The 69,630-nt window shown below is 50.9% G+C and overlaps 3 protein-coding genes across 16 annotated transcripts in view; 2 read left to right on the top strand and 1 right to left on the bottom strand.

The window, feature by feature from the left end:
- The window catches only part of ISLR2 (immunoglobulin superfamily containing leucine rich repeat 2), an 8,250-nt gene extending 6,277 nt beyond the window's left edge, over positions 1-1,973 (top strand). For 5 of the 7 annotated variants that reach the window (XM_088796839.1, XM_019736047.3, XM_074328265.2 and 2 more), the window contains one exon: positions 1-1,733. This exon is cut by the window's left edge and continues 1,744 nt beyond it. In XM_088796839.1, the coding sequence (XP_088652965.1) occupies positions 1-493 (493 nt within the window). In that variant the 3' untranslated portion in view covers positions 494-1,733. The other 2 variants (XM_088796837.1, XM_019736046.3) reach the window with 2 other exon arrangements.
- A 35,207-nt stretch (positions 1,974-37,180) lies between these two features.
- On the top strand, positions 37,181-40,428 carry ISLR (immunoglobulin superfamily containing leucine rich repeat). The gene is made up of 2 exons (XM_019735923.3): positions 37,181-37,611; positions 38,406-40,428. Exon 2 carries the CDS (start codon positions 38,414-38,416, stop codon positions 39,707-39,709), a length of 1,296 nt encoding a protein of 431 aa, XP_019591482.3. The 5' UTR covers positions 37,181-37,611; positions 38,406-38,413; the 3' UTR covers positions 39,710-40,428.
- Positions 40,429-42,883: 2,455 nt separating this feature from the next.
- STRA6 (signaling receptor and transporter of retinol STRA6) lies at positions 42,884-69,103 on the bottom strand. 8 transcript variants are annotated; one of them, XM_019735922.3, is made up of 19 exons: positions 68,972-69,103; positions 63,607-63,762; positions 59,309-59,375; positions 58,893-58,978; positions 57,594-57,733; positions 56,941-56,964; positions 56,594-56,760; positions 55,114-55,236; positions 52,983-53,050; positions 52,729-52,805; positions 52,390-52,451; positions 51,319-51,481; positions 47,778-47,853; positions 47,048-47,181; positions 45,891-46,008; positions 45,707-45,808; positions 44,845-45,008; positions 44,437-44,586; positions 42,884-43,740 (listed from the first exon to the last, which is right to left on the bottom strand). In XM_019735922.3, exons 2-19 carry the CDS (start codon positions 63,714-63,716, stop codon positions 43,571-43,573), a joined length of 2,001 nt encoding a protein of 666 aa, XP_019591481.2. In that variant the 5' UTR covers positions 63,717-63,762; positions 68,972-69,103; the 3' UTR covers positions 42,884-43,570. The 8 variants fall into 8 exon arrangements, with proteins under 8 accessions (XP_019591481.2, XP_019591477.2, XP_074184368.1 ...); XM_019735918.3 differs by having other exon boundaries at positions 63,607-63,781; positions 68,972-69,096; XM_074328267.2 differs by lacking the exon at positions 68,972-69,103 and adding an exon at positions 66,323-68,808.
- Between the last annotated feature and the right edge of the window lie 527 nt (positions 69,104-69,630).

Below are 69,630 nucleotides of genomic sequence, written 5' to 3'. Positions count from 1 at the left end.
CACCAAGAAGGAGTTGCCTTCGCTGCTGGTTATCGTAGGGGTGAGCGTGTTCCTGCTGGTGCTGGCCACCGTACCTCTGCTGGGCGCCGCCTGCTGCCATCTGCTGGCCAAACACCCGGGAAAGCCTTACCGGCTGATCCTGCGGCCCCAGGCGCCCGACCCCATGGAGAAGCGCATCGCCGCCGACTTCGACCCTCGTGCTTCCTACCTCGAGTCCGAGAAAAGCTACGCGGCAGGCGGCGAAGCCGGCGGCGAGGAGCCAGAGCAGGCTCCTGGCGAGGGCCTTGGCGAAGACGCGGAGCAGGAGGACCCAGGTGGGGCCTTGCAAAGAGAGGAGAGCCTGGCGACCTGCTCACTGGTGGGGTCCCAGTCCAAGGCCAACCAAGAGGAGTTCGAGGCGAGCTCCGAGTACAGTGATCGGCTGCCCCTGGGTGCCGAGGCGGTCAACATTGCCGAGGAGATTAACGGCAACTACAGGCAGACAGCCGGCTGAACCCCCTGCCCGCCCGGCGCGCCCGGCCCGCCCATTCTCATCCCCCACCTTGGGTGCCTGGGAACGGAAGCCTAGGGCTGGCAGGATTTATGGCCCCCTCACTTACTCCGCCCCCTTACTACCCCCCACCTTGACTCCTGGGGACTTATCGTGGGGAGTGGGACGATTTCACCAGTCCCCTGCAATCCATTATCGTCATTGTCCTTGAGGACTGAATCCCCATCCAGCAAGCACAGTTCCTGCTCCACTCTCCCGTGTAAGACCACCGCTGACCGTGAGGCGAAATCCACGCCTCTTCATTCCCACGCAATTGTTATCTTCGAAATCCCCTCCGAAACCCGCCCCACTGTGGGCCCTGGAGCCAGAAATGGGAGAAGACTTTGGAAACGTCTGGCGGTAACGCTGTGGCTCGGGCGTCGGCCGGGGACCCCCAGCAGACGTCCTAAGCTTGGAGCTTTGTAGGGTCCCTCTTAGACCCCTACTCTGCCCTTTCCCGGGTGCATGTCCCAGAAGCCAGGGTTCGGTGACAACTCCCTAATTTTTAGTTTCAAAACCCCCTTGCGACTGGGACCCAAACTCTTCTGTTGCCCCCCCTCTCCACCCCACTCGGCTTCTGACCGGCTGGCTGGAGCGAAGCCCGGTGCCTGGGGCGCCTCTCAGCTCCGCGCTCCGATTTTCATATTTTCGTTGTTTTCAAAGACAGCGACACTCCTGGTCTGGTGCTAACACTTTTCCCAGCCTTTGGGAAAACGTGTGTGTGTGTGTGTGTGTGTGTGTGTGTGTGTGTGTGTGTGTGTGTAGGGTGGTGTGGTCCGTTTTCTTTCGCGCTCTCTCCTGACTTACAGCGCATCGGAACCCGGCCCTTTTTCCGCCCGAGGGTGCGGGCTTGCTCCCGGGCCAATTTCGTTAGGGGTTGATTGGGGTTACCGGAGATCGGTGCACTCGACAGCTCCGCTTCCGCTGCTGCCCGGGGCCCAGACTTCAGCTCGAGAAGCGCAGGGGCCATCGGAGCCGATTGTGGCCTCCCGGGCAGGGTCCCTCGTGAGGGCGCGAGACCTGGTTCCCACAAAGCCTGCGCATGGCGGGGTCCGGATGGGGAAGAGCCCCTCGACCCTAGCGTCTCCCCGCCCCGCCTCTCCTTCCGCGACAATATATTTGCCTGGCGTGTAGTCCTAGCCGAGCGTGCTCTGTAGGAAAAAAGTCTGTGTCTTGTAATGTGTGACCGTGTAGTGTGGCGGGGGGGCGGGAGGGGGGGAAAGGTGGGGAGGGTGGACGCGCTGCGGCGACTCGCGCGGGGGTCCTTTTTTGGTCCTTGAAGGAAAGCGTCGGGGTTGGGGTGGGGGTTTTCGGGCGTGTGGACCAGCCCTGTACACGGGGCGCAGCACAAGTGCGGCCCGGGGGGGTGGGGGGTGGGGGGCGCCGGGCCGCGCCCTTTTCTAAAGGCTTCAGTATGTGCAGTCAATAAAACAATTGATTTGAACTGGGCTCGGTGACTCTTTGTCAGGGGACAGAGGGAGGAAGCCTGGGGGGTGCAGGAAGAAATCGGAGAAGAAGGAGCTCCGAGGCCCCTCCCGTCGGGATCCTTTGTGAGATCTCGTGTTTGACTGTCCTGTGATTTTGCCAGGTGTTTACACCCGGGCCCACTCCTGGTGCTTCCAGCTCCGGGGTGGAGGGGCAAAGCCACGTGGGAGGGGAAAGGCTGGTAGTGAGTGGGGAGGGCTTGCAAGGAAAGGGTGGGTCTCTGCAGACTGAACATGAGGAACTCTGGGGTGGGTGTCATGTGTGTGTGTACAATTCTTGTTGCTGTGATGGGGTGTGGCTGTGTGTGTGAGGACAGCCTAGTTTCTGTGTCGCAACACCAGCCTGTGGAGAAGCCAGCGGAGAGATTCACAGGGGCAAGACTGCTGTGGCTTGCACAAAAGAAGTCACCAACTACAGAGTAGGCAAACGATGGAGAGCAGAGAAGGGGCGACCTGGCAAGGGTGATTCCACACAACAAGCTGGCAGGAGCCTAGTGCGTGTGCATGTGTGTTGGGGGGGTGGGGTGCTCAGTGAGTGAGTATGGACAACTGTCAGGGTGTGTGAGGCTGCCAGGTGGGCTAAGGCGGGTGCACTCGTAGAATCAGACTGAAAGCACACTGATTTAATGGTCTCAGAAATGGGGCTTCCTGGGTGGGGAACAGGAAAGACAGGGATCCAGAGTGGATGCTGTGTGGAATAAGGCTCAGCCTAAAGAGCTGTCGCTGGGCGGGTTGTGTGTTTCAGCTGAATCCCAGGTAGGACAGGGAGTGGCCAGAAAGTGGGGTGGAAAAGGAAAGGAATAGAAATAAGGGGAGCAGATGAAGAGCCCATCCTACTCTCTCTGTGGCTGTCAGGTCTTCCTAACTGGACCAGTCCAAGTTGTGGACAAGGCCCAAGTTTAGAGACCCTGCATCCTATCCCAGACTGCCTACTGGCAGAGGTGGTAGCTGTGACACTTCCCAGGGCTGGACCCCAGGTTCCCTGCCTGCCCAGACCAGCAAAGCTGTCTCAGAGAAAATTTCCCTTCTGAGAGTCACAGCCTGAGCTCTGCCACTGCAGCCCACCCCACTGGCAGACACAGCTCAGAAATATAATCTTTTAAGGAAAAGGGCTGCTTTGCTCTACCTGCAAATACTGCCTTTGAGCAGGGGGCAGGGACTGGCCCAATTCCTATGACTGATTTAGGAATCTACCCAACGGTTGTATTTGGGCACAGCTTTGCTGGCCAGAGAGGGGCAGAAGGGATCCTTCCTTCCCCTACTGTCCTAAGGATTAGGGGCTCTCCTGGAGACCCCATAGTATGCTCAGTGTCCCCAGAGGGATGTGCCGTTGCTGAGAGTTCTGTGCCTTCTTTGTCCCTGGCTAGACTTCCTAACACACGAGCACATACTGCTTAGCTAGGCCTCATGCTCCCTGAGCAAGGTCAGGCCCAAAGGCTGTGCCCACAGGACAGGAATGGGTGGGTGCTGGAGGTGGAGGACCAGGATGTCGTGACACTCCACTGATGGCCCACTGACATACCAGCCCTCTTGGAACCCTCCCATTTCTGTGTGAACCTTTGTCATATGCACAAAATGGTCCGTAGCCCCTGGCCTTCCTTTCTGTCTCCTTTAGTATTTTATTCTTTCATTTCCTTCCCTCTTTTTCTTTCTGCCTCTCCCTTTTTTCTTACTCAAGAATCTCATAAAATCTCAGGGTTTGAAGGGACCCTGAAGACTTGCTAATCCAACTGCCCATTTGAGGTTTAATTATTTTTTATTTAGATTTTTATTAAAAAATACAGCTAACAGACAATATTATATCAGTCTCAGGTGTACACCATAGTTGTTCAACATCTATATATCTAAAGAAGTGATCGCCATGAGTCCAGCAACCATCTGACACTGTACCACGCTATCACAATATTATTCACTATATTCCTGTGCTATAACCTACATCCTCATGATTACTTTGTAACAACCAATTTGTACTTCTTATTCCCTTCCCCTTTTTCACTCAACCCCCCTCCCATCTGGCAACCATCAAAATGTTCTCTGTATCTGTGAGTGTGCTTCTATTCTGCTTGTTTGTTTATTTTGCTCTTTAGATTCCATATATAAGCAAAATTACATTGCATCTGTCTTTCTCTGTCTGATATACGCCACTCAGCACAATTCCCTTCAGGTCCATCCATGCCACCACAGATGGCAAGAACCCATCCCTTCCCTGTCCGAGCAGTATTCCATTGTATATATGTACCACCTCCTCTTTATTCATCCATCAGTAGACTCCCAGGCTGCTTCCACACCTTAGCTATTGTAAATAATGCTGCAATGAACATATGGATGTACACATCCCCTCAAAGTAGCATTTTGGGTTTCTTCAGGTAGATACCCAGAAGTGGGATTACTGGGTCCTTGTTTGTCTCTTGTTATAGCCTTTGTTGTAAAGTGTATTTTGTATGGTATAAGTATTGCTACTTCAGCTTTTTTAATTTTCCATTTCCATTTTCATGAAATAACTTTTTCCATCCCTTTACTTTCAGTCTGTGTGTGTCTTTCAATCTGAATTGAGTCTCTTAGTCTCTTGTAGGCAGCATAAGTAAGAGTTTTGTTTTCTTATTCATTCAGCCACCCTATGGTTTTGATTGGAGCATTTCATCCATTTACATGGAAAGTAATTGTTGATAGATATGTAGTTATTGCCATTTTATTATTTCTGTTTTGAATTTTTTTTTCCATCTTGAAGTCCCTCTAAGATTCCTCGTAATACTAGTTTGGTGGTGATGAATTCCTTTAGCTTTTTCTTGTCTGGGAAGCTCTTTACCTGTCCTTTGATTTTAAATGATAGCTTTGCTGGGTAGAGTAATATTGGTTGTAGATCCTTGCTTTTCATCACTTTGAATATTTCCTGCCAATCCCTTATGGCCTGCAAAGTTTCTGTTGAGAAATGAGCTGACAGTCTTATGGGAGCTCCCTTATAAGTTACTAGTTGTCTTTCTCTTGCTACTTTCAGGATTCTATCTTTGTCTTTAACCTTTGGCATTTTAATTATAATGTGTCTTGGTGTGGGCCTGTTTGGGTTCATCTTGTTTGGGACTCTCTGTGCTTCCTAGGCTTGTATGTCTATTTCCTTCACCAGGTTAAGGAAGATTTCAGTCATTATTTCTTCAAATAGGTTCTAAATTCCTTGCTTTTCCCCTTCTCCTTCTGGTACCCTTAAGATGTGAAAGTTTTTATGCTTGATGTTGTCCCAGAAGTCTCTTAAAGTCTCCTCATTTTTTGGATTCTTTTTTCTTTTTGCTGTTCTGATTGGGTGTCTTCTGCTATGTTGTCTTCCAAATCAGTGATTCAGTCCTCTGCTTCATCAAGTCTGCTGTGATTCCTTCTAGTGCGTTTTTCGTTCCAGGTATTGTATTCTTCACTTCTGACTGGTTCTTTTTTATGGTTTCTACATCTTTTTTTTTTTTTTTTTTTTTAATGCTTGCTATCTCTTTGTTGAAGTTCTCACTAAGTTCCTTGAGCATCCATATAACCAGCATTTTGAACTCTGTCTCTATTAGTTCTTTTTCTGGAGTTTTGTCCTGTTCTTTTATTCGGGATGTATTTTTTTTTTGTTTCTTCATTTTAGCTGCCTCTCTGTGTTTGTTTCTATGTATTAGGTAGATCTGCCTCATCTCCCAGTCTTGCCTGGTGGCCTTACGTAGTAAGTGCCCTGTGGGACCCAGTGGCACAGTCTCCCTGGTCACCTGTGCTGGGTGCTCCAGGAATGTCCCTTGTGTGGGTTGTGTGTTCCCTCCTGTTACATTTGAGCCTTGATTGCTATTGGTATATCAGTGGGTGGGATTGACCCTCAGGCTGACTGACTGTGGGATTTGGCCACGTCCACAGTTTATGAACTGCTGTGGGGTGGGGCGGGGCTTGCCATATGGAGCAGGATTCCCCCCAGCAGTCCTGGTAAGAACTGCCCTTTGGGTGTGCCACTTGTGGGGCTAATTGGGTGGTGCTCTGCTGTGGTCTGAAGCCAACTTCCAAGTATGTTGGTTCTGGGGCCTCTTGGGAGGGGCTCTGGTTTAGGCCCAGGTCAGCCACTGACTGTGATTGGCCGAGGACTACCTGGTAGGAGCTACAAAGTGATCCACACTTGGTGGCTGCCTATGCTGGACCTGGAAGCATGTGGGAAAAGCCACGCTGTGAACCAAGGACGGCTGCTACCAGTACCAGGTCTGGGGTAGCTCTGCAAAAAGCCATGATACCACAAGGTCTGCTGCCACCTGCCGGCTCCCGCTGTAAGATTCAGCCACTGATAAAGCCTTGAGCAGTAGGGAGCTGGGTGTGGTGGGGTCTCAGTAAGTCGCCAGAGTGAAGCAAGTAGAGCTCACCAGACCAATTCAGATTCAGATTTGGCCATGGGCATGGGGGAGGGCTCAACACAGGAAAGATGGCATCCGTCTGTCAGCTGCATGGGAGAAGGGCCCCACACAGGGAAAATAGTGACTATCTTCCAGCCCACACCCCAAAGCCACACACCTTAGTCTGCCCCGCATATGTCTGTGAGGCCCCCCTGAGTCACTGTCCCTCCACAGGAGTCCAGGGTGAGTGCCTGCAAGCAAGTCTGTATAGACACTTTAAGAGGACATGTGGGGTCCCTGCAGCCTTCTGTCCCACTTGTGTGATCGGAATCCCCTCTGTCTTTCACAGCAAGATGTTGTGGGGACTCTTTTCAGTACTCCAGGCTGAGGAGCCTGGTGTGTGGGGGTGGGGTGGGTTCCCTTGCTCCTTCATGGGGAACCTCTGTGGCCGAGATATCCCTCCCAGTTTTTATCCTCCATGGAGAGGTTGGGGGCCAGCCCATTTCACATCCCTGCCCGTGCTACTGGTCTTGATGTGGCTTCTTCTTTGTATCCTTAGTTATAAAACTTTTGTTCAGCAAGACTTCAGATGGTTCTCCATGTTGATTGTTCTATAATTTAATTGTAATTTTAATGTGTTCACAGATGAGGCAAGCACAGTGTGTATCTACTTCACCATCTTGAGGCCTACTTTTGAGGTTTAATTCTTTTCTACAGCATCCTCACCATGTGTACTTATCCAGAGATGGGAGAGCTGATTTACTTCCTCCCCTCAAGAAACCAGATTAAAGTGTGTCTCTGCCTCACTTAACCCGTAAGCCTGACTCTGCCACTGGCACGTGCTCTGTGAGAACCTGCAGAGGTTTGAAGGTGTAATCCCCACCTCCATCCCTCACTCCAGGGCTCCAAAGCTTTTCATTCAGTGCACACTTGTTCTGAGCATCTATTATATGCTTCAGGTGCTGTGCTGGCTCAGCTATCTCTAGTGTGTTTTGACAGAAAACTGATTTGGATGCTACATGGGAATGGAGTCTACTGGGTTGAGGGATGTGTGTGTGTGTGTGGGGGGAGTGTTGAGGGGACCTGGAAAATGGTCAGAGAATGCAATATGACAGCAGTAGCCTTGGAACTTAGAGCAATTTATCAAGAGCAGTAATTCTCCGAGCTAGAGAAGCCAGATGCCTGGGATATGGCCTTGAATCAGATCAGAACCCTGTCTGCAGAATGGCAATTTGAAAGGAGGCCCCCCCATCCCCTGCCATGCAGGGTCTCCTAAAGAGCAGCAGGGATGAGGACCATCTTGCAGATCATTTGAGAAAGTCCATTAATATAAAAGGACAGAGGGAGGCACTGCTTCTTTGAGGAAGCAACAACCCATGTGGGGTCCCCTGCCTGTTGATCTTGTGCCTAGAATGCAGCTCTCCACCCATGACATCTAAGAAACAACCACAACTGAGGCTAACATCTCTAAAGATTACTTGAGACTGTTACTCCCTGGTGGTGATGCTAATCTCGGTTTTCCCTCCCGGAACTTAGGGTGATGCATTCTGGGTACCTTGTCCTTTCAGAGATGAGGAGTGTTCTCAGCTGGAAAAGCCAAACCCAGGGATAAGACCTAAGAAAGGCCCTGTGTAGAGGCCATAAATTGCCAAGTCTGATCCAACAAATACTTTTACCTTATAAATCGACATAAAGATATTGACAACAGCAATTCTGTTGGAAAATTAGGGGTGGAGAAAGAGCCATTTCAGTTGAAGTGTGTCAATTAATTGATTGCATTTGCAACACACCCACCCACACATATGTGCTCAGTGACAAGATTTTGCCTTAGGACTCAATAGAGAATAACATTATATTGAAAATGAAAGATCTGCTGTGACTGGCATATAAAAGAGATTGAATTATGAAATGTCTTGCAATGTTAGAGTTTAGTTCAAAATATGTCCAGTGATTCTAATGAGACTTGATATGAATTTTTTAAAAAAATCCAAATACCCCATGATGGGTAGAAAATGAAACCAACTTGTTGGATTAAATTAGTTGGAAAGATTTTGTATCATCTCTTGGTTGGATAAGTAATTTAGGTAATTTGAAGAATGGTATGATTTTTTTTTTTAAACTGTGCTAATTGTGTATGCTTTGTCTGGACATGTAAATGCAAGTTTAGTAATTAAGTTTAAGTCCACATGGAATGAGCAGAATAAAAGTGTTTATACTTTTATCAGCTGTTTGCCGCTTAAACACATCCCTTGTGTATTAGGAGTTAATTTGGTTTTGGCAAATTAGCTGCATTTTCTCTTAGCAACACTAGCAAACTGGTCCTTGAATTGAGTCTAAAAGCCATTCAAGGCTTCCAACCATTTGAGAGAAAAACTGCCACAATCAGAGATCAGAGAGGACCTTCGTAACAATTGATCAGTGTTGAAATGGGAAAAGAATGAGAATGGAGAATTAATTATCAATGCTTTTTAATAAAAGTGGCTTTGATTAATATAATTATATAAACTACATTTTTAGTTTAAAGATTTAAAGGTTTAATAAAGTAAAAATCTAGACTGACTAAAAATGCTAATGGTCACCAAATATATTAGTATAAATATTAACAATACCAAGACTAGTAGCGAACATTTATGGGACTCTTACCATATTCCAGCATATACTATGGAATTTATAAGCATTATTGTATTAATCCTTACAATAATCTTGTGTGGTGATAATAGTATGATTCCAATTTACAGGCAAAGAAACCAAAGGGCAGAGAGGGTTCATCATTTGCTGACGGTCATGTAGCTGGTGATTTGCAAGTCGAGGTTTGTATTTGGTTGTCTGACTCCAACACCAGCTCTCAGCCACCAAGCCAAAGCTCCCTGATACCTCTAATGAACCAGTGTAAGCAAAGGACAATATATGTTATATATTGTTACATTGCTGCTAATTATGGAGTTTGTCTAGAGAGAGAGTTTCTCCTGCTGGCTCTCTTATTTCTCAAAATAACATTTCCCCCCTGATTATAAAAGTTATGCATGATTAAATGTAAATAAGTATAGCCCCTTTGGAAAAATCTTTGACACTATACTAAACTTAAAGATACATTAGTGTATGATTCAGCAATTTCACTCTTGGGCTCATAGCCAATAGAAATCAGCATGTATGTCAGTCAAAAGACGAGCACAAGACCCAAATGGGAAATAATCAAACTAGCCACCAAGAGTAGAATGGGGAAGAAAACTTGTGTTATAAGCAAACCGTGGAATGCCACACGAGCCGCCACCGCACACGACAGCTTGGGTGGCACAATGGTGCGTGAAAAAGCAGACACAGAAGAACATGCAGTGCATGGTTTCATTTATGTGAAGTTCAAATACAGGCAAAGCTAATTGTTGGCGAAAGAAGTCCGACTACTGTTGGAAGGCACTGACTAGGATGGGGGGAGGGGTCAAAGGAGCCTTCCAAGGTGCTGAAATGTACTAGACCTCAATTTGGGTAGTGGCTACACGGGTGTACGCATACACAAAAATTCATCAAGCAGTATCCTTAAGGCTTGTGCACTTTGTTGTATTGGTTATACCTCAATTTTTAAAAATGCAAAAGTAACTCTTGGAAATAAGGCAAAAAACTAATATGTACTTATAAGAGAATTGCATGGTCCTATACAGCAATCACTAGCCAAATGTGGTTCTTTACATTTAAATTTTAATTAATTAAAATGAAGTAAAATGAAAATTTCAGTCCCTCAGTCACACCAGCCACATTACAGGTGCCCACAGCCACACTTTGCTGGTGGCTACTGTACATTGGACAGCAAAGGCGTAAAACATTTCCATCATCACAGATAGTTCTACTGGTAGTGCTGTCGGAGAGCACTGAAAAACACAGAATGGTATAGATACATAATCTATCCTTTATAATAAATACCCTCATTCACCAAAAACCATAGTTAACATTTTATATCCCTCCAGTCTCTTTCTAAAAGACTTTTTATTAAATTACATGAGTAGCATGTGAAAGCATTTTTGTCTGGGATGACTACACACCCACTGATGAACGGAAACTCCCCTTGAGCCACTACCTGCTCTCCCAGAGCGCTCCCCACTGGCGACCACTCTCACAGGGGAGCGTTTCTCTTTTCAGGTCATTTTTGACATGAACTTATAAACACGTGTGTATCCGTATGGAAACATAGGACGATGCTGTGAGCACAGCCCAGCTCAGGGCGCTTCCATCTGGTTCCGTTCCGTCTCCCCAAGAGCATGTGGAGGTGTCATCCCACCATCCACACCCCACCCAGGGTCTAGGGCTCTACTCGCCCTCCTCTTGAGCTACTGTGGTCCTGGGATATTATAAGAACAAATGTCACATGGGGGGACCAAGCGCAGTCTCAGTGCAGAGCTGAGGTGCTACTCCTATTGGGTGTTCCCAGAGCAGGATGTTGACTGTAAACCAAGTGGAGTCTCTGTTCCATACTGACTGCATGCAGAGCGAGGTGGGGCCCAGGCCCAGCCTGACCATCTGGGAGACCTGCAGGCAGGGCTCAGCTCCCACTGGGGCCTCTCACTAAGGTCTTTTGCTGCTTTCACACCACACTGGGGCACGGGACTCTTGGGAGGCTGCCCAGGATCCGGTCGGTACGAATCCTAACCTTCTCTCTGTGTAGCCCTGTGGGATGTATGGCACAGGCTCCCTCTGCCTCAGACCAATGCGCTGCTCGGACCAATACACTTGAGTTCAGTTCTTAAATCATTCATTGTAAACTTCCTTCATTTTAATATATGCCTTTATGGCTGTTAATGCCCCCCTACGTACCGATCTATACCACCCCCAAGGTTTGGTACACAGTGTTTGCATTGTCATTTAGTTTTAAATATTTTATTTCCATGAGATTTGTTCTCTGACTCATGAATTATTTAAACATGTGCTTTGAAATTTCCAAATGGATGTGGTTTTTGTTTTTCCGGTCACTTTTGTTTTGTTTTTGTTATTAATTTCATTGTATTGTTGTCAGAGGACATGGACTGTATGAAGCTGGTTATTTGATGATTATTAAATTTTGCTCTGAGGAATAGTATGTAGTTATCTTTTGTAAATGTTAATATATGTTTGAAAAGAATGTTTATTGTTAATTGTCAGGTACATGAGTATATGTTCGCTAGATTGAGTTTGTTAATTGTCTTGTTTACATTTTCTATTTCCTCACCAATTTTTTCGGTCTGCTTGCTCTATTAATTTCTGAGAAAGTTGTGTTAATATCTTCTATCATTGTGGATTTATCAATTTTTCCTTGTAATTTTGCTTATTTTGCATTGTGTATTTTTGAAACAATGTCATAAGAGGTATTGTTTCTGGTTAAATTTTTATTGAGGTATAACATACATATAGAAAAGTATTTTCACAAAGAGAAAGTATGTATAACTAGTGCTCAGATCAATGAAAAGAAAATATCCTATCCAGCAACCCCTCACGCTCTTCTCCAGTCACTGCCCGGCCCCCACTATCCTGACTTCTAATATCAGAGGTTAGTTTTACCTGTTCTTACGTTATGTTTGTGAGAATCATCCATGTTATTGCACATAGTTCGTTAGTCGCATATCATTTTCACTGTTGTATAGTGTTCCCTTGAGTGAATATAACACAATTCATTTATTCACACTTCTGTTGATAGACATTTATGCTGTTTCCAGTTGGGGCTATTAGAAATAATGCTCTTATAACAAATGATGCTGTATCTTTTGGGGAATTTATACATGTATGTAAGAGTGGAATTGCAAGACCGTAGAGTATGCGTATACTTAGCTTTAGTCGATAATGCCAAACAGTGTTTCAATATGTACCAACTGACATTGGCACCAGCAGTGAGAGTTCTTATCAACATTCAGCAGTGTCTGCTTTGAGTTTTAGACATTCTGTGGGTGTGTAGCAGTACTGCATTGTGGTTATAATTAGCATTTTCCTGATGATTAATGAAATCAAACATCATTGTTTATTGTCCACTTGGATATCCTTTTACGTAAAGTGCCTTTTGCCTGTTCTTCTACTGGGCTGTCATTCTTTTTGTTATTGATTCGTATGAGTTCTTTATATATTCTGGATATGAGCCCCTTGTATTTTTTTTTTTTTTTTTGGTTTGTGGTGGTATTCTATGATGTTTCCCTCTGTTTCTTCTTTTATTTCAGTATATATTTCAGTTCTGGATTTTTTTTGAGTGGTTACCCTTAAGTTTATGTAAAAGAAAGTTTGATATTTAGAGTATTCCATTTTCTTCAGCATGCTTACTTTCTCCATTCCCATATTCCGGTTCAGGCCTTTACTCTCCCCCTTTTTGAGTTTTGGTTGCCACAAATTGTCCCTGTTGATGGTGGTCGAATAGCCTCCTTTAGTATTTCTTGTAGTGCAGGTCGTGTATTAGAAAATTCCCTCAGCTTCTGTATGTCTGGAAAGGTCTTTATTCCTCCTTCATATCTAAAGGATATCTTTGCTGGATATATTATTCTTGGCTCATGATTTCTCTCTTTCAATAGTTTGAATATTTGGTTCCACTCCCTCCTGGCTTGTAGAGTTTCTGCTGAAAAATCTGATGATAATCTAATGGGCTTTCCTTTGTAAGTTACCGTCTTCTTTTCCCTGGCTGCCTTGAGGATTCTTTCTTTGTCGTTGATTTTAGACAGCTTCAATACAATGTGCCTTGGAGAAGGCCTGTTGGGACTGAGGTAACTAGGTGTTCTATTTGCTTCTTGGATTCGAGGATCCAGTTCTGTCCACAAATTTGGGAAGTTCTCATCGACAATTTGTTTGAATATATTCTCTGTTCCCTTCTCTCTTTCTTCTCCTTCTGGTATGCCCATTATTCTTATATTGCTCTTTCTGATGGAGTCAGAAAGTTCTTGTAGAGTTCTTTCATTTCTTTTAAGTCTCAAGTCTCTTTTTTCTTCTATCTGTGTCATTTCCAGGTTTCTATCTTCGATGTCACTGATTCTTTCCTCCATCTGGTCCACTCTACTACCTAAGCTGGTTATTTCATTCTTAATTTCTTCTATTGAATTCTTAATCTCCAGAAATTCTATTTGGTTCTTTTTTAAAATTTCAATCTCTTTCGTAAAATGCTCATGCTGTTCTTTAATTGAGTTTCTGAGTTCATTTAACTGCCTATCTGTGTTTTCTTGTATCTCGTTGAGTTTTTTCAGAACTGCAGTCTTAAATTCTCTGTCATTTAAGTCACATATTTCTGTATCTTTAAGTGCCTTTTCTGGAGATTTTTCACTTTCTTTCTGAGCTATCTTGTTACCTTGGTTATTCATGGCGATTACTGGTTTACTATTTCTCTTCCTAGACATCTACGGGAGTGGCTTCTGCAACAGGTTGATAGGAAGAGGTCTTTCTTTTGTTTTCCAGTACTTGTTGGTAGAACGTTTTACTTTTTCTCCGACTGCAGGCTTTTTTTTTCCTCTCCCACATGGTAGTGCTATGTTTTCTCTGCACTATTCCAGCTTCTCACACACTGGGGGGATTCCCTGGGAGACGGGCTTCTCCTCTGTTAATAGTTCATCTAGGTCACAGGGCGCAGTGTCCCGGTGGGTATGCGGAGAGCTTTTGATGTTCCAAAGCTCTTCCAGCTCCTGAGCCCCTTGTATTTTAAAAAAAATTTTTTTTCAATTACAGTTGACATCCAGTGTTATATTAGTTTCAGGTGTACAGCATAGTGATTAGACATTTTCCCCTTCCCCCTCTCCCCTCCTCTACCCCCCCTGACTAGTCTAGTACATACCTGGCACCATACATAGTTGTTACCATATTATTGACTATATTCCCTGTGCTGTACTTTGCATGCCTGTGACTATTGTGTAGCTACCAGTTTGACTTCATAATCCCTTCACCTTTTTCACCCAGCCCTCCAACCCCCTTCCCATCTGGCAACCATCAGTTTGGTCTTTGTATCTATGAGTTTGTTTCCATTTTGTTTATTTGTTTATTTTGTTTTTTAGATTCCACATATAAGTGAGATCATATGGCATTTGTCTTTCTCTGTCTGACTTATTTCAATTAGCACAATACCCTTTAGGTCATCCATGTTGTCACAAATGGCAAGCTTGTATTTTTTATGGCCAAGTAATATTCCATTATATATATATATATATATATATATATATATATATATATATATATATATATATATATATCACTTCTTCTTTATCCAGTTGTCTATTGATGGGCACTTAGGTTGTTTCCATATCTTGGCTATGGTAAATAATGCTGCAATGAACATAGGGATACATATGTCTTTTGAATTAATGTTTGGATTTCTTCAGATAAATACCCAGGAGTGGAATTTCTGGGTCCTATGGTAGTTCTATTTTGATCAATTCTTAATTTTTATTTATCCACATGGTCATGTCCTCACTATTGCTCCTAGTGTTATTCATTCATGTCTTCTCTCTTTTTTTCTGATCAGATTCCCAAATGGTGGATTTAAAAAAAAAGAAAGAAAGAAAAGCTTTTGTTGATTAACGCTACTTCTTCTTCTTCTTTTTTGTTTTTTGGTCTAGTTTATTAATTTTTTATTTTTATTTTTACCATTTTTTTCTTTCTACTTTCTTTGGGTTTATGTGTTTATTTATTTCTTCTAGCTCCTTGAGTTGAGAGCTTAATTAACTTTTTAAATCCTTACTGCTTTTGAGTAAATTCATTGAAGGCTATAGATCCTCTGAATATTGTTTTACATAAACCTCACAAGTTTTACTGTGTAATGTTTTTGTTCTTTTAAAAAGGCTGTGTTTCAGTATGGGATGACGAGAAACTTCTAGAGGCCGATAGTGGTCATGCTTGCACAACAGTAGGTACTTAATGCCATTGAACTGTACACTTAAGAATGGTGAAAATTTTATGATAGGTATATTTTACAACAATAAAAGTTTGTAATTCTGGTTTGAATTTCCTGTTTAACTCAAGCACTTTCTTTCATAAGTGTATTTAAAATTTCTCAAGTGGATGGTTTGGTGATGGTTGTTGCATTTGGCTATTCTTTTTTTTTAAATCCTAATTTTATTATATGTGGTTTGTGAAGGTGTGATGATATAATTTCTGTTTTTTGAGTTTTAATTATATTTTTTGTGGCCTAAAAATATTTAATTTTTTTGGAAAATGCCATATGTGCTTGAAGAAAATGTGTTCTTTCCGAGGGTAAAATATTTTAGGTCACATTTTTCATCAAGCTATTTAATTATTATCAAACCACCCATATCCTTATTTTATGTCTGTCTGATCTGATCTTCTGAGAAATGTGTTAAAAATCTCCTACTTCTGTTCTCTCCTTATACTTCTGTCACAGTGGTATTAGTAGATGCATAAATGTTTATGCCTGTTATATCTTCTTGGTGGACTATATCATCTATTAATATGAAACAGTCTCCTTTTCTTTTTAATGCATTTTGTTTTTTCTGATGTTAATATTGCAATTTCTACTTTTAAAAAACTTTATGCCTAATATATATTTCTATTATTAAAATTTATTTTCAATCAAATAATTCTCTAAGGCTTATAATTTTTAAAAGGTCCTGTTTTCACCCCTGATTTCAGTTCCCTAGGGCAAACAGTTTCAACTTTTTCAGCTACTTCTCCCAATATTTCCCACCATATTTTTTAAAAACATGCTATTCTGTTATTTTTTTCAATTTTGTATATCACCTATTGACTTTCTGCAGAAGTTGAAGAATTAACTCACAAACACACACACACACACTCTCTCTCTTCCTCCTAATCTTCCTCCCAATATCCTTCTTTTTTTTTTTTAAAGATTTTATTGGGGAAGGGGAACAGGACTTTATTGGGGAACACTGTGTACTTCCAGGCCTTTTTTTCCAAGTCAAGTTGTTGTCCTTTTCAATCTCAGTTGTTTAGCTGATGCTGTTCAGCTTCAAGTTGTTGTCCTTTCAGTCTTAGTTGTGGAGGGCGCAGCTCAGCTCCAGGTCCAGTTGCCATTGCAAGTTGCAGGGGGCACAGCCCACCATCCCTTGCGGGAGTCTAACCGGCAACCTTGTGGTTGAGAGCCCGCGCTCCAACCAACTGAGCCATCCGGGAGGCAGCTCAGCTCAAGGTGCCGTGTTCAACCTTAGTTGCAGGGGGCGCTGCCCACCATCCCTTGCGGGACTCGAGGAGTTGAACTGGCAACCTTGTGGTCGAGAGCCCACTGGCCCATGTGGGAATCGAACTGGCAGCCTTCGGAGTTAGGAGCATGGAGCTCTAACCGCCTGAGCCACCGGACCGGCCCCCAATATCCTTTTAAAATGATTAAGTTACAGTTTTTGCTTAAATCAATGTTCAGTGTTTACATTATGATAGTTGTACAAACACTATTCACAGCTGATTCATGTACTGAATTATGGTTATATTTCTTTTCTTGTACAGCCTTTTGTTCTCTCTGGAATTGATAATTACATTTTTTTTCATTTGCTTGTTTTCTATTACTATATCCCAAAACTTATTGCAGAAACTAATATATATATTATATATTATATATATTGCAGAAACTAATATATACATATATTAGTTTCAGGTGTATAAAACAATGTAATAGGTAGACATTTACAAGTGTGATAACCTCCCTCCCCCAATCTACTACCCATCCGATATCGTATATAGCTGTTAAAATTTCATTGACTCTCTTTCCTATGCTGTACTCCACATCCCTTGCCTACATATATGTTATAGTTGACATTCAATATTACTCAGCTTCGGCTTCAGGTGTACAGTGCAGTGATCGGACATCTACATAGTCCATGAGGTGGTCTCCCTAAAATGACAAATGCCCATCTGACACCCTACAAAATCTTTACAACATTATTGATTACATTCCCCAAACTGTATTTCATATCCCTGTGGCTATATTGTGATTACTAACTTGTGCTTTCTAATCCCTTTACCTTCTCACCCATCCCCACCTCCTCCCACCTAGCAACCCTCAGTATTTTTCCCCCTATATCTCTGAGTCTATTTCTGTTTTGTTTGTTCCTTTATCCTTAGATTCCACATATGAGTAAGATCATACGGTATTTGTCTTTCTCTGTCTGACTTTCACTTAGCATAATATTCTCTAGGTCCATCCATACCATTGCAAATATTAATATTTCATTCTTTTTTATGGTTGAGTAATACTCCATCGTATAAATATACCACAGTTTCTTTATCCAATCATCCTTTGATGGGCATTTTGGTTATTTCCATATCTTGGCTGTTGTGAATACTGCTGCAATAAACATGGGGGCAGGGCATATATATTTTTTGAACTGGTGTTTTGGATTTCTTTGGATAGATACCCAGGAGTGGAATTGCTGGGTCACAAGGTAGTTCCATTTTCAATTTTTTGAGGTAACTTCGTACAGTTTTTCATAGTGGCTGCACTAATTTGCAATCCCACCAACAGTGCATGAGCGTTCCCTGTTCTCCACATCCTTGTCAGCACTTGTTTGTTGATTTATTGATGATAGCCATTCTGACTGGAGTGAGGTGGTATCTCATTGTGGTTTTTATTTTCATTTCTCTAATGATTAGTGAGGTTGAGCATTTTTCATGTCTGTTGGCCATCTGTATGTCTTTAGAGAAATGTGTCTTCATGTCCTCTGCCCATTTTTTAATTGGGTTGTTTGTTTTTTGGTATTGAGTTGTATGAGTTTTTAATAAATTTAGGATATTAACCCCTTGTCAGATGTGTCTTGGGCAAATATCTTCTCCCACTCGGTGGGTGCCTTTTTGCTTTGTTGATGGTTTCCTTTACTGTTAAAAAACTTTTTAGTTTGATGTAATCCCATATGTTTACTTTTTCTTTTGCTTCCCTTCTCACTATATTTTTTGAAATGAGGTATTTGGTCAGTTTCATGGAGATACTCCCCTGAAGTTCTGCTCCCATCCTAGCCGCTCAAGACCAAACTGTTGCATCCTGGGACTTCCATGCACGATCGTCCCCCACATTACCTTTGCCCTGTCCCATGAGGGACCTCTTGTTTCCTGGATCCTCTATCTTCCTCTTCTGGGTTTGTTCCCTTTTTTTGATGGAGCATATTCTCTAGAGAAGCAGGAGAAGATCCTGGTTTTGTGGAGCCTAAAATGTATATAATTATGCATGACTAAATTATGCATAACAGAAAATACTTATTTAGAGTGAGAAAAGAAGTCATAACAAATTGCAATTTTTGAAAATAGTTACCAATACCACAAATAGCAGAAAATCCGGAAATTAGTCAACATTAAGCTGTGTGACACAGCTTACAAGTGTTCAGTCATTTATTGCTCCATGACAAACGACTCCAAAACTTAGGTTTTTTTTCCTGTCACTTTGTTTTTTTGTTTTTAAAAACTTTTATTTATTTTTTTAAGTGTGTCATTTTTGTCTTTAACCACTAAGTTTCGGAGTCATTTATCATGGAGCAATAGATGACTGAACACTTGTAAATCACATATCACTGGACTTTCAAAAACCCAGTCTCAATGTTTCTTTTCATTGATGACAACTTATTCACAATGTATTGTACTTAATGATACGTTTGGATCTCTTTCTAACTCCTTATTTTGAGGTTCCTACCTACCATGCTTTTTTGTTTCTTTCTTTGCTTCTATTTCTCGTCTTTTGTTAGATAAGTCAAGTTTTATTTATTGTATTTTTCCTCTCATGGTCTGGAAGTCATAAATTCTATATCCATTCTTCTGGCTTTTTTATTCAGGAAATAAAGGAATGCATCTGAACCCTTTCCTCCTTTTTCTCTGGTTATAGGCTATACTCTAAATATAATTAGGTTGAATTTTGCCTATCAGAAGGGAAAAATACTGTGGCCTAGAAAAATATAAACTATAGAGTAAAGTAATCAAAATCACCACAGGACTGGAGCCCTCTGGATCTGTCTGTTTGTGGGTATCTGAGTAGATGGTTATTGGAAAATGGCCGGGAATGAAACTCATCACAGTGGTCTTGTACTCGCCACCCACCTGACATTCATCAAAAGCATCGGTCCCTGGAAATGGACCAAGTGTCCACAGTTGCCCACTGCTAACCCTCCGCTTTGCCTTGCCCGTACTCAGGCAGACTTCTCTCTCCCGCAGGCTCCTGGATTCGGCTTTCCCCCAAGCCTGAGCAAGCACAGAAAATGAGGGATGTGTCCCCCTTACCAGCTTCCCTTGGGAACTGGCTAACCACAGCGGGTGCTTTGCTGTCAGACCCCACGTGTTTCCCCTGCTTGTTCAGCTTCCCTCCAAAGATACTGCTTATGTCTCCTTGCCTCTCCCCTTCCCTCTGAAAGAAAACCCTTTTTCTATTTGATTTTAACCCACCCACAAATGTGAGATGTGAGTGTTCTCCCTATTGTAATTGTCTTTGTTTCTAATTAACGTCTCTCCCTGTCTAAGTCTGGGTTTAGGTTTATTTGACAAGACACAGTCATCATTTGCTGGGAGTGAAAACTTGGAGAACATCAGAAACCTGCAGGGTGCACAGTTTACAACAGGAGGAAGAGTGCCTGACTCGCCTTTCTTTCCTCAAACTTAGACGGAGCTTGAAGCACAGTTGATGGGTTTTCCGGATGAACGAATGAATAAACGAGCAGTTGCTCAACTCAGAAGACAGAGAAGGAAGCTGGGAAACCTGGTGCCTGGTCTCAGAAGCTAGGTTCTCCGTGTTCACAGCTGTAGTTACCAGGAATTCTAGAAACACATCCTTCTGTCTTGGAAATATGTGCAGTCATGGAGTGGGGAATTTTAAGTTTACTTTTCTGAGAGAGCTACATCATGTAGAAGTGGATCTCTCAAATTCCTCGCTCCTGCAGGAGTCAGTGGCTGGGCAACAATATGGCTTCACATGGTTAATATGTCCGCCTCACATGAAGCTAAAACAACTGGTTGGAAACGTGAAAATTATGCTAGTTTCTTGACTTCCTGCCAGCCCTTGCCTTGTTTTCTCCATGCTGACCTTCTCCAGCTTCTTGCAGCTGGATGTCTCAGCAGCAGCCTGCCCCGCCCCGGGACTGTGGCCAGCCTGAAGTTGCTCTTGACAAAGCAGGTCAACTGAAATCTGTTCACCCTTCCCCCAAGCTGCTGCTAAGATGCGTCCCACCCACTGGCGGCTTGGCTGGGCCTCTCGTTTATCTTTTCATCACTCTTGACTGGCTCTGGACTATTTCTGGATCCCATATCTGTCCTCTGACAAGTCCCACATTTCTGCCAGCTTCCTGGAGTCTATGACTTTGACAGGCATGGAAAAACGACATTGTCCAACAGAATCAGCATCCCACTGTGGCAAAAAATTGACTCGTCAAAAGCAATTTGGGCACACATGAATGTCCCCAGTCACTGAATGCCTCAGTCACTTGTTCTCATCATGCAGAAGCTGTACAAACACTTACCCATCTTGAAGCATTTTTATGGTCTGATTTTAATTTTGATGGATTTTTCTTTCTTCCTTTTACTTCAAAAATTATTTTTAGCTGATTATTCCTTCTCCGGGCTATCTGGTATGGCCACAAGCTAGAGACAATGTAATCATCCAACAGCAAGTGACGTTTCCCCTGCATCTGGTGGGTGCTGTCTGGTGCGCAGGGTGCTGGCCCAGGCTCACTTTTCTCCTCCTACAGGCGATGTTTGTACTAACCTGTGGTCAGGTCTAGGCCTCTGTTTCCCAGGAATCTTTCCAACCAGCTGACCTCTCCCTAGTCCATCCCAAACTGACAGTACCTTCTGTTCCCCGGGGGGGGGGGGGGGGGGGGTGAATGGAGCAGAGCACTGCCCAAGGGTATCTGGTGACAAACGTGTCTCCAATCTGTGCACCCAACGTGCTGCCTCATCATGAATGTAGGCTGCACCCAAAGACCTGCACCAGCTCACTCTCCCCAACCCCCTCCTCAGCGCACAGAACTGAGGATGTCGTGTTAGTGAAATCCTCCCGTCACTCACAGCGCCGAACCTGCCCCCACTGCTCTCAGTCACGTGTCAGGCCTTGAAGCAGTAATGATGGTTACAGAATCACCTCCTGCCTTTCCATCTACACAGTTGATGAGCTGTGCATCAGTCTAGAAAAGTCACCCTGAAAACCAGCTCTGGTCTGGGGAGGTGACACACTCTTGTTTTGTTCCAAGAGATGTGGTTCAGCTGTCCTTGCAGTGGGGAGAGTACCTGCTGGGCTGTGAGCAGCAGCCTGGCTGGGGAGGGAGGGATCTGTTCACCACATATGGAGGCTGAATCTCCCAAGTCCAGAATAAGACAAGTATTTCTAAGTTAATCAGATTTTTCATCTCCCAAAAGGACACGAGTGCTGAGTTGAACATAGCAACCACTGAGTTAGCCTGGGTCTATCACACAAATGAACTCTTGTCATTGTATTGTTTCCTTGGTTGCTTTATGAAACTGAGTAAAGTTGTTTCCTGGTTCAGAGGTTGCAGCTAAAATGTTCTGTTGAGAAACAAACGGGAGACATTTTGCTAACAGAGGGTCCACACTTCACAGTGCAGAGCTGATTCTGTGATTCCAAAAAGCATACATTCTACAGTGTATCAAGCAGTGTGTTGAACATGGCAACAAAAACATGTTCTCCTTAGCTCTTAGGTATTTTGATTTGAAAGATGCAGTTTCAAATTGTTTTCCTCATTTCTATGAAGATCTCGATGAAATTGAAGAATATATGAAACAACAGATTGTTGATATCTTGTCCAAACGCAAACTAGACTTTGCTCATCTATCTGCATATTTACAAGTGGTGCAAAAATAAATTTTGGAAAATTCCATTCAGTCTATGAACTTCTTACCAAAGAAAACATTTTAAATCTTACCTGCTAACTGTCCCACACAACTTTTACGTAACACTGCTAAAAACAGGTGTGATTTACCTGTGGTACTAAGACTTGCATAACGAAACTTTGGGTCACTTGTCAGTCAGCTGAAAGCCTGCAGATGCACTTAATGAGATGTTTTTATTGTAGAAGCGGAAGGAGACAGCCTCCTTAGACATATGCCTACACGATGTGTGGTAGAAAAGACGTGAAAACATTGACCTGCTGTAAAGTAATATTTTCAAAGTGTGAAAACTTCTTCAATTTGGAAATGCATTGAGAATGAGAATGGAGAAAGCGGTTATGATAAAGTGGAGAATTTTATGCTGTTTCTCCAAAACTGATGATCTTTGAAGAAACCATAGAAAAAGGTAAAGTGCACCGGACTAGTTTCATTTAGGCTGTGACAAAAACTCATCCAGTGAATAAAATGACTGATTTCTTGGAAATAAGACTGCTTCAGAACTAAAAAAAAAATCACCAGTTAAGGACAGTCGAGTTAAGCAGGACTTTCTGAATTTCTTTATTAAAACTGTAACTCATGAACTCCAGTTTCACAACTTCAAATGACCTCTGTGCTTCAAAACCATTTTTCATGAGAAAAGAGGTTTAATGTGTGATAACATTTGAAGCACTTTGAGATATTTTAAAATGATGGAAATTTTAGACATGGAGAATATCTATGATGAATTTATGGATGCAAAGGACCTGACTGAAATACAGCTGGTCTACCAAAACAAGCCTTTAGCTACAAAGGAGAAGTGGAAGTTAATTCTGTGAACCCTAAGAAAGAAGATATGTACGGAGAAAAGCTCCTGGTGGATAACTAGGCTCAAATTTAAAAGCAGAGCCTAGCAGCTCTTTCTAAACAAGGGCCTCTCACACAGAGTACTTAAGGGAGAAGCCTGCACTAAACTGCCTGCCTGCACTGTGTTTCTGACATCTGAGCCAGCCCTTATAAAGGAGGTCCTGGAACCATATTTTAACCAATAGGACTAAGGACTTCCTTATCCAATTGAAGCTGCGAAACTATATTCCACCACCCCACCCTGCCCCCACTCCCCAATCAGCATCTGAACAGCTTCATTCTGACCAATCAGGACAGTGCCTTTGGGACCAATCAAACTTCAAGGATTTGGAGTCCTCATTTGCATGCAAACAGACCAATCAGGGAGGGGGGTGGGGGATGAGGGGGTGGGGGATGAGGGGGTGGGGGATGAGGGGGTGGGGGATGAGGGGGTGGGGGATGAGGGGGTGGGGGATGAGGGGGTGGGGGATGAGGGGGTGGGGGATGAGGGGGTGGGGGATGAGGGGGTGGGGGATGAGGGGGTGGGGGAGTGGGGTGGGGACTTCTGTCTATATAAATCAGTTTCCCTTTGGCTTGGAGAATGTACTTTTCCTTTCCACTAAAGACAATAGATTGCATTTCCCTGGCTGGAGCTAAACCACCAAAAATGAAACATCGAAGCTGGATTCCCAGAGAAGAGCAGGTGGAGCAGAGCAGAGCTGTCTAGCCTGAGAGGGGCCCCAGGGCCTCGTTGTAGCTGTGCTGTTCCATAGCCATGCTGAATCTTAATTGAGCTGTAATAGTATTGAGCTGTTTGCACTGAATATAGTTTCCTTCTTCATCACACCTGAAATTCGCGATTTTTGTTTTTTTGGTGCTGAATTGGCACCATTGTCCATCTGTTGACAATTCTATAGGTCTGAAAATCTGCTGATGCTCGTAAGTAAAATCCAAAGGATTCCATGCTCAAACACGTTTGCTGAGAGGATATTTAGCAGAAGCTAAGTAGCTTTTAGCTTGGTATTATATTCAACTGACTCTAGGAAAGCGTAATGTGGGCTTGAGAAAAGCAGAGCTACAAGTCAAACTGAATTTTACTTTGGTCTATTCAGTTTTACCACTAAAGAGAAGAAGGATGTTCTAAAGGCTGCAGGCAATTCAGAGAAGTATTATTGGGAAAGGACGCTGAAAGTAAAAATATTCTATAGTAGCCTTGGACAGAAAGAAACATGCCATTTTAAAATTAAATCTAAGTAATATCTATTTAATTAATATTATATTTACATTTTTTCTTTTTAGAAGTCTTACATTTATGTATCTTAAGAATATATAATAATTAGTCTGCGCAATTTAAATATCCAATAGAGTTTAAAAAATTAAAATAAATTGCCATATTGGAGGATAGAAAGAGCATAAAAATATTGTTATATATTTTTCACCCACATATGTTTAGTTAGTCCTACTATTACTTAGTCCTAATTGCCATTGTTTAACTAAATGCTGCTTAGTTTAAATAATGGCATTTATGTAACAATGTAAACAATATGGAATAATATGTAATTTCATATAAACTTATTTTCATATTTGTGCAATAATATTTTTAAAGTAATAGCATATGTGCATAATAATTTATTATATTTAATATTATGGGTTTTGGGGGGTTCTGGTAAGGCACGGCCATGTCTCGGGTTGTCTTTCTAAAAAGTAGGTCATCTTTTTCTTCACTCAGCATAATTCTCCTGAGATTCATCCATGCTGTGTCAGTAGTTCAATCCTTTTATTGTTAAGTGGTGTTCCGTAGTATGGAGGTACCACTGTTGTTTTTTTAATCCATTCATGTTGTTTCTAGTTTTTGGTGATTATGAATAATGTTATTATAAACATATGCATATAGGTTTTTGTATGGACATATGTTTTTATTTTCTCCAGTAACTACCTAAGAGTGGAATTGATAGGTTGTATGGTGAATGTGTGTTTCACTTTGTTAGAAATTCCCAAATTGTTTTCCAAGGTGGCTGGACCATTGGCATTTCTACAGCAGTGTATGAGTTGCTCTGTATCCTAGCCAGCACTTAATAACTTCAGAGTTTTAAAAGCTTTTTCTTTCTCCGCCATTCTGATAGATATATAGTGGTATTTCATTATTTTAAAATTTCACAGCAGCCATTTTGATGGACATTCACAACTGCCTCAAATGGAATAAAGAAAATTCCTCCTATGAAACTGAAGGATGGGACAGGTGTGGAAAAGCTCCTGGGATATGTGTGTGAGTTTGAGCATGTTCTGGGTAAGGGATCAGCTTTTGGCCGAGGGAGAGTAGGAGTGATCAACGAGACTTTCCTGTCTCCCAGAAGCTTCCACCCACAGCTCTAAATGTTCCTCAAAGGAAAGAAGCAGTTGAGAGCATGTGAGGGGAGGAGAGGGGAGGGGAAGACAGGGGAAAGGAGGGGAGGAGAGAGGAGGAGGGAGGAGAGGGAAAGAGAAGGGAGGAAGAGGAGGGGAGGGAGGGGAAGGGAGGGAAGGAGAGGGAGGGGAGAGGAGAGGAGAAGGAAGGGAGGGGAATTTTAAGTTACTTTTCTGAGAGAGCTACATCACATAGAAGCAGATCTCTCAAATTCCTCTTTCTCAGAAAGGTCACTGTCAGAGGGTGGCCGCCATGTGTGTTCTGTGAGGGCAGCCTGCTGTCAGTCTTGTCCCCTGCTCTATCCAGAACCCTGCTCACTGCCTACCTCCTAACTGGAGCCCAGGAGGTACTGTGGGGTGAACGAATGAGTGTCCCTAATCTATGTGGCTCCCTGGTCCGTCCCTTTGTGAACATCACCCAGAAGCAGTGACTGCACTCCACCAGCCTGGGGGAAGCTCCCTTTGCTCCCCTAGGCCCCACCTGGTGTTTCCTCACGGCCTCTCACACCCCTCCATCCCACTGCACCTCCCTTCCCGCTGCTTCTCCCCTGGCGACCGACACAGCCTGGTAACAACTCTCTAATTTATCTTGTCTGCACTAGATGCTGAATTCATAAATCCCAGGTCTGGTCCTGCCTCTCACACCCAAGCACCTGCACTGGCTCCTAGGTACCAATGGGCAGGTCGGCCCTGGCTCCCTTCCTGCATCCCAGCCCTCTCTGGGGTTGGGATTTGGGTTAACTTCCACCTTCGTGTCTTTCATCCTGCCCTTTCCTGCTGAAGCCACGTCCCATCCAGCCAGTAAGGCTCCTTGAGAATCAGACAGACATAGGTTTGAACCACAGTCCCCTTATTTCCTAACCAAGGGGACTTTGACAAATACCTTAACCTGAACTTCACAGTTTCCTTTTCCAGAAGGGACAATACAAACACCTCCCTTTTGTGTGGTTGGAAGGAGATGGTATATATAAAGGGTCTGGCACATAGTAGGTATTTAAAGAATGATAGATATGATTTTTGGTAATCCTGCCTTGAGTAAGTAAGGAAGAAAGGTTAAAAACGGGCATAATTAATTTTTTTCTGATCCCCTCCCAGACCCAAATGAGGGTTCTTCCTTGTCACCATCAGAGGGACTGCCTGGGAGAGACAGAGGTTCAGCTGTGGCTACTTAAGTCCTGGGCCTTAAGTCCCGTCACACTGGCATTTGGGGTACCCCAGCCTAACGGCTCACACTCCTAAAGAGAAGCTGGTCACTCAAGATGCCCCCCAAACTTCCTTCCACATACAGTAGGAAGTACAGCCAGTGAGGGAGAATGCCCATTCTCCAGTGTCGGCAGCTGGGGTCCCCTCATGTGTGAGCTTCGTGCAGGAAGAAGGTAGAGAGAAACCAACAGAACATGGTCCCTCACTAGCAGCTACCTGGGGAGAATCCCTGAGCTGGGACTGGGCACAGGGCAGGGGTGGGGGGTGGGGGCCAGAAAAGATTAATGATGGTGAGAGTTCTTCCAAGAAGGGGACCCTTAGAAGTTCTCCAAAGTGAAGGCCTCCTTGCAGTAGAAGTTTCCCCATCACTGATGGTGTTCTAGAAGGACCATTATGACTGAGTATCGGTGAGGAGTGTGAAGCTTTGCATGGGATCTTTCATTATCTGTCCTCTCACACCCTGGCCTCATTCTGGGTTCTACAGCTGAGAAGGTCTGGAGGTTTCAAAGGGCTTCCATATACTTCAGAAATAAACAGAAAACACTCATATGTCAATAAAGCAAGGGATTAAGAAAAGTAGGGGCTTTTACTACCAGGCAATGTCAGCACAAGAAGATACATACAAAACTGAGTCACTGTTACTATAGCAGGTCTTTAAATGATGTGGATCATTATAGTGGTGATGAGAAAAAACATTGATTCCCCGCTGGTCCACTGTCTGTGTGGAGTCTGCACCTTCTCCCCACGTCTGTGTGGGTTTTCTCTGGGGACGCTGGTTTTCTCCCACATCCCAAAGCTGGGCATGTGAGGTGAACTGGCGTCTCCATTGTCCCAATCTGAGTGTGAGTAGGTGCGAGTAGCCCTGTGGTGGAAGGGCTTCCTGTCCCCTGTCCAGGGTGGGTCCACCTGGCGCCCTGAGCTGCTGGGAGAGGCTGCAGCCACCTGCGACCCTGACCTGGAATCACGGGGTTGGAACATCATCCTCTTCTTTTTATTCGTCTTTCTTAAATGTGTGTATAGCTCACATTTATGTCAGTGTGTAATATTAGTATTTGGGGTCTTTCTTTAGAAGTTTGGTGATGTTTTTGTGACCAGAAATGTGTTCTAGGAGCTTAACTCTTGTTTCTATCAATTAGCCTTGGTCAAATTGGCTTCTTTATATGTTGCTTCACTTAAAATCACAGTTTCCAAGAAGCTGTCTATGACATTGAGGACATTGGTGTCGATGACATTGCAGTATTTGGTGAAGGCATATTATTCTTTTGAAAATAAAAATAAAGAAAGTAGGGGCGGCCAGATGGCTCAGGTGGTTAGAGCGTGAGCTCTCAACAACAAGGTTGCCAGTTTAATTCCCACATGGGATGGTGGGCTGCACCCCCTGCAACTAAAGACTGAAAACGGCAACTGGACTTGGAGCTGAGCTGCACCCTCCACAACTAGATTGAAGGACAATGGCTTGAGTTGGAGCTGATGGGTTCTGGGAAAAACACAATGTTACCCAATAAAAATTTTAAATAAATAAATAGATAAAGTAATTAGCAACTCCAGGAAAATCAAACGGTGTACATAAAAGCCATCGCCCAAACATACAGCAAAAGAAAGGTGGCATGCCTCTAGCGGTTGATGATGCCGCCTAAGGAAATTGGATGCCTTGGGCCTTGATGTGTTTTTAAGCCGCCCTTTGAGTAGCAGGGGCATCGTGATGTGAGAGCGGAACGGGAGGAAACGTGATCCTCGGGTGCGCACTCTGGCTCAGCAGCCACTCCACTCCTGCTTGTGTGAGCATGACACTAGTTTATGGATTTTTAAAAAACCTTTAAAGTCTATGGACAAAATGCAACTGTCGTAATTATGACTTCAAAACAGTATTTACATGTTATCGTCTTTTAAAATGTAAAAGTACGACTATTACAGATGGGTTGAGAACTAAAAGAGTGGGGAGGGTCAGAGGAGAGATGTGAGTGGCATTTTCTCATTTTCTACTGTGGGAAGCCATTCGATTGTATCTCCACTCTATGGAGTGGGAAGTTAGGTATTGTTCAGAGCACAGGTGTAACCAATAGGGGAGCTAAGACTATTTTAACTAGGAAAACCCAGGAGGAGTAAGGGAAGAAAGAATGGAACATATAAGTGAGTAAAACTTATGTGTCATAGAAGAGTGTGTTACCTTCCTAGGGCAGCTTTAACAAAGTACCCAAAACTGGGTGACTTCAACAACAGAAATTGACAGTCACGCAGGTCTGGAGGCCAGAAGTATAAATCAAGGTGTTGGCGGGCTGGTTCCTTCTGAGGCCGGGAAGGAGAACCTGCTCCGTCTCGCCCCACGTTCTGGAGGTTGCTGGCAGTCTTTGGGGGTGTTTCCTGACTCCAGTATCTGCCGTCTTCACAAGGCATACTCCCGTGTCTTAGCTTTGTGTTCCTCTGTGTTTGTTTTTTATAAGGACACCAATTATATTAAATTAGGGCCCACCCTAATGACTTCATGTTAACTTGATGACATCTTTAAAGATCCTATTTCCAAATAAGGTCATATTCTGAGGTAGTGGGGGTTAGGGTGTCAACATATCTTCTTGGAGGAAATACAATTCAACCCATAAAAGACAATCATTAGATATTGTCTAAAGTTTCTATGTTAAGACATGTAATTAGGGTGTTTGCAGGTCAATGTCACTTTAGTGCAGGTGAGGGCCCGTGCCCATGCTTTAGAGAGCTCTACCCTGACCCTCTGGCCTAGAGTTGCCAGATTGGGAGATTTCAGACAAACAATGAATAGGTTTTTGCTGTTTTTGTTTTGTTTTGTTTTGTTTTAGCATAAATATGCCCATTGTAATATTCAGGACATACTTATACTACAATTATTGTTGTTTATCTGAAATTCAAATCTAACTGGGTGTCCTTTATTTTATCTGGCAGGACTACCCTGGCCATGCCTTTCCAAGGGGCCCTTTCCACCTAAAGCCTGCATCCCCGCATCTAGACCAAGCTTCCAGGACTGGGACCCTGGAATTCTCTACCCAAACTAAATGGCCTGAGCCTGCTTCCAGGGCCTCTGTAGGTCTTTTCACCCTGACCACTCCTCCCCCTGAAGGACTAGACAGAGGTGTTACACCCCTAGGGCCTGAGTCAGTTTGGGGGAGGAGAGGGCTATGGGTAGAGCTTGGGTGTGAGGGCTGGGATGTCTCCCTATGCATGCCTGGGGCTCCTGGTGGTGTAGGATGGAGCCTGGGTGGGGAGGAGAGATGGGACAGCTGCAGGCTGGAGGGCTGGCTCTATCTGCTGGTCTCGTTCTGGTGATGGACTCTGAGGAGTCCAAGAATTCTCAATTTGCACTTGACCTTCAGGTGGCTATGAAGGTACGCTTGTCAAGGTAGGAGACTAGAACATATTGCGTAGTTTGTAGGATTGATAACTTCTAAATACTTAGAAACATGGTATGTGTGCCTCCAAATGTACCCTTGCCCCAGGCCCTGCCCATGTTACGGGCAGGCCTGATGTGTGTGACCACAGCAAAACTAAAAACAGAAACCCATCCCAACTTGTTGTCCCTGGTGGATGGATGGGGGAAGGGAAAGATGGGGGTCAGAGAACCGTAGCACTTTGTCGTAAGCCTCTCTGTCATTTTGATTCTGTCGTACCATTCTCATTCTTTACTTTGTTAGGAAAATTGTTCGAGTTCCCAGCTCCTTCCTCAAGTCTTCCTGGTCCCCAGCTCTTCCCTCCCTTCTGAGAATTTCTGCAACCCTTGGCGCTGCTCTGCCTTCTGTCCTGCCTGGGTGGCTTTCCCTGAGGCCTCTGCAGCCAACGCCCCATCCCCAGGCAGACGGGCTGGCTGCCTTTCTCCACTGAGAGGTTGCCCTGGGCTGAAGTCAGCGCAGTGTTGTTGCCCTGCCCTCCCCATGGTCAGCAGCCTCTGCTGGAGCTCCTCTCCCCGCTCCATCTCTTACTGGGGCACCCGCTTGCATCCCCTCGTCAGCCCCTCAGGGTTGGGAGAAGCCTGGAAGCCTGCCTGCAGCCTCTGTCTGGTGGTTGGTTTGGAGCAGCGTTGCATGGAAACTGCACTGCAGCCTGACCTGTTGATTAAAAGCAGGTGTCCGCCTTGCCAAACGTTTCTGCTGTCAGCGTGATGCCCCACCTTCCTCCTGGCTGTCCCTGCCTTTCCCATCCCTGTTCTCTTCACCTCAGCCTCTGCCCTCTCCCCTCTGTCTGCCCCATCTCCCATTTCTCTCTCTCTCTCTCTCTCTCTCTCTCTCTCTCTCTCTCTCTCTCTCTCTCTCTCTCTGCATTACTCTCATCTTCTGCCTACTGCCTTGATCCCACTTTCTCTGCAGGGCACGGGGACCACTGTCACTCTCCCATTCCAGACCCCGGCCCAGCTTCATTACATGGGATTAAACTACTCTGCCCCACCCACCTAACCTGCACCCACATGTAATCCTAGCCTTTCAAGCTGATCCCTAGCAAATGGCCCTTTCCTAGCGCCCCTCAACTAACGCAGGGTCTGGGGTCCTGACCTTGTAACTCTGGCCCCAGGTTAGAACTTAATTCAAACTCACTCTCATTCATAGCATTCCCCAGCCCCAGACCCGGCCTGTGGGAGGGGCTGGGGCTAAAGCTGGAGATGTGCTATGTGCCCTGGGTGCGTGGCCAAGGTCTAGATGCCCGGAAGCTGTGGGATCAGCCTGGGAAAGAACAAAAATAATTTCTACGAAATACGCCCCAGTAAGTGCTGCTGCTGAAAACAGTCCCTTTGGAGTAAGAGAAAGGTCAGGAGAGGGCAGCGAGGGTGGTACTAGGAGGGGGTCCAGTGAGAGGGAGGGCAGTGCCACCCAGAAAGGAGGGGTTGGTGAGTCCTTGGGCAGATGAGGGCTGCGAGGCAGAGGCTTCCTGCTGGGAGCCCAGGGGTCATTCTTCATTCACTCAACGACTTACTGACCACCCGCCTAGTGGCTAGCCCTTTGGTCCAAGTACCCACCCACATGGAGCGCACATTCCTAGTAGGGAGATGGGCAAGAAATACGCTCACAGACATGTCAGGGGTAAATGTTAGGAAGAAGGACAAATAAAGCAGCAGGAGGGGACAAAGAGGGACAAAGCCTGCTCATATAAGGTTGTCGGGGAAAGCCTTTTTGGGAAGCTGGCATTTGAAAGTCTCCATAGACAAGAGGAAATGAGCCCTGCAAATACATGGGGATAGAGTCCAGTCTGAGAAAAGCAAGAGCAGTGGCTCCAAGGTGGAGCAGGTGATGTGTGGGCTTGGTCTCGGGGTGCAGGAGGAGGTGAGACCAGAGAAGTAGGAGCCGACCACCACGGCATGTCTGAGGATTGAGACCCAGAGAGAAGGGGAGAGGCCCTCACACCTTGGAGAAGGGGTGTGAAGAGGAAGGTGGAGGGTGGAAAAGGGAACAGGTGAGGACACCTTCTGTGGGATCAGCCTGGGGCCAGGTCAGCTCTGCCTGGGCTTGGGGTCTGGGCTGAGGCTGAGGCAGGAGGGATGATGTGGCCTGCCCTGCCGTCCCTGCCCACAGTCTCAGGTGCCCCCACAGTGAGTTTATGCTCACGCTACCCCATATACCCACAGGTATGCACCCACCAACAAACATACGGAAAACCAGCACGTTCTCCTATGTGTGCAAATAGACATGATTGGGCACAAACACATGCACGCATGCAATCTCCTCATGTACATGCAGACATTCATTAGAAATTCTAGAATGGCAGAACATCCGGGCTGAAGGTCCTTAGGCCCTCTCATCCAACTTCCACATAGGACAGAGAAGCCGAGGTGCCGGAAAGGGAAGGACTTTCTCAAGTTCTCTAATTGGGTGGTCTGGGCAGATCTCAATATTCGCACCCTCCAATGCGCGCGCGCACACACACACACACACGCTCACATGCCCCAGCAGAGCTCCTTCCATAGCCTCATATTTTCAAGGGCCCAGGCCAGCCTCTCCCTTCCAGGAGACACACAGGCTTAAACAAGTCCCTCCCTGAGTGGCTGGACTTCCTCCCAATCATTCCAACAAGCTGTGTGGAGGGAACGTGGGCTTGGGATCAGGACCGACTGCCTGCTTGGCCTGATGGCAGCAGCGCCATGATCGCCGCTGGCCGGCCACACATCTGAGCGCCACTGTCTTCCTCTCAGAGCTTATTTCAGGGCCCATCAGACCCTCTTTCTCCATCTCCCTTTCTGTGTCTTGCTTCCTCTCTCTACCTTCAGGTCTAACCCTGGCTGTCAGTGATTCTTTGCTTTCTTTCTCTTATGTCTCCATCTCTCAGTTTCTCCTCAGTTCTCTCTGCTGGGCTCTGTTCCTCTCATTCTATTTTCTCTCTTTCTCCAGGACCTTTGTTTGCCTTCCAGGAAAAGCTGACTTGGCCTCCAGCAGCCCCCTGGTCATCAGGAGTGGGGCCTCTTTGGGGTGGGGGGGTCAGGCTGAGCAGTGGCAGCTGGAGAGGGATTGGTGGGAAGGAAGGGTGGGAGGAATGGGAGGAGAAAGGGCTGGGCCTTTTTTGGGCAGGGAAGGCTGGGGGAGAGGGAACAGGAAAGAAAAGCCTGAGGGGAAAGTGAGCCGCACCAGCCCTGCTAGGGTAGGCAGCTGTTCAGGTTGGCCTTCGAAAACCCTCAAGCCTAGGAAACCGGAATAGCTGGCCACTCCCCCCTGAGGCCCACAGGCGATAGGGTGGGGCTGGCAGAAGGGAGTCCCCCCTGCCCCAATTTCCCTTCTACTATTATGGGGCTGCTGAGGACCCAGGGATGGTGGACAGGCCTCTAGGCCTCCATCTGTGATCGGGGGACAATCAGGGCATTCACGCACTCCAGGAGGCCCCCATCTCTAGGCCTGAGCCCAGCTTGGGGGAGCCTGACAACCCACAAGGAACTCCTGGGCTGGGAGGAAGAAGGGGAGCTGACTTCTGGCTTGTTTCCTGTGGGATGGGTTTTTCAGGAAGAACTTTCAGCCGATGAGAATAGAGGGCCTGCCTGGGAGGTAATAAGCCCCATCCTTGGAGGTGTACACAACAATTCCTTGGGCCCAGCACGGGGGACCCTGTGTGTCCCCCTGTGAAGCATGACATCCTTCTTAGCTGAGGCCCTCTGGCCCCTGGGGGCCCTTGTCCCTTGTCCATCCTGATGGAGGTGGGGTCTGGGCAGACATCCCTGTGTCACTGACCCAGAGTGTCACTGACCCATATGGACAGACTCAGCTCCGCCTAGGTAGGCAGGTCCCTCTCACTTCTCCTGCCCTCAGGTCCCCCCCATGGCTGTCCCACAGTGGGATTCTGAGGGCAGCCATCAAGGTCTTTGAGGATGGGGAATAGGCGCCCCTCCCCCCAGGAAGGCTGGTAACAAACTCACCCACCTACCAGAGTGTGGGCCTCTCACATTGTATGAAATAGTCCTAAAATGTCCTGTCCTAAGAACTGTGTAACCTTGGACACATACCTTCTCCACTCGGGGCCCAGAATACCTACCTGTAAAATGAGGATGTGGAGAAGGTGACCTCTAAAGTGCTTTCATTTCTGGCATCTGATGCCCATCTACCTCACCCATTCACTGAGTCAAGGGATATTTATTGATCACCTTCTCTGTGCCAGGAATTAACCACAACTGGGAGGATGAGCTCCCGCCTTCAGTAGGCTTCCTCTCTGCTAGAGGGTCTCACACTAAACACATAGGAATACGTTTCTGCTGAGTGAGTTAACTGAGGAAAACTCTGATGGGAAAGACAGTCCCAAACCAGTAAGCAAACAGGAAAAAAAAAAAAAGCAGATTGAAGGAAACTTTAAAAAAAAATAATAAAAGGGCCATTATTATCCTCAGAGAAATAAAATATATATCCATGAAACAATAATGGGATGCAATATATTTTATTTTTAAATCAACTCTAGTTACCACGCAATACAGTTTGAAGAAAACATTCAGCAAATGAAAAGGAATCTTTAAAATTTTAAATTTATAAAGCAGAAGTCAAAATGGTAACATTGAGATCGAAGGACAAAAAGATAAAGAGATGGAACGAAAGCAGAAAAAGATAAGGAAGTTGAGGCCCCTCTGTGGAGCACATCTGGTTATTGACGTTCCAGAAAGAGAGAACAGAGAAAATGAAGGTCAGGAAATCATACAGGAGCAAATCAAAACCTTTTCCAGAGCTTAAAAACATGAACTTCCCATTTGAAAAGACAAGCCCTCTCCAAGGCTAAGCACGGTGAGTCGTCAGAACATGGGAGAAAGAGAAGGTCCTACAGGTTCTAGAAAGAAAACCCCCAGGGACCACGCACAGAATTGAGGTCGGAGAACTGGTGACCCCCCAATACCAGCACTATGAGCAACATTAAAACAATGGTATTAAAGGGAAGGCCCCCTTTAAAATTCTGGGGGAAAAAGATCTCCATCTGAATTTCTATACCCAGTCAGACTATTAATCAAGATTTAGGACAGAATGGAAGAGTTGTCAGATATGCAAGATCCAAGACATGTACGAGTGTCTCCCATGCACCTTTTCTGGAAGCTGTTGGAGAATGTCGTATAGATGTAGATGTGCACAAAACCAACCCCATCTCTGTGATCTGGATTTCAATTTCATTTTTAAGTTTCATGCTGTGCCTTTTGACCGACTTCACTGTCCTTAGCAAGCATATTACAGCTGTCAAGTTGATGATTATCTGTGTTCCTTAAAATGTAGCCATAAATATTTTTAATAGTAACAGTCCAGAATGGCATTACAACCAAGATAAATATCAAGCTAATGATAGTACAGATTATAAACAGTCCTCTATCACAAGACCACCATGAGGTATGTCCCCTGGCGTTACTGCATTCTTCGTCTCTTTGTCTTGTCAATCATTAGTACCTGAGTTATACTATTAAAAAAGTACAGTAACAGGTGAATGTAGTGGAGAATAACCTGAGCTGCCCCGATAAGAGACTCATTTCAGATCCAAAGACACACACAGACTGAAAGTAAAGGGATGGAAAAAGAATAGACAAACAAACAAAAAGCTGGAGTAGCCACACTTATACCAGACAAAATAGACTTTAAATCAAAGGCTATAACAAGAAACAAAGAAGGACCTAGTAATCCCACTTCTGGGTATTTATCCAAACAAACCCAAAATGCTGCTTTGAGGGGAGTTGGTCATCTATATGTTCATTGCAGCATTATTTACAATGGCCAAGACATGAAGGCAACCTGGGTGTCCCTGAATGGATGGATGGATAAAGAAGAGGTGGTACACATGCACAATGGAATATTACTCAGCCGTAAAAAAGAATGAAATCTTGCCATCTGCGACAACATGGATGGACCTAGAGGGTATTGTGCAGAGTATAGTAAGTCAGACCGTGAAAGACAAATATCATATGATTTTACTTATACGTGGAACAAAATAAACAAATAAAACAGAAGCACACTCATAGAAACAGAGAACATTTTGATGGTTGCCAGATGAGAGGGAGTTTGGGGGTGGGTGAAAAAGGGGAAGGGATTAAGAAGTACAAATTGGTTGTTACACAGTAGTCATGGGATGTAGGGTATAGCATAAGAAATATAGTCAATAACATTGTAATAACTATATATGGTGTCAGATGGGCACTAAATCTATTGGGGTGATGAGAGAGGGGGTGGGGGCAGGGTGGAAAAAGGGAAGGGATTAAGAAATACAAATTGGTCGTTATAAAATAGTCATGGGGATGTAAAGCATGGGGAATATAGTCAATAATATGGTGACAACTAGGAAGTACACCAGAAACTAATATAATATTGTATGGCAGCTATATTTTAATAAAAACCTTAAAAAAGAAAAAGATACCTTCTCATATGGTGGCCATTACAGCTTTGCCCCACTGCCAAAATGAGTAAACTAAGGAGGGGATGATGTGGGATCCAGGAAGCAAGAGGTCCAACCCAAGAGGGGTGACAGGGAGTCTGAGTAATGCAGGTGGGCCTCTTAAGAAACCAAACTGAGCAGGTCAAAAGGCTCACGTCCAGAGTTCTTCCAGGAGATAAAACTGATGGGACGACTTTATGTATTTACTTCTTTCCAGAGGAGATTTACCCAACTGGGAGAGAGTTGGAAATTGAATTAGTGATAAGTATTATCATATCCACACAGACACATGGATGCAGACATCATACTTCTACACACGAACACACACACCTGCCCAAATACATATCCAAACTCTCATATACCCACACAGACGTGGGCCCAGAAACACATACTTCTACACAAACACACACACACATGCCCACATACACAAATTCTCACACACCCACAGACATGTGAATGAAGAAACACATACTCACTTCTACAAACACACACACACGCCAAAATATACATACAAACTCACACACCCACAGACACACTCAAGCACACCAAGAGAGCCTCACAGCTACTCAAACACACATGCACTCAAACATTCCCAAACACACAAATTCACACACACGGTCTCACACCCATCCACACAAACACACACACAAATTCATCTGCACACAGAGATGTTACATCCACACTCGCACATACACACTCAAGTACACACATGAATGCTCATGTGGCCCCAGCCTGAAGCACGCCCCCCCTTTTGTTCTTGTTTGAAGTAAGGTTAGAAATTTCCCGTCTTCCTTAAGATCCCGTTTCTCGCCCTTCCCATCATAAAAACCCTTCTGCCCCATCTTTTCCTGGGTCCTGTCCAGCTAGTGCTGTGCCTTTAAGGAAGCTGAAGCTGCTAAAAGTGAGTGAGAGAGAGGGAAAAAAATGTTTTTTTGGCATCTTTTCCCCCTTAAGTTTCTGGTGTCACTTATGAAACACAGGTCCTGTTGCTGTAGAGAAGCGGCTGATTCGCTGGAAGGGGGGGGTCTGGGCTCCCTTCCTGCAGCGGCCTCTCAGCAGCTGGTCCCAGGCACCCCGTAGGGAAAGGGCGGGCCCAGGGTGCAAACTGAAGGTGGGGCAGGGACCAGGCTGCCTGTCATCCTCCAGCCACCTCTTCTTCCCCCTTTGGCCCTGCAGACTGTCCCGGGCTAACTCCGGCCTTTGTTGTTTTCTGGTTCCATTTTAGGAGAGGCTCCACTTGACTAAGAGTAGTTTGAAGGTAAGCCAGCGGGAAGAGGGGGAGGTCTGCTGGGCCCAGGGCTCCCCTGGGCACTTTCCTCTTGGCTCAAAGTGCGTGGGACAATCCCTTGTTTGGACCAGTCCAGGGGGCATCTGCCCCTCGAACAACCGCAGCCCCGGAAATCCCAGCAGCATTTGGGTTGAGCTGTTGGCCTCCCCCAAGCCAGCTCAGAGGTTCTGATGGGGTTTTTCTGGGCAGCTGCCTGGCGTAGTTTGAACAGAACAGGCCACGGAGGTGATTCTGTAGAAAGGGTCTGGTGTCTGCTGTGGTCATGGCCAGTAGAAGCAGGAGGGGGCGTGTGGGACGGATGGGGGTGGTGTGCACTGCACAAGGGGCCTTGTCAGGGCCAGGGCAAAGCATACTTATGGGGGCTCCAGTGGGAGGGACTGTGGCCAGGATGTGAGAGGCCAGGAGGGAGGTTCTGCTGAGTGTTGCGGGAGGGGGCCCTGGAAAACAGATTTCAAGTAATAAAGTCAGCTAGGAGCTGGCCAAGGCAAGGAGAGCGCTCCTTTTGGAAGAAGAGCTGGGGTCTTCTTCCATCCTGTCTTCACACCTCCTGGCTGCATGACCTCTGGCAAGTCCTGGCCCATCTAGAGGCTTCAGTTTCCCCTCCTGGAGAATAGGGGTGGTGGGTTAGGTGATGGTGGGTCTTAGCTGGATTATTTGGGGCAGGGCCTTCTGATGAGGAAGTGCTCTGGGCTGGGGTCCGGAGAGGGCTGACTGCCTCCCATGGGTCCTTGGGGGTCACCTCGGTGGCATGTCCTTCTCTGCAGGAGGCGGGATGCAGGAGCTGCAGCTGCTGTGCTGGGCGGTCCTCCTGGGCTTGGGCCTGGGCCAGGCCTGCCCTGGGCCCTGTGACTGTGGGGAGAAGTATGGCTTCCAAATCATCGACTGTTCCTATCGTGACCTGGAGGCCGTGCCGCCGGGCTTCCCGGCCAATGTGACCACACTGAGCCTGTCGGCCAACCGGCTGCCCCACTTGCCGGAGGGCGCTTTCAGGGAGGTACCCCAGCTGCAGTCACTGTGGCTGGCACACAACGAGATCCGAAAGGTGGCCGCCGGCGCCCTGGCCTCTCTGGGCCGTCTCAAGAACCTGGACCTCAGCCACAACCTCATCTCTGACTTTGCCTGGGACGACCTGCACAACCTCAGCGCCCTCCATTTCCTCAAGATGGACAGCAACAAGCTGACCTTCATCCCTCGCGATGCCTTCCGCAGCCTACAGGCCCTGCGCTCGCTGCAACTCAACCACAACCGCTTGCACATGCTGGCCGAGGGCACCTTCGCGCCGCTCACCTTGCTGTCCCATCTGCAAATCAACGACAACCCTTTCGACTGTACGTGCAGCATCATGTGGTTCAAGACGTGGGCCCTGACCACGACGACCGTGTCCATTCCGGAGCAGGACAAAATCACCTGCACGTCGCCCCACGTGCTCAAGGGCACACCGCTGACCCGCCTGCTGCCACTGCCGTGCTCAGCGCCCCTGGTGCAGCTCACCTACCAGCCCAGCCAGGACGGTGCCGAGCTGCAACCTGGCTTCGTGCTGGCGCTCCACTGTGACGTGGAGGGGCAGCCGGCCCCCCAGCTTCACTGGCACATCCAGACGCCTGGCGGCACGGCGGAGATTGCCAGCCCCAACGTGGGTGCCGATGGGCGTGCCCTGCCTGGCTCCCCGGCAGCCAGCAGCAGGCCGCGTTTCCAAGCCTTTGCCAACGGCAGCCTGCTCGTCCCCGACTTCGGCAAGCTGCAGGAAGGCACCTATAGCTGCCTGGCCACCAACGAGCTGGGCAGTGCGGAGAGCTCAGTGAACGTGGCACTGGCCACGCCGGGCCAGGGGGGCGAGGACGCCCTGGGACGCAGGTTCCATGGCAACGTGGCTGAGGGCACGGGCTGCTATACAGTAGACAACGAGGTGCAGCCGCTGGGCCCTGAGGACGACGTGCTCATCATCTACCTCAGCCGGACCAGGGGCCCGGAGGTGGCAGCCGTGGGGCACCGGGCGTCAGGGCAGCAGCCCCTGCGCCTGCTCCTGCTGGGCCAGAGCCTCCTGCTCCTCTTCCTCACCTCCTTCTAGCCCCCGCCCCACCCAGCTGGGCTGGAGTAGCCCCAAGGCCTCCTTGACTCCTCCCCTGACCCTGTGATGTCCCTGCAGGGGTCTGCTGGGGGGCGACTTCCAAGGCCTGCGTGGGGGACAGACACATCTTCCTACCTCCCCTTCTCATCTCTTCTGGAACACTCACCACCCTAACTTCAGACTTGCTCAAAGCTAGTGACGAGGTCAGACCTGATACTGTAACTCACAGTCTTCGGTGCCATTGCTGCTAACCACGTTGCCTGTGCTCCCCTACGGGGCAGCTGCTAACAGGGCGGCGCCTGAACCACCGGGCAGGCGAAGCCTCACTGATGGGATTCCAGGCGCGGGATTGACCAGCTGTCGAAGGCTAGGGGTTGGGGCCTGGCAGGGAGGTAGCCTGCAGCACACAGGGCACAGGAGAGAGGGATGGGTGGCGGGGCAGTGACTGGGTGGCCCGAGGCTCTCAGAGACCGGCTTGAGCTCCTGCTGCCTCTTGGCGCTCTCTGATGACTTGGGGCTCTGGAATCTCTGCCCTCATCTCAGGCAGGACTGAGGGTTCAGGATGGCCTTCCTTTCCTCTCACCCTTCCTCCTTCAGCCTGTGCCCCTCCATCCTGGAAACCTACCCTGCCTTTCTCTCCAAGTATACGTTGATAGCCTGCCACTCCGAAGAGGCCAGCCAGGCTGGGGGCAGCAGAGAAATAAACGGCCTTTCCCATGCTTCCCTGTGCTTGCCTGGAGTGTTGTCTGACCTAGAAGCCACCGGTGGGGGATAGGACTGGTTGGAGAGCCAAGATGTCCAGCCTGCCGGCCCCTGGGACAGGGCCTGTGAGACATACAGACGGTGTGGCAGGCAGGTAGCATGGGAGGGTGGCCCAGGTGAACTGAGCTGCTGACGTTCCTTTCCCCCAAACTAGCCCATGGGACAAATGAGGGCACTAGCCTGACAACAATTGAGGCTTCCCTGGGGTCCCTGAGTGGGGCTTTATGCCAGCAGGGGCCTGAGGATTCATTGTGTGTGTGTGTGGGGGGGGGGGGCGGTGAGGGAGATGGAAGCTCCGGGTTGTGGCTCCCTCCCTGTCCTGTCCAGGGAGGAGATGTTAGGTGATAGAGAGGGAAGGGGGCCAGGCAAGGCACGATGGAGGGGAGCAGGAAGGAGACAGGACAGAGGATGCAGGGGCGAGAGGAGGGAGGGGGGAACACCCAGGGAGACTGACAGGACAGATTTGAGGGAGAAGCCAGAGGAAATGGAGGTACTTCCTCTCACCTCTTCAGTAAGAGGAAATGACATTCCAGGAGGAAAGTCCTTCAGTAGGAGTCTCTACCCACAGAGCAGATGGACCAATAGCTGGCTTGGAGGTTGAGGGTCCCTTAGGACGAGGATGGTGTGGACAGGGTCGGACCTGGGGACGGTAGACCCCGGCTCTGTGCTGGGTCAGATGCGTCTCCCCGCCGCCTCCGTCCCTTTCACTTTCCAGATCGAAGGGTGTTACACATAGGACAAGACACCATGGGAGAGGCTCTGCCGCCTCTACCCAGAGCCCTCGGGATTGCTGAGCCCAATAAAGCGAAGCAGGGAGACCAAGGAGCCTGGGGTAGCAGCTGTGAGCCTTGGAGGCTGGCCAGCCCCCCGCCCCTTCTCCTGGTCGGAATACAGCACCTCTCCACCTCCCTCATCAGCTTGCAGCTCCCACAGAACAGATGTCACCAGCAGCACAAGTCAAGGATGACTGCACATCTGGTGGAAAGTAGCAGGAGCTGAGCCTCTGTGCTGTGTCACCTTAGGTAAGTCACTGCCCATCTCTGGGCTTCAGCTTCCTTAGAAAACAAAGGATGAGGTAGGACATGGTAATGCTTAAGGGTCTAGTGGACTCTGATTACTAAGGCTTGATAATCCTGACCTGAGTTGGACCCCTGACATCTCTGGCTCCATTCACAGCTAAGCAGGCCTGGCTTCTTGGACATGGGCCTAAGACCTGAGTCGGGGTGGCTGGGGAACAGCGGTATTCTGAATGAACTAGCTAGTCCCCTACTTTATAGTCATCCATGGCCCCACTGCCCTGGAGGAAAGCGTTGAGTTCCCCAGCCAGCCAGCCATGGCCCCTCTGCCTGGCTCTCCCACGTGGCCCACTTCTCTTAGAACTGCTAATTCGTTGTTCTCTTAATGTTCTGTGATGGGTCATGCTCTGCACCTTTACTCATGCTGTTCCCTCAGTCTGGACACCCTTCCCCTGCTCCTTACTTAGTTAAGTCAGTCTCAGATTGCTCAGGTACCACTTCCTCCAGAAAGCCTTCTTGGATGCGCTGCCCACTGCCCCAATTTAGACTAGGCCCCCTCCTCTGTCTTACACAGCACTGGGCGTCCAGTGTCCCAGCCTGATCATACTCTATTGTGACTATTTCCTCATTAAGGGCTAAGACCGATCTGCCTTCTCATCCCTGTGACCCTGTCAGTCACCAGCACGGGGCCAGGATGACGTTTTTCCATGGGCTGCAGTGGGATCAGAGTCTGCCCTGTTTGCCCTCCTCACAGGCTGCCTGGAAGGTGGGTTCCAGCTCCCTGGCCCTGCCCCTGGCTTCATGTGTGTTTGAGGCTATAGTGGGGGTGGGGGAAGTAAAGAAACGAGCGGGCCTTGGTCTCCACTAACTGCGCAGACATTTCTCGAGGCCCCACTGATTCAGATCTATGGGGTGGCCACATTTTCCTCCCTCTCTGTAGCCCCCAGCCCCATGGTGAACCCCACACCCTTGCTCACATGGCCCCCACCTCCACCAGTCCCCAGCAGGGAAGGGACCCCCAGGTGCCTGTGCCCCCTGCATCCTCGGGCTGCTCCCATCAGGATAGCTCCTTTACTGCACCTTTATTCACACTACTCCCCCATCTTCCTAAAATCTCTCCTGCTCCCCAAGTCCTGCCCGTTTTTGAGGACCCAGAATAAGTCTTACTTCCAAAGCCAATGCCTAAACCGTTCAGGGGTGGCATCATAGGGTCCCCAGGCTCTCCACCACCCAAAGGGATGTGGCTGTGGGGGTCTCCTCGGCCCTTCCCACCCAGGGGGCCCCGCCCAGCATGTGACCAGAATACCGCACCCCCACCCAAGCCCCATAAACCCTGTGTTGATTTATGGACTGTTTGGACAGTTTTTCCCACGTGTCCCTCCCCTAAGGAGGACTGTTTCTCAGGGACAAGTTTATTACAGGGAGCACACTAACCTCTTTCATAGTATCTAAAGGCATACCAACTACAAAAATATCAGGCTCTCAAGTGTGGGCAGCTCCGTGTGGGGCCGGGTGTGAGTGTGACTTTGTTGCTGTAGGAACCCATTGGTTTCCTCCTCGGCTGCCCTGCAGGCCCTGAGGTCCCAGAAAGGAGAGGGGGACACTGCAGGAGAGAGGTGCTGAGGTCCAAGGCTGAGGCAGGGCTGAGCTGGAGCAAGAAGCTGTCCCAGATGGAATCACCAACCTCCGTGTGCCCAAGGCTTCAGTGTGCCCTGGAGGCTGGCAGCAGAGCCAGCGTGGGGAGAGGCCTAGATGTTTCCGCCCTGGTTCCACTGGCTCCTGGACCAAGGGCCTAAACCACCAGTTACTTTCTCCAGAGCCCCCTCTGGTTTCCAAGACCAAGGGGGCAGACTAGAGCCCAGCTGAGACTTGTAGTGTGGACAGGCCTCCACACAACCAGGGTGACCTCCAGCCTCTGGGGCTGGCCACTGGGGTCCTCGTCCAGGGGGACCTGCTGGCAGAGCTGGTACTAAGCAGAGAGGCTGACATGGCAGGGTGATGCTGGGAGAGCTGGGAGGGAGGGGCTGGGAGGAGGGGAAGCACTCAATGCAGAGGAGAGCGCATGGCTGGGCCTCTCTCACCCTCAGGACTGGGCACCAGTGGCCTGGGCACCTGACAGGGCCCGCTTCCGGAAGGCCTGTAGGGCTGGGTTGTGCAGCAGTGTGTAGGCCAGAGCCCAGCGGGCCCTGCCTTGGGGGGCCCTGGGCCCCGTTCCCTTGGCCACAGGGTCCTTGGTCTGTAGCAACTGTATCCCTGAAAGGGGGAGACCTTCTGTGAGTCACTCAGCAAGCCCAGCCCATTGCCCCCACCCACACCCAGATCTGAGCAGAGTCTGAAAGACCCCAGTGTATGTGGGTAGGCTGCTGAGACTGGGTCTCCGTGTGTCAGGAGAAGTGCGGGGCTGTTTGTAAAGGCTTAGGGTGTCACCCTGCAGGTGGCAGACAGAAGAGGGGGAGGCTGAGCTCCTAAAGGGACTGGGGGTGGGGCTGGGACAAGGGCTTAGACACAGCTTGGTGTCCCCCCCTCCTGCACACTTCTGGGGGGGTGGGGGAGAAGGGGAACCACCACCTGAGCGAGGTGGGGGTGGCCTGCAGAGGGGGCAAAATAGCCATCTCATTTTCTGTGTGAGAGGGTGTGTGTGTGCACGCATGTGGATTGAGAGAGAGAGAGAGAGAGAGTGTGTGTGTGTGTGTGTGTGTGTGTGTGTGAGAGAGAGAGAGAGATAGAGAGAGACAGACAGACAGAGAGAGAGAGAGAGAGAGAAAGTTACCAGAATGGGCCAGGAAAACTCTCACTTCCTCTCTCCTACAGGTAGCCCAGGGACAAAGGAAGTGAGCATTTTCCCGGCACCCACTCAGTGGTGCGTGTTCGGGGATGGGGGGAGGCGTGCCTCCTTCCTGGGAGAAGCTAGGTGGGTTCAATTCTCCCATCCCCCGTGGGAAGGCACACCTTCTTCTTCCTCCCCGAGTCTGAGGCCATTCTGGGGGGTCCCGGGAGGCCGGGACTTCTGTGTTCGCAGGAGCAGGGCACAAAAGGCTATCATGGCTGGATGCGCCTGGCTGACCTCAATCTTCAGGAAGTTGCAGTATGTGTGGTAGCCTGGGGTGGGTGAGAGATGGCAGTGCTGGGTAGGAGGGCCTCAGACAGGCCCTAAAACACACACGGGGTGCCCTGGGCACCCTACGTGGTTGCACATGGACACCTGAGCACGTGGGCCGGCCACACACACCTACATGGTGGTCCCAGCCCCACTCTGTGAACAGATTTGCACATAGACCAGGTCCCCACAGACCCTCCCTTATTGCTCTGGCAGCCTGAGCAACCCAGCCCTCCTCAGCCCCTGGCCTGTGGCCTTACCAGGATCGAGAGTGGCGGCTCTAGGTGGCAGCAGGCTGAGGTCCATCTGGCCAAAGTGGACGGCGTTGTAGAGGGCAGAGAGGAGCACTCGCCAGGCGGCCAGCACGGCGCCCACCAGCACGTTGATGGGGAAGAAAAAGAAGGTGGCTGCGTACAGCATGCGCCTGGGGTGGAGGGCAAAGGCTGAGGCAGGTCCCCACACAGCCCCTTCCTCAGGGTCAGGCTCAGCTGCTGTGTATTTACTGAGTAAACCTGGTATGCACCCCGCCAGCTCTGGGCCCACTCTCAACCAGCTGTCCCTCCCTACCACCTGGAGACACGCAGTGTTACCCTTCTATAGACGGGGAATCTCCCTGAGGTGCAGAGAGAGTGGGTGACTGAGCCGAGGCTGTCGCCTGGTCAGCGGCAGGGCTGAAGTTCAAGTCCAGGTCAACCTGAATCTTTCTGTGACCCTGGTGTTTCCCACCTCCCTCCTCTGGGTCCCGCCTGGGGCCAAGGTCCCCCCACAGCCTTCCCATCTAACACAGAAATGGTCTTTCTGTTAACCTCCTTCCTGCAAAGAGGGAGGCGCATGATTTTGAGGGCACAGAGGATCCAGAAGGGGATACTGCTGATCCCCAAAGCAGAAAAGGCTCCTGGGATATTTCTGGCACCATAACACCTAAACAGAAAGGTATGTGGGCTAGGCGGGGCTGCCATCCCCTTTCTCTGTGGGTAAAGCCAGCTCTCTTTACTGCCCGCTGGGCTCCTGGAGAGAGAAAGGGGTGAGATGGCCTTGGAGGGAGAAGGGCGCAACGAGAGAGGCACGGGAGGAGAAGAGGCTGAGGACCCGAGACAGACACAAGCCCAGCAGCTGCCTCACCGGTTAGTCAGTTCTGCCCATCCATGGTGAGTCTTCAGGAAGATCCAGTGAGCTGCCATGTTCTGCAGGGTCACAGCCAGGGCCAAGGTCAGCCAGAAGGGCCTGCGGGTGGGGTGCGAGGGTGTCACTGTTAGTGGCCCTCTGGGAAGGGGTCCCAGAACCTTCAGCCCCTTGCCTCTCTCACCACGAGGACTCCAGCGATCGAAGGAGCAGGAGGTTCCTGCCGTGGAACACGGGCATGAACACCAGGAAAGCCAGAGCCATGGTCCCCAGGAAGAAGACGACTTGCTGTACCAGGAGCCCTGTCGGGATGGGGGGTGGGGGGGCGAGCATCAGCCTCTGCAGGACCCAGCGCACCCCTGCCACTCCCAGGAGCCCGAGGGCTTTGGAACCAGGCAGATCTGTATTCAGAGCCCTGCTCTACCTGGGATGGCTATTGTGAGGACCCAATGAGATCATGTCTGTGGCAACTCTGAAAACCACAAACGGCTTTCTAAACGTTATTTTCCCCCAATCCCTCTTGAGTCCTTGGGAACAAGACTGCATTTTAAATTAATGTTTGCATTCCTACTGGCCAGAGTCTGGCACATGGTAGGTGCCCGACAGTTGTCTGTTAAAACACTGGCTAATTGTTTATGTGGAATCACAGGTACAGGAGGGCTTGGGAGCAATAAAGTCTACCGAGATGAGGAATTACGACTTCTCTTTCTCCTCCTCCCACCAGGGGATGGGGTGAGAACTGAAGGGACCAGCAGGGAGAGAAATCAGGCCCTTGCTTTTGTAACACTGGCCCCAGCCCTTCCACATTTCAGAGGGCTTTGTTCACTGCAACACCCAAGGGAAGAATCAGAAAATTAGAGCTGGAGGGTCCTGAAACTTAACGTAGTCCTCCACCCTCAAGGCAGAACCCCGTTCACAGCCCCCATCTATAGCCATGAAAGCTTGCTTGCATGTCCCCAGTAACGGGGATCTCACTACCTCCTGAGGCAGCCCATCAGGGCATAGCCTCCCTCAGACAAGCAGGAATGTGCCTCTTTGAACTTCCTACCTTCCAACCCTGGGTCTACCCCTGTGTAAACACCTGGTGGCACCGAGGTGCCATCCTTATATGAGGGGTATCCTTACTCCAAGGGCTCCTGTGCCCCCTAAGTCCCCCCTGAGTGAGCTTCCAAGGGCAGGGAAGGCCTGAGGGGGTCCCTCTTCTCAATCTCGTCCCTGAGCTTGCCCAGCACAGGCAGACACCCAGGGGCAGTCAAAGCCTGCAGAGCACTCTCCCTTCCCTCACTGGGGCCAGTGTCTGGGGCCAGGAGAGGCCAAGGAGAGTGGGCTAGTGGGGCTCACCAAGGCAGGTAAAAGCAGTCTGGTAGGCGCTGAAGTTCATCCAACAGAATATGGCCTGGCGGGAGGGGTGGGGGCTCTGAGGCAGGGGGCCCAGGTCCAGGGCAGCCCCTCGGTGCAGAGCTTGCAGGTTGGCCCTGGGGTGGGGACAAGAACGGCAGGGATCTCAGGGAGCTCCCGAATTCTTCCTCTGGGACAGCCTCTGGCTGAACTCCCAGTTTACCTCCCATGGCCATGAGTAGGGAAGCCCAGGGCTGTGGGAGCCCAGTAGGGGCTACTAACCCAGCCTGGGGTCAGGGAGGGCTTCACAGAGGAGGTGAGGACTGAGTAGAGTTTTAAAGGATGAATAAGAGTAAGCTGCTGGGGGCAGGGTAGGGATCAAGGGAGACAAATTCAGGCCGAAGGTGAGTCCTGGGCCAAGTCAGGAAAGTGAGAAGCAACAGAAAAAATGGAAAGTGGCTCACAGCTCAGACACCAGACTGGAGGCAAGGTTCCAGGCAGGCAGAGGCTTGGGGGCCTTGACTGCCATTCTAAGTGGGGCCAAGCCTGTGAGGGAAGGTCCCTGGGCAGGACCTCGAGGCAGCTGGGCAGCAGGGCTCAGGGACAACCGGCCTGCGGAGACCCTCCCTCCCTGCAGCCCCAGGCTTTCCCCACAGACACTCTGGGTCGGGGGTCTTACAGGCCCGTCACACTCTGACCTTCTCCCCACGTCTGCACTGAGCCTGCCACTAACCTGTGTGTCACCAGGGAGCGGATCAGCACGAAGAAGGTGAGTAGGCAAGACAGGACCAAGGCCGAGATGTAGCAAACTGGAGGACGGAGAGGGAGCAAAGCGGGAGGCTCAGCCTGGAGGCTCTCCTGGGAGCCTCTGAACTGCTGCCAGGGTGTGCCTGGCTGGGAGGTACCCCTGCCCCACACCCCACTCTGAGCAGAGGCCTCTTGCCACAATTCCCGTTCTCAGACCCAGTGTAAGTTGCCAGCCACAGCCGGCCTATTCTGCCGGGTAACATAGTGGCCAAGACGGGGAAAGGCCATGTCTGAGGCTGTACGTCCGGCCGGGTCTGCTGCATCCATGGCTGTGTGACCCCTAGCCAGAGACTCCATCCAACCTTGCATCTGCCTCCAGCTCCTTGGCTCCCTGGCCGTGTGGACTTCAGGCAGTCATTTCATCGTCCAGCTGTCACGCTGCTGTTCTGCCCATCTCCCAGCATGACATGAGCTATAGAACCTCCTCTAGGCCCATGTCAGTGGCCTTCGTTCAGGGAACAGAGGATGCGAGTGCACTTCAGTGTAGCCTGAGTCCATCAGAACGAGGGGAGGTGACCACTGCTGCCCGTGTCCTCTGGGTGTGGCCTCTCGCCCCTGGCTCCCAGCCCACCCTGACCATGCACGCAGATCACGAGTTTGTTGTCTCACCAGCAGCGGGAGGAGAATGCATGGTGTTTGAACAAGCCTGGCACTTAAGCAAAGCAGGGATGCGGGCTGTGCCCTTTCCACCCTACATCTACCTCCAGCCTCACCCTGCCCTACAGCAGAGGCACAGGAAGACATGGGGCCGAGGAAAAAGCTGAGGCTCAGAGGGTCTGACCTGCTAGCCACACACTAGGAAAGAATAGAGCCAGATGTGCTACCATTCCAAGCGGACCCAGCATGAGCCCAGGCGCCAGCACCCTGATCTCAGCCAGCCCAGGGAAGTGTTCCTGGTCCCTGTGTCCCCACCAGACACTCGGGGAGCAAGCACACGTGGGAAAGGCAAGCACCAGTTCCACGTAGCCCAGGTGCCGGAGAAGTGGCACTGCAGCACGTTAGGATCACCTGGGGCTGTTAAAATCCCCGCGGCCCAGGCTGCACTCCTGACCAATTAAACCAGTTTCTGGGCCTGGGACCCAGGCCTTAGCTTTTGTGGAAGCAACTCCGGTGATTCTGACCTGCTGCCAGCGCTGAGAACTACTATGCTGGGGCTTTCCAAAGACAGACACTTCATGGTTTCTTTCAATCAGCAACTGATTGAAATCAGCGAACCCACTGACAGGCATAGAGCGACTGCGCAGGGGCTTCCATCACAATCACCTGGAGGGTTTATTCAATCAGAGGCTGGGGCCCAGCCTCAGGGTTTCTGAAGTCGGGCCTGGGGCTTGAGACTTGGGATTTTTAAAGTTAACAGGTGACTCTGACTGCTCCAGAAACCCAGGTCTGCCCTGGGCTTACTTCTCCAGTGGCAGGAGGGGGCACTTTTCTGAAAAGTAAACCTGGGAGAAAGCTCCAGATGTGCGCAGCTCTGCCCTGCTCCATCTGCCCAGCGGGAGCCAGCTCCACACCAGAGAAGGTGCATGTAGACGTTTCTGTCAGGAGGACAGGAGCCTGCCTGCTGAGTTGGCCCAGGTGAGTGAATAGGTAGATGTGGGATGGAGGGGTAGCAAGGTCCCTTTGGCCAGGCCTGGCCTTGGATCTACATCTGTCTACTTTCTGCTTCTCTCTCCCTTCAGTTGGTTCCAAACTTGGGTCCCGCCCAATCCTGGCGCCCATATCCTGTGCTTTTCCTCCTCGGGGATCTTGCACCTGCCCCCTTCTGGGACCTGCTTGGTGGATCTCTCTGTCTTCCCCGCCCCAGATCCAGGGCGTCAAGGACAAGGTCGCCTTGGTTGCTTCAGCACCCATTTTGCAGCTAGGGACATTGAGATCCAGAGAAGTGAAGTGTCTTGCCCAAGGTCATACAGCTAGTAAGGGATGGAGCAGGAATCCTAATCTAGTCTGCCTGACTCAGAGTGAGCGTTTTCTGAATGCTGCCACGCTTACGGCTCAGGTGCTGGGAGCAGGGGCAGCCCTAAAACAGGCCCTCAGAGCTCAGAAGGCGTTAGCTCCTTAGGCTAAAAACAGACCAAAGGGCCCCAAGCCCAGCTCTGACTGCTTTGGACATATCGCTAATGCCCCTGAGCCTCTGTTTTCCTCACCTGTGAACTAGGAGAGTAAACACTGCTTTTTATTTATACCTGCGTCTAAGATCCAGAGTGGAAACTTTTGGGCTTGGAAGTGTAGCATGTGATTGATTATAAATGGCAGGTGTAATGAGTAGAAGAAGAACCCATTGTCCGGGACATGTCACTTCCTGCCTCTGGATCCCTGATTTCATGCTCTGAGAGGTGTCTGACCTAACAGGGCTGCTGTGAGTGAGGTCTGAGCTCACTGTGGGCGGATGAGGGCCGTGTCTATTCCTCCCTGTGGCCCAGATTGGAAAATCTCCCTGGAGGTGCCATGTCAGCCCACCCAGAACTTGTCACCTGTCCAGCTTGTGGGCCTCAGCCGCAGTTCCAAGGCAGCCTATGGTGTGGGAGCAAAGGCAATGAGGAAGGCGGTGGGAGTGGCATCGGGAAGGAAGCCGCACGTGCTCATGCGTGCCCATTCCACCCCCTGCCCCTCCCCACTCCCAGCGTGCCTGGTCAGCCGTCAGGAACGGCTGTAGCGCAGTCACACCTCCACCTGCGATCCTGGCAGCCTAAGGAGCCAGGGGCTCCCAGGTCAGCAGAGGGCGCAGGCCCCGTGACCCTGAACTACCAGGCTTTATCTCGAAGTGGTGGTGACAGCCCCAGCGAGGTGTCAGGAGATTGCCTTCTTCTCTTGGCTCCATTTGTGCCTGACTGTACAACCTCAAGGTCGTCCTTCCCCCTGTCTCAAGTGGGGACACTTCTCAGCGTCCTCCACAGGGCTGTTGGGAGGCCCTGGAAGTGGGGAGGTGGGTACCAGGGCTAAGGGCTGTAAAAGCCACCGGCCCCACAAGGGGAGGTGGGTATGGGGGGCCCATTGTCAAGGAGGTGGCCTGGGAGTGCAGGGACTGGGTAAGAGAGAGCATGTGTCCTGCCCGACCTCACCCACCTGCCATGAGGATAAGCTCATAATCCTGGCCTCCACCCCACACCTTTGCTCCTCTCCTGCTCCCCCACCCTCAGCACAGGCCCCAGGGCTGTCCCCTCATCTCACACACACACACACACACACACACACACACACACACACACGACCTTCCCCGTCTCCAGCCTGCAGAGCTGGGCACACACTGAGCGTGAGGGCAGGAGACAACACACAAGCGGACGAGGAGCTGCTGAGAAGACCCCTTCAGATCTCAGAGACTTGGGACTGGAAGCTCCAACCGCCCCAATTTGGAGATGAGGCAGTTGAGACCCAGAGAGGGGAAGGGACGTGCCCAAGGGCAGCCAGCTCAGGTATCCCACCCAGCTCACAGCCCCGCTGTGGACCCTCAGGGACCCCCAGGGCCTCACCTTCTAGTGCCCACAGGTGGTGCTTCACCAGCTCCACTACCTCCTGCCTGTCCTCAGAGAGCTGGATCCCAAAGCCAGCCAGCAGGTAGGAGACATCCGTGGTGATCCCCGCCCTCACCTTCTGAATGGTGGGTACCACGCCCACCAGCAACAGCAGGGCCACCTGGAAGAGCGCCAGAGTAAGGGCGCTGGGGCCTGGCTGCACCAAACCAGGTACTCCCATCGCAGGGAGCCACAGGGAGACATCAGGGGAGATGCATCCCCGTGTTCCACCCCCAGCACCCACTGGTGTTCTGATCTGCCCCCAAGAGCAGTGTCCTCATGCCTCTGGTCAGCACGTTAAAAGCAGAACCGGTTTTAGTCTAATAGGCCACAGGCACGATTTCAGGCAGCACCACTGTATACCTCCACCTGTCTATCAATCAGCTTTCTAAACCTCAGAATACAAAACTTTCAGTTTTCCCCAGTTGGAGACACCAAAGTGTTGTATAAATGAACACCAGCATTGAAGGTGAACAGACCTGGATTCAGATACTGGCTGCCCTGAGATATTAGCTGTGGAAACTTGGCCAAGTCAAATCCACCTCTCTCAGCCTTAATTTCCCCTGTCTGTAAAATGGAGAAAAATCATACCTACCTCCCAGGATTTGGGCCTGTTTGTTTGTTTGGGGTAGTGGTGATGGTGGTAAGAGTGGTGAGGACTTGTCAAACATTGTTTCACTAAATCTTCCCAAGTACCCAAAGAGAAAGTTAATTCTATTTCCTCCATTTCCAGCTGAGCTAATGGACTCAGGGACATTGAGTAACTTGCCCAAGGTCATACAAGAGGTAAATAATAGAGCTGAGATTTAAACCCATGTTTATGTGACTCCAAAACTCATGCTCTGACTCTTTGTGAGCCCAACAATAGTTACCACCCCCTCCCTCTGGGTAGGCCATGTGCCCAAGACTCCAAAAGCCCCTGGTTGGGGTTGTGGGCTTTTGGAGAGCTGAGCAGGGCCAGAGCCATCCACGTCTGGGGGTTGGGCTCAGGGGTCCAGAGGCAAATGGCACTGCAAAGGCAGGACATACCTGGTAGATGGCCGTCCCTGTCAGGGTGACTGAAAGCACCAGCTTCAGGGGGAGTCGGAAGCCTGTAGTCCCGAAAAGGAGGGGCATGGTGAGCCTAGTACCACCCAGGCCCAGGAACCCCCATCCCTCCCCAGGGGCCCAGGAAGAAGGCCAGGGCTCACAGAACCCTGAATTTAAACCCAAGGTCAGCCCAGGCCATGGGCTTCCCCTTGTCCCAAGCTGGTTTTTCCTCCTGATGACAGGGTTCTACGATAGTAGGAGCTGGCCTTCTACTAGATGTCCTGTGAATAGGAATGCGGAGGTGACCTGCCACTCCCGACCTCAGCTCCCCACCCTTACCTTGCTGTGGAGTATAGATGTAGTGTCTGAAGCAGATCCAGGCCCGGGACAGGAAGCCATGCTTGGAGGTATGGGAGCTGCAGAAAGACCCAAGGGGGATGGGGGTCGGCACTCAGGAGAAGCCCATGCCCTGAGCCCCAGAGTTTGGGTCATTCCTCATCTCTGCCCCACCAGGCTGCTTAGAGCCAGCCCCCCAAATAAACCTACCTAGCCAACCCTGCCCACTGACCCAGAGGGTGCGCCTAGAACCTCACCTGCTTCCCAGCTTCTTCCGACAAAGGAGGGTCCTCAGATATTCCTCAGGGTATCTGCTCTGCCGCCCCTATAGGGAGAGACAGATGAGAGCTGCCTTGAGCCATCCCTGGGACCCTGGCTCAGATGTTAAAGTGGGCTCGCAGTAGGTGCTCTGTACAAACCTCTTGGTTGTGGGGGAGTGCCGAGAACGGCTAGTCTATGGGACGAGGCCCATGCCCCCCAATGCTTCCCTTTCTTCCTCCACAAATACAAGACTCATGAATTTCCATCTAAGAACACTCAATGCTGGGAAATTCTCCCTAAGGTCTAGCTCCAATCCTTTCCCGCTTTACTCAGTCACACCTCGTCACTGCTGCCCTCATGGCCCTCTGGCCTCTGCTAACTGAGACTGGGGTAGAAGGGAGTCTATGTCCCAAGTGCACCTCCCTGACCATGACACAGGATGGGGCTATTCCGGGTCAGACCCACCAGGCCTCTCGTCTACTCAAGGGAGATCACAAGGGTGACCAGATTTGTCTAAGCCACATTCCAGGCCTTAAGCTGACTGCCAAATGGCAGAGACCCATGAGAAGAAGGGGTGGACCCTGCCCCCATCATTAGGAGAATATAGTCCATTGTCATCTGTTGCTATGGCAACCCTGGGATCCAGGGCAGGTGTGGGTTAGCTCAAAGCTTGACTGTGTCCTTTGAGGCTTAAACCTCTTTGACTAAGGGCCAAAGAGGATTTATTTCCCCCAAGACTTCTCAAGAGGAAAGACATGCAATGGGGGAGAGGCAAGGCAGAGAAGATGCCTGGAAGAGGTGGAAAAGGGATTCCTTGAGGCAGAGCAGTGCCTGACGCACTGTGTGTCCTGGGGAGCTGCTCATCTCTTCTGAGCCAGCTGTAAAAATGAGGGAACAGGCTTCCCCAGAGGGTCAGGAGGCAGTGGTGACAAATACTCAGAACCCTACTGCTACTATATGAGAACCAAACCCAGAGTCAGGTGGGTCCACGGGGACCCAGGGCAGCCCCTGGAGACCCTGAGCCTTTTCTCCCCTCGCCCTCCATTTCTCCTTGGGGACCTCACTTCTTTCTGGGCTTCGGTGCCATCCCTTCCCCTGAGCCCACCAGACCCTTAAACGCTGCACACGCACAACTGTGCATCGTCTGTCCTCATCTAGCACTCCATGTGGCAGCACCACCGACCTGCTGTCTGTCCCACACTCGCCTTTACAGCCTCTCCTTCGCCTTCCCCAGCTGAGAGTAACCGGCCCTTTGCATCTGTGTCCTCAGCCTTTCTCAAGGGCCTGTGCGGACATTTCCTCTTCCTCCTCTCTCACCAGGAGGAGTACTTGACCCCACCTCCACGGGAGCTCCCATGGCACTTGGATGAGCTCCTGTTGCACTTTTGACATTGCTGTAAATATATGTTGCTGTGTCCATCTCCCCTAGCGCACTGGGAACTACTGGCGGCCAGACATAGCCAATCAGCTGAGTCCACAGCACCTCGCCCAGGACTGGCACTTGGCTGGTGCTCAGACGGCTTCTTCATAAGATTGCCATATCTTATAAGGCTTCTCTCTTGACATGATGTACCGATCCATCTATGCAAAACTTCAGAAATATTTTGCTGAGTGTCTATGACATCCTAACACTTGCCAGGTACTGCAAATCATCTCTGCCCCTTTACTCATGCTCTTTCCTGTGCCTGCAAGGTCTTCTCCTTATTCTCTCCCCATTCCAGATGCTCCCTGTCCTTCAGCCCTCTGCTCAAGTCTGCTTCCTCCAGGAAGCCCTCCCCTTTATCTGACATCCCACCGAGAGTTGGTTCATAATGTACTTCTACCCTGAGTGCTTCTGGAGCGTCCCCACCAGGCACAAGGCCCCAGTGGTTCAGACCAGAGCTATGACTTACTGGCTCTGGCCCACTTCTCCTTTGTTGAGTCCCTTCTCTGCCCACAGTTTGGTGCCCTGGGTAACCTGGGTGCCAGCCATGGGCCTGCCCTAGCCTTTGCCTAAAAAGGGAGGACTAACCAGTCACACGATGACTCAACAAACCTTTCTGAGCATCTGCAGTGTGCTGGGCCCTCCACCAAGCATGGCGACAGCTAGGGGACTAACAGACAGGGAGCCCAGCCCACCCCCTTTACCTCAGAACCCACTCCAGTCCTATGGCTGAAGCTTCTCACCAGCTGCACCGGGTACCACAGGCTCAGGAATCCAAGGCCCAGAAGGAGAGGCAGGGAGGCCAGCAGGGAGTAGTACTTGTAGATCTGGACAAACATCAGACACCCCTGCCGTCTGCCTCCCTCCTCCAACCAAAGGCCAGGGTCCATTTCGCTTCCCACCTCACCCCAGGGCCCGAGGGTAGTCTGGGGGGCCATGGGAAAGCTTGTGGTCCTGTCACCCCCACCCCAACCTGGGCCACTCAGGACAACCACTCCCACTTCCCTTCTGGGGCCCTGCAGAGGTGCCTGCCCCTCCCCGAGGCCCCTGGACTCCCATGGCCAACGGGAGGAGGTCATGTAACCCAGCAGGCTGCAGTATGGCCTGAAACGGCCTGAAACAGGGACACCCATTTTCCATGTTCCTATGTTCCGGGCACTTGGACACCGGCCCCTGAGAGTCAGACAAAGGCCTAAGTTTGTCTATGTACAATTTGCCACCTGGCATTAGGGGAGTATATGCCCTACCTCCTGGCATTGAGGTCTTTGTCCCTGAAGTCCCGGGGTTGGGCTCTTATACATTCATCCATTTATTTGCTATTCAATACATTTTTATTGAGGGCTTAGTATGGGCCGGTTTCTGGGTAGTGAAAAGATGAATCAAGTCCCTGCTCTTAAAGAAACCAGCTTATCTTTACCTCTACCTGAGGGACTGGTGACACCAACTTCATTAACGGGGAAACAGTGTCTCAGGAAAGTGACACACGTTCCTCAAAGCACCTAGCAGCACCTGGCATCATTTTGTACATTTGTTTGTTTCCTTGTTTATTGTGTCTCCCCTCCTGGCATGGCAGCTCTTGGGGTGCCAGGGACCTCGTCTGCCTTGTTCACGGCTGCTTTCCAGTGTTGAAAATGTCCCTGGTACAGATACGTGCTTCCAAAGCTTGTTGGATGGATGGAGGAAGCAAGGAAGGAAGCTGGATTCAAACTTGGGTGGTCTGGCTCCGAAGTCTGCACCCCACCCTTTGGGCTCTAGACTGGGCAGCTTCACACCCCAGCCAGCAGCCAGTGAGCCAGGGGAGGTTCTGGAAGTCTCTTTTTAGCTCTCTGAGACCATACCCCTACTCACTGCCTCCCATCCTCCATCTGTCTTCACTTCCACTCCAGCCTGGCCAAGGGAAGGCTAGGGAGCTAACTAAGGGGTGCTGGGGGGACTTTAGGCTTCCTTTTCCTCCTCTTCTGTCCCTGCCCCCTCCCTGCCCCCTCCAGACGGGAAGCCTCTGAGGGCTGGCCCAGCTGCCTTGTTTCATAGAGGGGCCACATGGAACGGCACGTGTTTAGGAGTGGAACCCTGTACACAGCAGAAGGTTGCAGGAAAGACCAGCATACAGAGATGAAAGGAATCACGCTGGTGTAAGCAGCCCCCCATGTTCTCTGCCCCAGGCCATTACAAATCAGTGGTTACCTTGGGCGCCTGGGGACACTCCGCCCTGTGCCAGACCTGGACCCCAAAGTGAGCCCAGGACAGCACGGTGCCAAGCAGATGTGAGGCTCCATGCCCGACTGTGGCACAGGCGGCCAATGGGTAGTAGAGGGCAGGGTAATAGAGGAGGGCCAGCATCTTCCAGGACCCTGGAAAGCAAGACAAGCAGAGAGAAAATGATGGAGGGGCAGGTGTGGGCTGAATCCCACCCACCCAGGCCTCCCTCCTGTCTCCATCTTCCAAGCCCCTCAGCTGGCTCAGTGGGCAAGAGCCCTGCGTTCAAATCCAGGCTCTGACTCGTATCAGCTCTTTGATCTTGGGCCAGTTACCTCTTGGAGTCTCAGTTTTCCCATCTGTAAAGTGGAAATAAAAGTACTAAATTAGCAAAGACCCAATGAGAGGGTATGTGAACAGGACTTAGCACGATGCCTAAGTTAGTCCTCAGCACATCAAGTTCCTGCTTTCTTATCGTCTCCTCCTCTGGCCGGTAACGTGGGGCTCGGGTCCGTAATTGTGGAGTCCTTGTGAGGACTGGATTATCTATGGAGGTCATGTCACAGGACAGTGGCTCCTCTCAGTGGTAGCTGTCCTTGTTACTGTCACCTCCTTGAGCCCAGCTCAATACTCCAGGACCCCTCTGTCCCCCTGCCCATCCTCCTTCATTCTCACACAGGGCTGGGCCAGCGGGGAACTCAGCCTGTGCCCGTGAACGAGAGCGCCCTCCCTCCTGGGAGTGGGGTTTGCACAAAAACAGAGGAAGCAGAGAGGGCAGTTTTGACCCAAGGGTTGAGACCAACAGGAGGGAGGGTTCGGCATTGTGGAGGGATATTGGGGAGGGTAAGGGGACTGTCTTCTCAGTGCGGCCCATGCCTGGGATGGGGAGCTACTTGGGTCACCATACAAGAGCACTGCCCTGATGCTCCAGGTTCCCGCCCCACCCCCACCCCTCCATCCAGGCCCAGGCCTCAGCTGTACGGGGTACCTGGGCTGGGAGGTGAGGCCGGGGTCAGGAAGGGCAGCGAGGCCTCGGCCGGGAGCAGCAGGCACAGGGAACTGAAGAGCACCATGAAGATAGCCGCGGGCACGGTCCAGGGCCCGTCCCCAGGCGAGAAATCTACAGGGCTGGTGCAGGGGCAGGGACAGGGCAGAAGGGAGCTGCTCAGGCCCTGCGCTGCCATTACGTCATGTCATGTTCCATGAACCAGGGCGGCTGAGTCAGGCCCACTTCCCAGATGGGGAAACGGAGGCCCTTCATCCATCATTCCACAGGTATTTATGGAGTGCCTCCCATGTGTCAAGCTCTGGGCCCTGTGGCACGGTGACCGGGGAACATACCCCAGTGCACGCATGCACACACACACACGCGCGCGCACACACGCACACACACACACACACACACACACACACAGGCCTGGGCACGGCCCCCTCCCCCTCCCCTGGATGCTTCAGGAAACAACAGCCCCCGCACTAATTGCTCTGTCTGGGTTGGCAGACCTTCAGAGAGCTCAGAGAGTCACAACATCCTTGCACAACGGCTGCCGCCCTGGCCTGGGTGTGGCCCAGTGCAGAGGGCAGACCGAGGACACCGCTCTCCCAGGCATCGGCGCAGCTCTGGGCTTAGGGCAAGCTGCTCAGCCCCTCTGCTGCTGCAGTCCAGCTCGCCCTCATGCCCTGGCAGGGTCATCCTGCTTCACTCCTCCCCAAGCCCTGCCCCAGGCAGGGCAGAACCCCCAGGCTAGTTCCCCAGGAAGCCAGCGTGCAAGACTCACCTTGGTGCTCAGCCCAGGTGGAGGCTGCAAGGCCGCCTACCCTGGGGCTCCACCCACGACCTCCCCCAACCCGGTGCTCTTTCCCACACAAGTCTGCCCTGTCTCATCTCCTCAGGGTCACCCTTGTCCCAGACTCTGGGACTGCAGGGCTGAGGAGTCAGGGTGGGAAGTCCCTCAAAAATCTGCCATTAACATCAGGGTCCAGGTGAGACCCTCAGGAAAAACGCTGGTCACGATGGCGTGGCGTGGTCATGGCCTGTGCAGACCACAGGCCGGCTGATGAGGTATGTCCTGGAGCTGGGCCCTGTTGGGCTCTGGGTCCTTAGGGTTTGGAACAGGAGCAGGTGGACCTGAGTGGGTCCCTCCCCCTCCCTCTGGGGGTCCCCGACTAAAGCTAGAGATCTGAGTGGGGATGGGGAGAACGCTAGGGTGAGAGAGAAGGGGGTATCCCTGAGGCCAGAACTGGCTTTTAGGCACCCCCTAAGTGGGGGTGACCAAGCCAGGGCACCAACCTGGGCAGCCCGGGCCTGCCATGTCCGCAGTGGGGCCAGAGCTGGCGGCGCCTCACCAGCATGGCCAGCAGCAGCAATACGAGGACCTGCAGGAGAGCACAGTGGAGGGAGGGCACAGGGGGCCCAGGCCTTCCCAGAGGGGCTGTCAGAGCGCTTGGCCTCAGGCCCCAGGACACCCCCTACCCACCCTCCCACACCCGTGTACACTCGTGGTATCTTGGGGACTGGCCAAGTGGTGACCAGTCTGAGAGGTTGGACTTGGTCTGAATCCTGGTTTGGGTTCCCACTCTAGGAGAACCCCCTCCAACATTTTGGGCTCCCAGGGGCCCCCTTCGCCAGCCCCAGCAGGGAACATAAGTGCCCCTGCCCAGGCTGGCAGCAGGTTGCAAGCCAGTTTGGACTCAGGTTAGACTCACCGACAGCACGGCCAGGCAGGCATGGAGAAGGCCAGGGGGCACACTGGGGTGGCAGGAGGGTACCATTCTGCAGAGTGAGTGAAGGCTGGGTCAGGGAGTGGAGGCCCCCAGGGTGTGCAGCTAGGTCTGTGGCTCCAGGCTGCCTACACTAGGGCTCGACCTCCCTCACCCCTCTGAGGTCTCCTACACAAGCCTGCCCAGTTCCACCTTCTCAAGGTCCTGCTGGGGCTCTCGTGCCTCTATGGTGTGTTGATTCTGTGCCAACTTGAGGTTCCAGGGCTGAAGGAGACAAGGAACTCCCAGGGGAAGACACAGGGAAAACAGAGTGGGCCAGCTCGGCCTTAACCTCTTTTCTTTCTCACCCAGATTCTTCCTATCCTTCAAGGTCCACTTTATCCTTCCCTCTTCCAGGATGCCTTCCTGATTGCTCTAGGCCCTACACTTTCCTCACAACCATGGCTGAGATACTGCCTGGGTCGAACAATGAGGCTTTTGGCCCTACGATTTGTCCTCCACTCACTGGTATCTGAATTTGGCCTGTGTCTGACTGGAATGATCTTCCTTGGTCTTCTAGGACTTACGTCTCTTCCCATTTCCCTTTCATGAAGGCCTTCCATGTACAGCTGGACAGGTTGCACACTGCACAAGGACGCTCAGCCAGGGAAATGAGTGTGGTCTGAAATCCAGGCCACACTGCTCATCAAGCCTTGCTCTTCCTGAGCCTCATACATCTAAACGGGGGTCCCTTTCTCTAATTACCAAAGGCTCCCTATGGCCTGGCAGAGGTCCTGCTCTAGACATAGCTGAGCACAGACGTAGGCCCATGGTGGAGATAAACAGATCGACGAGCACAATGGAAGCTTCAACTTCCCCGGAAACTTCCCAGGCTGGTCATGTGGCAGAGAAAGGGGTAGGAGCCCTGAGTTCAGAGCTGGACCTGGACCTGGGGGAGCAGACTGGGTCCCTTGGGAGAGGGAGACTTCTGGGTTTGCCCAGGTGAGGCCTGAGAGTGCCAGAGGGAGGATACTAGGCGGGCAAGGCATGAGAGGCAGCCCTGTGCTGCAGCCGGGCCGCCCTGCCTAAGGAGGCTCACCCACCCCCTGGGCACCCTCCTGCTGCGTGAGAAAGAGGACTCTCATGGCCTCATGTGCAAGGTGAGCTCAGAGCCCGAGGACTCTGCTGGAAGCCCAGTCTCCCTGGAGCTTGCTTTCTCTCAGCAAATCCCAGAGAGAGAGAAGCACGAAAGAACCTGGTCACCAGGGCTGGTCCTTGGGGATGAGGGACAGAATATGTCTGTTCTGTACAACTTCTTGGCCAGGGCAGAGCTGGCCTCTCCCCAAAGTGGAATTGTGCTCATGGGTAGGGTCGGTGCCATTGGGGGATCAGGTTCCCGCTGTCTGAGCTCAGGCCTCAGAGTCCCCACTTCCAACCCTGAGACCTCTTACTCCAGCATGGGGGTGGGGTGTGGGCTGGCAGGGCCTCTCAGCCCCAAGAGCTGAGCGCCACCTGTCTAGGCCCTCTCGCTGTGCACCTCCTCACCTGACTAGGTCCTGTCCCTTCAGTCCCCCAGGCCAGCCAGGGCGGGGGCTCAGCAAACTGTCCCTGGAGAAGTCTGACCCTTTTCCCACTCACCCCAAACCAGGAGACTGCCACCGGCCTGGATCCTCTCCAGGGCCCTGTCTGGGAGCACCTGTGGCCCACTCTGTACCACCTGGGGTCCCCCATTTACTGCTTAGCTCAGCTTGGCTGAGGCTCACGGAGCTCCAGATGTTTGTGGTCTGAGCAAGAGAAATTTGGCTAATGGCTCATGGACTCGTGTTTTATGCTGTGGGATAGACAGGATGACAGACACAGCACCACCTCAGGGAGGGTGGGGAGCTTGATCCTGCAAGAGGCAGAAGCTCGTGCTAAAGGTTGCAGAGGAGGGATAGAACCCTGGGGCAAGGCATCAGAGCCAGGGGCATTTGCTTTACTTTGAAAGATGGTTAGCATCTCTTTAAGCAAAGAAGGGGAAAGGGAGCTCCATGGAGAGGGAAGAGCGTGGGGAAACAGAGTGACGGGCAGCGGACTGTGTGGCTGGGGACAGACAAGGCTTGCAGCTTGATTGCAGCCCAGAGGGTATGCTGAGAGCAGGTTACAGCAGGCATGGGGGGCACTGGGGAGCCACGGAGAGTGTTTGAGCAGGGCAGTGTTTGGGATTTTAGATTTCTGGGGCTAGATTTGAATAATAATGACAGCAGTAGCTTGTACTTACTAGCCACTGACTAAGTGCCAAGCACTGTTTCTTCCATGTATTAACTCAATTATTACCCACCAGGTGTGGGCTATTCGTATCCCCCTTGTGTAGAGAAGGAGACCATGGCTCAGAGAGGCTAAGTATCTTGCCCAAATCACACAGCTAGTAAAGTGGCAGCGCCAGGACTTAAACTGAGGTAGTCTGTCTCCAGTGCCTGCATCTGACTGGGAGATGAGAAATAAGTATATGAGGGAAGAGATTTGTGTCCACAGCCTCAGGCTGGGAAGCTCAGTATTGATGGTGGTGGATAGCACATGGGCACGTATCAAGCTGGGCACATAACCGGCCAGAGGAGACTCGGGGGTGGACAGAGCCAGCTCGGCTTATGCAGATCAATCCTGTGCCCATGCAAAACCCCAGATGACACATCCCATCCCCATCAGACTCAACCCCCAAACTGTTCAACCAGGTCCTGGCACTACAGGGACATGTGGATAAATGTGACCAGGAGACTGAGTCCATCCCAGTTGTCACCAGTGCCCACCAGTCCCAACTCCCAGGCCTGCTGGGGCACCCTGAGGCCCAGAGGGGGACCACTGACAGGGCTCTGCAAAGCTCTGGTGCCTCATCTCACAGAGGGGTCTGACTCACACAGGGCGAGATAAACTCAAACTCCCCTCTGGAATTCACCTGGGCTCCCTGCTTCCCACAACCACCTTTGAGGGGGCGGGCTCCACTTGGTTTGGCTAAATAAGTAGGTTCAAACAAACCTCTTCATTCTTCCCTGCAGTGGAATAAAGGAACTGCCAGTTCTAGATGCCACCCACATTAGAGGTAGGACTCCCCACGACCCAGTGCCAGCCACACACCCGGCTTTATTCTAGGGCCCTATCTAAATGCCCTCACCACAGAGCTGGCTGCAGGGCCTTACCCCAGCCAATGAACAGACGCTGAGGCGCCTAAGGACACAGCCTCAGCTTTGGGCTCAGGGTCCCCATCCGTGTCCCCCTGGGGCTCCTGGGCCCCTCCCCGTTCTGCTGCTCCTCCCACTCCGTACGCGTACACAGGGCAGGGTCAGCCAGGGAAGGGGCTGCTTTTCTGATGGTCAGAGCCCTGGAAACAGCAGTTCCTCCCCCCAGGCCTGGGTGGGGCCTCTGTCCCAGCCGAGTGACCCAAGTCTGGCCAAGCCAGAGCCCCAGCCCCTGGGGAGGCATGCGAGCATTTCTCCTTCTCCAGTTTCTCGATGATGGAGAACAGATGTGTACACATCTGGCTTGGCAACTCCCCACCTCACCTTACCAGTTCTCCCAACCCTCAGACAGAGCAGGGAGGAGGGGGGTTGGGGCCAGGACAGAAACTAAGTACGATGAGGGGAGAACTGGGCTCTGGGGACCTCAGAGGCTAGGCATCCTTGGTAGCATGTGGGGGCACAGGGTGGCCCAACTACTCTGCCAGGGTGCCCAGATGAAACAAAGATAGAACCAGTCTGGGAAAAGGCCGCTGTGGCCTGAGTCCTCAGGGCACACGGTGGGGAGCGAAGGCCACCTCCCTCCCAGCTGGCCCAAGCACAACTGCAAAAGGAAACAGGACCTCCTCATCTTCACAGAGATTCCCCTACCAGGCTTTCTTCCTTGGTTCTCTGCCTTCCCCTGCCCCCAGCCTGTCCAGAGAACCTGACACTTGCTAATACCACCCCCCAGACAGTCACCACAGGGGTCGGTAACCCCTTAAAAGCAAGCGTGACTTCCTCAACTGCTCACCCAGCACTCTCCATCCTGGCTACGGGCCAGAGTCGCCCATGTCAAGGATGGGGCCCAGGAATCTATATTTTAAACACATCACACAGGTGCTGTTTAGGCGACCACCTGGGCATGGGCTGGTGGCCTCCCACAATGGATGAGGAGACTGATGCCCTGAGAGGCTGTCACTTGCCGAGAGTCACACTACAAACGAGTGGCAGGGCCCATCTTAGCAGCCCTTGCCCAGGGTCTTCTCTGTCCCCCCACCAGTAACCTCTACCACACCCCACTCTGCTGGCCACAGAACCAGGGCTCCCACTTACCCCTCGGGCTGGAGCTCCTGGCCACCCTGGGGCTCATCGATGTACCAGCTGCCATAGGAATAGTCGTCTGTGTCCTCTGAGAAGGTCTGGTTCCCCGCTGTCGTGGACATTCTCGAACCCTTCTTCTTTGACTCCCAGACAAGAGGAAAAGAGCCACTACCAATGTGAAAAGAGGCTTAGAAAAAAAAATAGAAAGAAAGGAACCCAAACAAAGAAATGTTTCTCTTTAATACTAAAGGTTATTTTCTTGCTTTTAGCTCTCCGGGAAAAGTCTGTCTGGGAGTGAGGGCCTGATCCCGCTGGCACGGGAGGAGGGGGTTGGGAGAAGGGGCAGGGCTTCTCTGTCCTCTCTGGGTGCTGCAGGAGGTAGCTCTCCCTCTGGGGCTAGTGTTCCCCTGGGGCCTTTGGGCTCATGCTGGAGTACCTGTGTGTCTATCTGTCTGACTGCCCACCAGCAGGCCTTTGCTCAAAGGACCATTTTCAAAGAAGGTTTGTCCAATCCGAGCTGCCCACAGACACACCCCCTCCTTGTTTCCCCCTCCCCAAACCCACTCAGACAGACCCACAGACATACACTCAAGGAAGCGCCAGGGAGGAAGGAGCTGCAGAGATGAAAGGGTGGGCGGGCTGCAAGGCGGGCTTAGCGCTTTGCCGGGCCCTCCCAGCTGGACCCGAGACCCTCCAGCCCAATCCCCCTCTTTGTTCAGGCTCCCTTGAGACCACTCCTTTGGGCCTCAGTGGTGGGAACACACCACGGTCCTCTCCCTGCTCCCCCCCCCCCCCCCAGGAGAGCGCAGCTCCACTGGGCCTAGCCCTGGAGGGGTGTGCATACCTGCCTTCAGTGCCTGCCTCAAAGCTGTGGACCTTGCCCACGACATCTGCAGTGCCCCACACTCATTTTGGCAACCCAAGGAGCCAGTGGGGGCTGGGCAAAGGCAGGCACGGGGCCGGTCATGGCTTCTCCTGGGTTTCCATGAAGGAGGCAACATGTATCTCACTGGTAAAACATTTGTGTTTCTCCAACTTGATTTCACAAGGAGATAACTCACCCCCACAAGGCACAAATTAGTCCTTTAAACATGAACCAGACCCACGAGTAGGCAAGAACACCTCCCGCTTCCTGCTCCTTCCAGGGTGCGGGTGATGATAATGAGGGCTGTGCCTGAGCAGGGGCTGGGGTTCCTCTCCATCCTCCCTCCCCTGAGAAGCTGCCTCCCCCACCCCTGTGCCCCCCTCTCCTTGCCAGCCCATTCTCCTCCCCCTCTTTGCTCAAGCCCAGATGGGTTGGGGGTGAGGCAAAATGCAGAGGAAGGCAGAGAGCACGTTCTCAGGCCTCTAGCCTGGGTGGGGGTCAGGAACCCCGAAGCGCTGAAGGTTCCCGTCCTCCCAGTACCCCAGAGGGGGCCTGGCCACCGCCCTACCCAGCTTAGGCATTCATTCAACAAGGTTTTTAAAAGACGTTCATCCATTTATTCTTTTAATGTAAATTCATTGAACACCTACTAAGAGCCAGCACTGTTCTAGGCCCTGGAATGTGAGCATTTACAGTTCAGGGGACACAGACAAGCAGGTAAATGAGCTCAGGTGTCAGAGTGTCATAAAGGGAAGAAGGCAGGATGCCCTGACATGTACCATGGGAAACTGCATTTGGTCCCAGAGAATGGGGGGTTTTCTGAAGAAAAGAACCTTTGAGTGAAGATCCGAGGGCAGGAAAGCCAGCTGAGCAGAGGGTGGGGTTGGGGAGTAGGGGTGTGGGGAAGCGTGTTCCCAGCAGAGGGAACAGCACAGGTGAAGGCTCAGAGAAGACAGGCCTTGAAACCCTAACGGCCCCCCACCCAAATACCACACAGGCCTTCCAGAATGAAGACCTGAGTGCTATGGTGGCCTTGGTTCCTCCCCCTCTTGACCAAATGGCCCCTCTTCCAGGAAGAGGGCTCTGACCTCCCCTTCCCCCACCAAAGAGATGTCAGTGTCTCGAGTTGAATCTGAACTTTATCCAATGCAGTGCAGGATCCCACACTGCCGTCTGATCCCAGGGATTCGGGTGCCTCTTGCCTCGCAGGCCTGGCTGGGAGCTCCTGAGAGCACAGCTCTGACTCTTCTCCTCCACCTCCCTCCTTCCCCAGGGGCACAGGGCTTGGGTCAGAGGGACTTTTTACCCGGGCTTGGCAAAGCCATGCTCTTTCTGGCGACCATCAGTCGCTCCTCCATGGGCCTGCCCTGTGCAAGCGAGTGCTGTGCCCTGGTTTCCCCAGCCGGGCTTGCCAGAGCCTAACATCCCCTTCGCTGCTCATGGGTCTCAGACCCATAGCTTAGGGAGTAAGCAACTCCTATTTGATTTTAAATCTCCCTCATGATACCGCTAACAACTAGAATTCAGTCTGTGACAGGGAGCTCTCTTCTTATGCAAGGCAGAGGTGTGACCAAACCCAGCTCTGTCCCCAAAGTGATATACCACCCCTCCCCGCCCCCCCATAGCCCAGCACCCATGAGATGCCCCCCCTGCTCCCTGGGGAAATGCAGAGGGGAGAAAGAAGTGAACTTCTCTGGTCTCCTGGGGTCTCCGGGTGTGGGCACAGGGGCCAGAGGGCAGTCTTGTGCCCAGTACCACTCTCAGGGTCAGCGCAGGGCTGGGAACAGGCAGGGGCAGGTCCAAGAGGTAGGAGCAGGGTTTCTAGATGGCAGTGGGACATGCCCTGGTTGGGGGACAGCCTACCTGGGTTTGAGCCCTGGATTGCCCCTGTGACCCTGAGTGAATCCCTTCGCTTCTCTAGGCCTCAGCCCTGCCTCTGTCTCAGGAGGGGTGGGTCATCCAGCCTGGAGACTGATTGTGGGCTCTCCTCTCCCCCAGGTTCCCACTCCCTGCCCTCAATGACTTCATGGCCCAGGAATGTAGAGCCAGCACACTAGGTTGTAGCAAGGTCAAAGCCACAGAGAACTGCTATGACTAGCCAGGCGTTTCCCATTGCCTTACACCCACACTCCTGGCCCCCAACTCCCCCATCTGCTCTTCCAGGGGGCAGGGAGGCAGGTTGGATAGCATATCCATGGATACTAGGTGGCCACATGTCTCAGGCTAGGAGGGGGACCCCACTCCTTAAGCCCAAAGTATGTCCTCAGCTTGGAGCTCACATCTGCAAAATGGGAGGGTTAACTCTGAGGTGTCAGGGACTGCAAGCTGGCAAGGAAAAGTAATGGGAAGAGAAAGGTGGTAACGAGGTGCTCCTGAAGAATTTGTCCGAAGGCCTGGCAGCAAAGTCCAAGGGCTGCCCTCTGGAGCTGGCTTTATAGGAGGACTCACCTGAAAGAGTAGGAGACCAGCACCTGCCATCAGAACAGGGGCCAGAGAGTGGATGTACTTGGGAGAGAGACTGCAGAAGCTGGCGTGGGGCGGGGAGGAGATGGCTGGGGCAGTTTTGAAGTCTTCCTGGAGGAGGGGGCCTGGAGCAGGGCCCTAAGATCAGACAGGGTCAGTAGTGGTAGCTGGAATGAGGTGTCAGTTTATTAGGAGAGCTGAGAAGGGGAGTCTGAGAGGTAAGAAGACAGCAAGGCAGGTGTCAGGGCTGCCCAGCTGTGGCCTGCATGAGCCCATGTGAGCCCATTCAGATGAGGCTGAAGCCACATTCAAGGAGCAGCCCTGGCCAGCGGGGCTCCCAGCTGGGCACAGATTGGGGTGGCTAAGCCCTGCTCACTGTGGGAGGGGTCCCAAAAAGCTTCCGGGCTCAGAGCAGACAAAGGCCGCCTGGCCTGCCCCTCTGGCTGGAGCTGGCCCACAAAGGCCTTCGGACAGGGCTTCCTTCCTCCTCATGTTTTTCTTCAAGTTGATTAAATCTGAGGAATTTTTGCATCCAGAATCACAGGCCCACATGCATGCCTGCCCTCCTCGGCCTGTGGTTTTCAGAATCCTCAAAGGGCAAACTGCCAAGCTTAAAAGGAGTGAGCCGGAATGAATGGGGAAGGCCAGCAGCAGCCCCAGAACTCAGAAACACCCCCAAGGGTGCCCAGGACCCCTAGAGCATCTCCAGAATCTCAGCAACATCCCCAGAATTTTGTAACCCCTCAAGAACACTGGAAACTCAGTATCACCCCCATGAACCCTCAGATATTCATGAACATACCAGGACATACCTCAGAACCTCAGCCACATTCCCAGGACCCTTGGGGCAAGATGGTCAAAACTATGGTGTGAGGGCTGCAGAAACCTAGGGATCCCAATTGCTCACCATCCTCCCATCCCAGCCTTTGGCTCTCTGAGTGCAACTGTACCCCTCAAAAGTTCTACACCACCCAGAGCCTCAGTACAGCCTCAGAGAATTCTCAAGGGGTGCTCTGGTCCAGGATGGGGGGCTGCCCCATTGCCTGCTTGTACAGCCTGGCCCCTCTGTGAGCCGGTGAATAAGGCGCCAAGGTGCGTTCCACCCCATGCAAGCCAGAGAGCTCGGGGTCCACAGTGCCCTCCACACGCATGGACCTGTCCCTGGCACACACAGGTGCCCACCCCTGACCCCATTCAGTGCCCGGAAGGCAGTGCTATTGGCTGCTGAGCTCATGACAAGAGACAGTGGTGGCTCTGTACCTCCTGTCCCCATGCCAGGCGGGAGCCTCAGAAGCATCCTGTGACATGCCAATCTTGGAACCCTCCCGCTCCCTCAGCGACAGCACCATCAGGGCACAGGGACTCAGGCCGCACTGCTCTGGTGTGCGTGTGGAAGCTGGAGAAGAGGAGAAGGGTAGCCCGCTGTCCCAGGGGAGCAGGTGTTCTTCCCTCCCAGAGGACGAGGCTCGACCTGACTCAGAGGAGGAAAGGTGGGGAGACAGATTTCAGCTCAGGACAAAGGTAGCTTTTCTACTCTCACGGAGTAGTGAGCCCCCCATCGGGGGGCCAATTAAGAAGACACTTGTAAGACCAAGATGTAACAGAAGGTTGCCTGCCTTCAGAGGAGGCCTGGCCCGCAGGCCATGAGAAGAGTCCTGGATTCTCCCTTCCCAGCACATGCTCCTTGGGGTGGTGCCACCGTGGTCTGGCCTTGACATGGAGGCTTTGTGCTGCCCTCCTCCCTCACTGAGGACACTGGCTGCTGGCCAGATCCCCTGAGAGCTCTCTCCCTGTTCCCAGAGGACAGGGCTCTCCATCAACCTCTTGCCCACCAGCAGACCCTACTCGAACAAGACTCTTCTGACGTCTCCCTGCCTACTGGAGCTCACACTAGCTCCCCAGGGCCCCCCCACCCCCAGTGCAGCCTCTGCAGGTCCCCAAGCTCGTCCCTCCGAATTGCTCAGCCCTACCATTCCTGCCTCCAAGCCTGTGTTGGTCCTCTTCCCCCAGCATGCCCTCTCCCTGCTCCCCCACTGGTTCCAGTCCTACCTGGCCCACCTCCACCTCCAGGCGTTCTCTCTCGACCTCTCCCTTCTGTATCTCTTCCTCTCCTTATTGAGCACCCTGGGGAGTCCTGTCCCTCCAGGCAAGCAGGGTGCTCCCCCAAAACTGGCAGCTCCTCCTCTGAGCTCCAGGAGCAGCACTGGCTGGGATCCCAGGGGCTGACTCGCTGTGCAGTCTCAGCACTTGGCCCCAGCAACGTCCTCAGCACCTGCTTTCCAAGGTGTTTGATCTCTCCTCCCAGAAAGGCACTCCCTCCTCCCCACCAGCTCTGGCCAGGCCCCTCCTCCAGCCCCCAGGCCTCCTGCCTGTAATTCCAGAATCGGAGAAACCCAGGCCACCCCCACCTCTCCCACTCAGGCCCACAGCTGGGCTGGGGCCCCACACCACACACAGGACAGCTTGTCTCTGCAGGAGACTCTCCACCCCCCAAACCATTTGCCCGAAACTTGATCTCGTTGGCCCTCGGAGTCACCTCGGTGGAGAAGCCTGCTCAGGGCTTTGATGGCTGACTTCCCCAGCTGTGGCCCCGGATGGGCTCAGGAACCCCCTACCTACCCTCATTTGTCACCATCCATCACGGGGACGGGAGGGGAGGGCGGGAAGGATTGCACCAAGCTGGAGGGGAACCACCAGCTAAGCCTTTA

This window comes from Rhinolophus sinicus, chromosome 3 (genome assembly GCF_057876585.1).
Source record: "Rhinolophus sinicus isolate RSI-liver-muscle chromosome 3, RSI-T2T, whole genome shotgun sequence".
In the NCBI taxonomy this organism is placed as follows: domain Eukaryota; kingdom Metazoa; phylum Chordata; class Mammalia; order Chiroptera; family Rhinolophidae; genus Rhinolophus; species Rhinolophus sinicus.
Note: the sequence above shows the minus strand (reverse complement) of the source record. Positions and strands in the feature narration are given on the sequence as shown.

What these genes read in the sequence shown, in the direction of transcription:
- ISLR (XM_019735923.3), top strand. Translation starts at nt 38,414, where the DNA reads ATGCAGGAGCTGCAGCTGCTGTGCTGGGCGGTCCTCCTGGGCTTGGGC.
- STRA6 (XM_019735922.3), bottom strand. Translation starts at nt 63,716, where the DNA reads ATGTCCACGACAGCGGGGAACCAGACCTTCTCAGAGGACACAGACGAC. An exon ending in GGCAGGCCCGGGCTGCCCAG is followed by an intron (nt 57,734 to 58,892) that starts GTTGGTGCCCTG and finishes CCCCTGCACCAG; the next exon opens with CCCTGTAGATTTCTCGCCTG. An exon ending in GACTGCTTTTACCTGCCTTG is followed by an intron (nt 46,009 to 47,047) that starts GTGAGCCCCACT and finishes CCATCCCGACAG; the next exon opens with GGCTCCTGGTACAGCAAGTC.